At 36.4% G+C, this 72,089-nt stretch overlaps 2 protein-coding genes across 6 annotated transcripts; one reads left to right on the plus strand and one right to left on the minus strand.

Annotated features, from left to right (window-relative positions):
* Window positions 1-8,721: 8,721 nt before the first annotated feature.
* Window positions 8,722-24,008, plus strand: LOC116258908 (probable serine/threonine-protein kinase PBL3). Of its 4 annotated transcripts, none has more exons than XM_031636362.2 (8): window positions 8,722-9,064; window positions 18,134-18,271; window positions 18,392-18,498; window positions 18,695-18,830; window positions 21,990-22,126; window positions 22,233-22,356; window positions 22,951-23,461; window positions 23,563-24,008. In XM_031636362.2, exons 1-7 carry the CDS (start codon window positions 9,001-9,003, stop codon window positions 23,412-23,414), a joined length of 1,170 nt encoding a protein of 389 aa, XP_031492222.1. In that variant the 5' UTR covers window positions 8,722-9,000; the 3' UTR covers window positions 23,415-23,461; window positions 23,563-24,008. The 4 variants fall into 4 exon arrangements, with proteins under 4 accessions (XP_031492222.1, XP_049935127.1, XP_031492217.1 ...); XM_050079170.1 differs by lacking the exon at window positions 23,563-24,008 and adding exons at window positions 22,692-22,706; window positions 22,745-22,826 and having other exon boundaries at window positions 18,134-18,498; window positions 22,951-23,104; XM_031636357.2 differs by having other exon boundaries at window positions 18,134-18,498.
* A 26,023-nt stretch (window positions 24,009-50,031) lies between these two features.
* Window positions 50,032-54,106, minus strand: LOC116259268 (uncharacterized). Of its 2 annotated transcripts, none has more exons than XM_031636993.2 (4): window positions 53,907-54,106; window positions 51,886-52,250; window positions 50,530-50,736; window positions 50,032-50,445 (listed from the first exon to the last, which is right to left on the minus strand). In XM_031636993.2, the coding sequence occupies exons 2-4, from the start codon at window positions 52,141-52,143 to the stop codon at window positions 50,128-50,130; spliced, it is 783 nt and encodes a 260-aa protein (XP_031492853.1). In that variant the 5' UTR covers window positions 52,144-52,250; window positions 53,907-54,106; the 3' UTR covers window positions 50,032-50,127. The 2 variants fall into 2 exon arrangements, with proteins under 2 accessions (XP_031492853.1, XP_031492851.1); XM_031636991.2 differs by having other exon boundaries at window positions 53,794-54,103.
* Window positions 54,107-72,089: the final 17,983 nt, after the last annotated feature.

Raw genomic sequence — 72,089 nt, forward strand, 5'->3', positions numbered from 1 at the left:
GAATTAAGAGAGAGAGTGACCAGCTGCTAGTGAGCGCTGGAATCCTTCTCTAATTGTGGGTTTTTCTCAGGTTGAGGTTTTTCCACGTTAAGATTGTGTTCATTGTGCTTTCCTTATTCAACAGTTCGCTTTGTCTGCTTTAGTTGAATCAGCGTGAAGTTACAAAGTTTTAGGGAGTGGGTTGGTAAATGGACCCAGTATACGGGTTGGTTGTACTGGGAAGGTAATTAGAGAGCCTAACCCAACCCACTTAGTGCTTGTATAAAGCTGAGCAAGGATTAAAACCCTAATACAGAATGAAATTTCCTTGTTTCTAAGTGAAGGCTGGGCTTTCACCGAGAGTTGGTGTGCGTGAGTGCTGGTTAGCGTGATATATATATATATATATATATATATCAAGAAAGAGAGAGAGAGAGAGAGAGAGAGATGCAAAGCAGTTAATACTCTTATAATCTTTAAAGTTTAACTCTTCAACTTCATCAAAAATTGATCTTTTAAACTTCAATTTATGGTTATACAGAACACTCAAGACACCAGAAGAAATTTCATGTCAGATAAAGACTAAGAACTCCATACACAAACTATGTAGTACATTTCAAATGTAAAAAACCACAAAGCGGTCACCATTTACAAAAAGGCTCACTGCCGGATTTGCTATTACTCGAGCACAAGACGTCTTCCCGGTCCCTAAAATAAAATATGGCAACATAAATAAACACAAATTTTCCTGAGTCTCAGTACATGTTATTTAAGGTAGCAAAAAGGTGAATGCTACACCTTTAGTTTGTAGCTTCTCTCCTTTATCAAAATCATAAGCATTTAGAGGGAATGAAGGGAAGAGTACAACAAACAAATATGTGAACATTTGTAACATCAACTAAAGCATTCCAAACCTAGCTCTTGGAGCTTGTTAAACTAGTCAAGCACATGAATAAGGTATGGTTCAGCAATAGCATCAATACCTGCGTCGACACAGTGCGGGTGTGGGTGTGGACACGGATGTAGCACTAACATAATGGTCAATGCGCATCCGTTATGGTCAAGTGCACCCAGACCGATTTCTTTCTTTTTTTAGGTGTGGTTGTGCTGCATCCTTTTCTTTTAAAAAATATCCGATGCCTATTTGTTTCTCCTTGCAGATTTCCAACTCCACATTCTCTCTCTCATATTTTTGTCATTCCTAGAGACCACTGACATGTCCCTTTTTCCACACACTCTCTCTCATGTTTCTGCCATTTTTGTAATCCTTTAAAAAGGAGGCCATAGACATCTTTCTTTCTAAGGACTGACATGTTCGTCCATTTTAAAAGTAGTGACTGGATGCCATTTCAAAAGGGCTAGCTGGGTGCCTTTACAAATAGGTCTGGGCCCCTGGTCGCCGGCGGGTACCCGGCTCGGAACGGGCCCGGGTCCGGGCTTTGTATTGCCATTGTCAGGCAAAAGAACGTTGCGCCCGGCCCGGCCCGAAATCAAAACGGGCCGGGTCCGGGTTATAATCCAAGGCCCGACAGGGCCCGTTAGGTCGAAACTGAGAACCTGGTTTTCTCCTTTTTGTTTGAAAGAGAGAGAGAGAGAGAGAGATGTGTTGTGTGGCCTGTGCGATTCAACTGCCTGAGAGAAAATGCTGGATTTACGAGATAAAGGCATCTGCAACTAGTGTGAGAATGGGAGATCAAAGAGAAAGAGAGGCCTGGTGATATAGAGGTGGGAAGTGGGAAGGACGGTGGAGTACAGTGTATAGTGTGTGTGTGTGTGTGTGTTTTTCGCCCGAGGCACCATTTGTCCTATCATTTGCAGCATCCCAGCCACTCTCTCTCTCATTGTCGCATAAGATCATAATTATTGTGTTTGTTACAAGGAAGTTTATTTCTCTTACCATTGGGAATGGAAGGAAATTAAATGCACATGAAACGGGGGAATAAAATGGTAAAACACTCATTGGGGTTCTTAATCGGGTGATTAAGAAAAAAACTAAATGTGAGAATGTTATGAAGATGCATTTTAACATGTACATATTTGTGAAGGGTTTTCCGGAGTTGGACAAGTCTCAACCTTTAAATCAATATAATAATGAAGAAAAACCTCAACCCAAATACTCATTCTCACTATTCATTTGTATATAAATGAGAAAAATCAATCAATTATGCATGAACAATACTTCAAAACAAAGCAACATTTAAGAGAAAAGAGAAACATGTTTCTCTCTTAAAATGAAATCTTATTTCACCTTCTCGTGCTCCCGGTGCACTAAAAAATAACTTTTGACTCTGAAGATGAAATTTGAGAGCTATCTTATATAGCCATGGGGAGATGAAGAATGAAGAACGTAAAGAAAAAATATGAATTGGGGTATTGATTATATATCTTTAATAAGAATGATTTTAGAATATAAATCTCTCACTTCGGATTATCCCAAAGCTTCCTCAAATGGGCTTGCTTTCTTGGAGAGTGGAAGTTGGAGAAGCTTGCTCCCAAGGTTGCAGAAGAAAGTGAGAAAAATGAAGAGATAGAACTAAGGAAAACTCCAAATCCTCAAGTGAAGAAGCAATAGAGGTTTTCCAAGGGTTAGCTCATGCCCAAGAGAGAAGATTGTAGAGGTATTTATAAAAAGTTTCGGAACCAAAACTCAAAATCTGAATTTTTTTGAATTTAACAATATTTTCATGCGAATTCTAAGTATTTTTAAATGATTTTCAAAATTTATTTTAAATAGGTTGACTAAGTGGGATTGACCATTAGCCCTACAAATACCTATTTAGAGTGTGGGCAGGGGCAATGCCCACCCAATAGGGTCAAAATCACCCCCCCATGGGGACGGTTTTAGCATGAGCGCAGGCTCTCTTTGGGGTTTGTTTATAAAATAAAAAGCAATAAAACCATTTTTTAAAATGTGTATGAAAATGGATTTCTTTACATATGGGAGGCCGACTCTGTTTTGAGTGACTTCAAGCTCATTTTAAAACTGGATTGGGTTCAATTGGTCACCGACAAGTTTTAGTGAGTGATCCAAGCTCAAGAACACATTTTTTTTACATGAGAATGAAACATAAAACAAAGGGAGAGTCAAACATACATGTGTGGCACTCAATGACGTCAAATTTTGTTGTTTTAATCTCAACTTTGGGTTTCGAATTTGAAATTCTTGATTTGGATCTAAACATGGGTTTTGGATCTAATTTAGATCCAGGAGTTGGATTTTGAATTTTAATCTTGTGTCTAAAGTTGGGTTTTGAATTTAAATTTTGTGTCTAAAGTTGGGTTTTGAATTTGAATTTTGTGTTTAGGTTAAGATATGGGTTTAAAGATTCATTTTGGATTAAATAGTTGTGAATTTGTTTTGGATCTAGGATTTGGCTTAGGGTTAAAAATTTTAAGTCTAAATAACTGAGAATTTCGTTTAGGTGAAAATAGAATTGAAAAAATTTGGGGTGATAATAATATGTTAATGCCCACTTTTCTTTGTCTTTATACAACCTTTGAAGCCAAATATTTTCTTCAAAGTCATAGGCATGAATCATTTTCCCATGTAGACTCAAACGTCTTTGCATCTTCACACTCAAGTACACATTCTGCGTCTTTTGATTCAACACCTAGCCAGTTCTCTTTGATTTTTTTTTTTTTTGAAAAAGCATGCCACAAACAAAGTTGATGATGTGCCTCTAGCAATTTGTGAGACACTGTTGTTGCTATTGCTCGCCTTGCTATTGCATTGTCGCCATCAGTAAGTGCAACCTTAGGGTGTTTGCCATTCTTGGCTTTGGTAAAAGCCTTAAACAACCACTCAAAGGTTTCCATGGTCAGATCATACAGGAAAGCACAACCAAAAGTACAACTTTGAGAGTGGTGGTTCACCCCCACAAACTGGGCAAAGGACCATTGTTGGTTATTAACCTTAATGGTTGTGTCAAAAACAAGAACATTATTAAAGCATTCATAATTTATCCTTGGCCTTGAGTTTGCGCAGATATGTGTGACATATTGATCCTTGTCTACTTGCACGACTTAAGTGTTTGCTAGATTTTGTATCTAAATAATCCAATAGGGCTCTTAGTTCTCCATCATTCATGGATTCTGGCCTACTCCTTAGGTGGTTTCTATAATTCATGGGTATGAACCGAACATTCTCTTAACTACCAACATCTTTCATAAAATAATTAAAAGTATTCCTAGATGGAATAGTGGCGCTATCATCTAGTTCACCAATGTAGAATGAGATGTTGATACCTTGTAATGAGACCTTAACATGCGACTGATGTGAGGAGGTGCCAAGGCATCTGTGAATGTGTCGACATAGTATTTTCCATTGGGAGTCCTTGCCAGCTGCATAGGTACAGCTTGTATCAATTCTATATTTGTTTTACATTTTTATCTGGTCTTTTCCAACCTTGCTTCGAATAAACAAATTACCTTCTCATAACGATGTCTTTTTCATTTTCATGATTCCTACACCTTCTAACACTGCACCTGCGTCTCAGTCATAATCATTGTAAAATACGTAAACATCGGACTCGTCTTCAAACACCATTCCTACTGTAGGAACTTCATATATTCCTGCCCATGCATATGAAGAATAATTGTTCATCAATTCGTGAGGACAATCACCAGGTAATAAGTTTTCCTGTAAGCATTTGACTGCAGGCAACAAACACTGGTTCTCTTCATCATATTCATGTTCTTCTGCAGCTGAATCAGATCGTTCGCTACTGCTTTTAGGTGATGATGAAAGGATGATAGCTTTGCCATCTGCAGCGCATGAGTGTCAACGCCTTAATATTGCACAGACCAGAAAGCAGTGATGCTGTGAACGAGAGTTGGGATAAGATGTGCGCTAATATGGTGATAGTGTGAACGATAATATGTGAACGACAAAATAACGATAGTAACTGTGATAGTGTTGGAGAGAGTGTGTGCGTGGTGAATGGGAACCGTGGCGACCCTAATCACTGACCACCTGCGTGATAATGTGCGGGATAGTGTCGTACCTAATAGTTGCACATTTTCTTCCTATTTGTGAGCAGTATTAAGCTTCATGGAGTATGGAAGAGCTTGTTCCATTTCTTCGAGTGTCAATATATCGAAAAACAATTTTTGCACATTTTCTTCCTATTTGCGAGCAGCATTGAGCTTCATGGAATATGGAAGAGCTTGTTCCATTTCTTCAAGTGTCAATCTATTGAAAAACAATTTGAAATCTGTAGAACACATTGGCATTGTGAAAGTGTCGAATGCCAGCAAAAAAAATTGAATGATCAATCGCCATCCAGGGAAGATATATACTCACCTCTTCCTTGCTCTAAAAATATATACTCACTTGTTCCTTACTCTTCTCGTTACGTTTCTCACCCACGAGCTCTACGGATGTTCTTTCTTTTTTTTCAACCTTGCCGCTGTTTGTTGTGCTTGATGACCAAGTTTTCTTTGGCTTGAGTTTTACATAACAAGCCAGAAGGTAAGACAGAAAAAATACAATTAGTTCTGTGCGTTCATGCAATAAAAGAGAATGGCCAAGTTGTCTTCAGTCGAGTTTTGCATAACAAGCCAGAAGGTAAAACAAGAAAATACATGTTCAGTGTGTTTGTGCACAAAAAGGGCATTTAGGCCAGAGCAATAAATTCCCACACACAAGATGCACATTCAGGTTATCACTATAAATTATTCCTTTGATTGGGGACAATATTTGAAACATAATTATTGGACCACACCTATGCACGATTGCATTATCGAATTCCGAAACATCTGACAACAAATGGCTGCATCATAGGCATGTGCCCGCAGCTAGCTCTCCTTTGAAGTAGCTTAATTGTTTATCTTTCTTTTTATCTAACCTAAACTGAATTAGACGTGGTGTTTAGGGGCTGTTAAAGTTTCCTTCCACAGTAATGAACAGTTGGTTGTGGCTTTTGGTTTTTGGCATTTGTTTGTCTTGCTTTTGATTAAATCAATGTTGCAAATGTTTTTCTTCATAATATGAGCCACTTTTAGCATTTACAAATGGGAATTAAACCAGAGAAGGGGATGGGTTTCTGATTTCTGTTAGGAGAATGGGTAGGAAATATTGCACGCCTTTCTAAAAATCTATTTCAGAAATTGTACTCATTACACAATTAATTTAGGCACTCAAGGTTTAGAACAACACGACTCAATTAATTTTTTGTGTAACTTAGATTAGGTTATAGGAACTGAAATTCAGCAATTAAAAGGGTGGATTTTTAAAGACCACCTGTGAACTGGCGAGTCCCACTCAACTACCCCACCATCAACTTAAGTAGTTGGAAGCTACCGGGTCATTCAAGTCTTGTGTGGTGATCCTCTACTTAATGAGGTGTCATATAAATTTTATTCTTGACGTTAATTGAGCATATATGCATCTATATTCCACAACTTTCTTTAGATTTCTGCAATAATTGCCCTTAAACAACTTGACAACACTTTTTATGTTTATTTAGTTTTAGAATTAGAGAACATATGGTTCTATATGAGAGATTGCAAGAGAATTTTCATGTTAACATCGTATGAAGATATGATACCTTGTATATATTGCAGCTTATACCTTTGATGGCTGTGTACATTTTCTATCAACCTTTAAGAATTATGATTAAAAATTTCATATGTCATAGCCATGGATGATCATGAAAGTTTACTACATGGAATATTGAAGCACAGTGACAAAAATAATGATGATGTGACAAAATTGCTTAAAACCAATCAATTGGTTTAAGAGACTGAATACGATACATTTTGTGCTGACTACATACATCTTCTTAAAATATGCTTGTTACCCTAATGAGAGGCACAACTCTGAGGTGATACACGGTTGTAAGACCGGAGTTATTGTATGGCCGTAGTACTAGAGTTTAATGTATGGTTGAAAGACCCAGAGTTAAATGCATGAGCGCAAGGTCGGAGTTGAGTCTATTAGGGCTTACGGCACTGTGGTGCCAACACCCCCACTCTCAGAGCTAGAGGAAATGTACCACCTGTGTCGTGATGGTGGGAGCATGTACACTGACGCTGAGAGCTTAAGGGAAATGCACCACTTGTGCCGAGATGGCGGGAGCTGGTACCACTGACGTTGAAGTTTCAATGGGAGCTGCTGCTGCAGCAGGGTAATATTAAAACTGATGTAATAACATGAATAAATAATTGGAAACTAGGTCTTGTGCTGTGCCTTGCAGGTTTCTAGGGACCAAAAACTAACTGAAATTTTATATGCTCATGTGAGTTACGTTCATGTTTGGTTAGCTTGGGCTTATTTATTATACTTGGGACACGGTGCTTATACTGTTTTCATACATATGCATTTGATTAGTTCTTATTGGGTATGAACTCATTTAAAATAATCAAACTGGGAACACCTACTGAGTACAGTTGTATGCTCATGACCTTAAATCTCTTACTTTTCAGGTGGTCCCAATCCACCCTATTTGCAGTCGAGGCTTGACATTGCAGTCCAAATCTGTGGTGCATGCACACACTCAAATTAAGATTTTGGTTGTATTTAGTTTTGTTATTGTAAGTAGATGCTTATGGCTCAAAGGCAAGCTCAGTTTATCTTGGAGCTTGCATTGTAAATATGAAAAAGTTTAATCTCGTATTGAAGATTATGATAGATCATTTTTGTCAACACGATGTAACACTCAAACCTAGGGTCCTACACCCTCAGACGTGTTTGCTTTAAGGGGGATGGATTGTAACAACCTAAAAGTTTAGTCCCGTATTTAAGATTATGATAGATCATTTTTGTCAATACATTTTTTTTTTATTTTTCTTTCAACTATCCATTTGCTTTAAATGGATAGCTTTGGTTAGATTAAAGAGTTTATATATATATATATATATATATATATATATATATATATATATATATATATATATATATATATATATATATATATACTATTAAAAAATGAAAATAAATAGTCCAAATGATACTTACTGTGCAATAAATGTATGCATAAACCAAAAGCCCTCCTACCAAAAAAATGCTCACAAAGTCTTGAGGTGCTTAGATGACATCCTGAAAAAAAGTAGTTTTGTGAAAACCAAATTTCGTGGAATCCTGATTAAAAAACTATCATTCAAAATCTGGTTTGGATGAAAAGTTAGATATGCCTCAAAAAAGGGGGACATGTTGTTTATACTTTTATCAAAACATGGTTTTGTAAAAATTTAGTTTTAACAAAATTTAGCTTTAGGGGTGTTTGATTCACTTGAAATCAATGGAATTTTAGAATCGTTATTTTCATTCTAAGAAAATAAGAATTGTGTTATGAAACAAAGAATTTTGATTGTGAAATTATAGACTCATTCAAGAATCAAAATGCTAGAATTTATGACCCAGCTTAGGAGGTGGAATTATGATTACATAATTCTGAAATTTTTTATCTTTCTTCTAGGGTGAGATTATGATTCCATTATGTATTTTTTAGTCTCTTTGGTACACAATGCATGAAGGCCTTAATTCATGCATTCTAGAATTTTAATTTTATTTCCATTAAAAAATTATTTTTAAGTCTAAAATCATACTATCAAAGTCGAAGGAATGAAATTAGAATTTTCATTCCAATTCTAAATTGTGGTGGAAATTTGATTATGGAGCTTTGATTCCAGAATCAAAATTGTAAGACACCAAACGCTCATCCAAAGCGAGTATGCCAGTTTTTTTGGGCGGTCATTTTCGAACATTTCAAATAAACGCGCCGTATCAATCAACTTGTCTTTGAAAAAATGTACAGGGAAAGTACTGAATCTTCGACACAGGTTCGAACATCGCGCGAGACATGGCAATATATGTCAACAAACAATTGAACAGCGAATGGAAAATTAGCAGCTTTGGGCATTCTCCGAAAAGGAGGAGAAACCCCCGATGACTAAATTGCGGGAAACAAAACCAACGAGTTCTTCGTTTTCTGGGTAGGCGAAGGACCAGCTTCCTACCTTGCGTCCTCTCTCTCCGAGGATTTCTGGTGTTTGGCCTTGCTCTTTGCCTGTCTTTCTTTTATGGGTGCTTGTTTTGCTGTTCTCGGCAGAGAAAACAGAGCTCCCCGTAATCAGAATGACAATGGTAGCTTCGTTTTTCTCCTTTTTATTAAGCTTTCTTGTTCTTAGTTCGGTTTGTTTTGGCTTTTTTGGTTCCTCTTATGCTTTATTTTTGTTTTTCATTGTCTCGGTTAGTCGTCCCTGATAAGTAATTTTAGTCGGTGAATTGTTGTTGGACGTGGGTGCAATTAAGCTTGTTGGAGGTTGAATTCATCTTTTTGCTGTTCAACAATCTTCTTTGGTTTTGTTTTAGTATGTGTTCGTTGTTTGATGTAGGGATTTAGGAATCCATAACCGAGCCCACCAATCTACTAGTTGAATTTTATTTTGCTTTTCGTAGAAACTAATTCGGTGAAAGTTTTCCTTGCTTTGGTGGAAAGCAAGCTGGATCAGTGTGTTTTGTTCACTCCTTCAGAGTTGGTTCATTTGCTTCGATGGAAAAAGCATATTACTAGAAAGAGAGAGGCGTGGGGGTGAACTTTCAAAGTTTGGTGTTTTGGAGATAATTTGGACGTAGGCAAACAGACAGTAGGATCAGTTGGAACCTGTTTTTGTAAGCTAGGTTGTTGACTTTCGCAAATAACAGAACTTCAATATATTATCGAGATTAAATGGGAACTGAAATGCTGTCCTCTTTGAGATTATGATGATCACTGATTTGTAATGAGCTTGCTTCTTGATTTCTGGTTCCCTGTGGCAATTTGGTTTCAAATTTCACTGTATGCGTCCTGATCTTTAAGTTTTATTACTCTGTAGTCTGTAGTGTGTAGCGGTTCACTTTTAGATCGTCTATTGTATGTTTGGCGGACGGAGGCAATTATATGTCCAGGATAGATGTTTTCCCTGCTTGTGTTTTTATCGTTGACATAATCATGCAAAATAAGTTTCATCAGTAGTCGACTTTCTGTTTCTTAAGTTTGTTTTATAGTTTCTGGCTTTCTGCAATATTTGCATGTCAAATGAGCTGCAGCTATAAGTATGAATTTTGTTGGGGGTCAGATTTCTCATCCTGTTGGAATTCATCGATTAGCAGTGATCCAGTAGACCAGTCCTGATTTGTATCTCAGCTGGTAAAATGATATGTTTTAACTGAATACTGTACGTACCATGCCATCTCATGTCACACACTATGATATGTATTCATATCTGTAGGAAAAGTCAATATAATTTAAATTTGAGGTTAATTACAGGGGTATCTGAGCAGTGTACCAGCCTAACATTGTATAATCTGTACAGAACAACCCTATAATGTATACGTTGCGTGCAGCCAAGGGAGAGAAGAGAAGAGAACGAGAAAGAGAGAGAGAGAGAGAGAGAGAGAGAGAGAACTTTTTCGTATGCACTAATCTGCCCTAATCTCACGTTAAATGAGAATAGGGTAAAAAAAAAAATTACAAAAGAAGTCCACAACTAGAACACTTATTTGTAAAGAGCTGTTCCTAAACTCTTAAATATTCAAAAAGACCACCTAACACAAATATTATTCAACACTCCCACACTCCCCCTCAAGCTGGAGCATAGATGTTAATCATGCTCAGCTTGTTATAACATCTAGAAAACTCTGCAATAAGCAAGGCTTTAGTGAAGATATCAACGGCTTGATCTTCAGAGGCTACATGTATTGTGGAGATGATTCCCTCTTGAACCATATCATGAATATAATGGCAATCTACTTCAATGTGCTTTGTCCTCTTATGAAATAATGGATTATTAGCAATGTAGGTGGCAGCCTTGTTATCACAAAACATCTTCATAGGTGTAGAAGTAGAAATACCAAGACTCTCAAGTAAAGATCTAGACCATGTCATTTCAGCAGCCGTTTGAGTCACAACACGATATTCAGACTCCGCACTGGACCTAGAAACAACATTTTGTTTCTTACTTCTCCAAGAGATGAAATTTTCTCCCACAAACACACAAAACCCTATGGTGGACTTCCTATCATCAACTAAGCCTGCATAATCTGCATCGCTATAAGCTTTGACATCAAGAGATGTACCCTTTTTAAAGAAAAGGCCTTTGCCAGGGGAGGACTTCCAATACTTGACAATCAACATAGCTGCATCTCAATGTGATTTTCTTGGTTTTTCCATGAATTAGCTTAATTTTTCCACAACAAAGCTAATATCTGGCTGAGTTACTGTCACATAGAGAAGCTTACCAATCAACGATCTGTAGGAGTGAGAAGCTACCTCTTCAGAGTCATCATCATATAGATGTACCCGTGGGTTCAGAAGAAGAGTTGCAGACAATGTTATCCGTATCGTACGATACGTATCTTCCGTATCAACAACAACGATACGATACAAGTTATACGCACGATATGCGTGCGTATCGTACGCGTATCGCCCGTATCGTGCGATACGGGCACCATATCGTACGATACGAGCGATACACCCCTGTATCATACGATACAGGGTTAAAATGAAAAAGGGGCACGACGGCTCCTTTTTTGCGTCTTTTTTTTTTAAAACCTACGTTCCTCTCTATCTTTTCTATTGTTTCTAAACACTGCAAGAGACGTGGGAGGGAGAGATTTTCTCCATTTGCATCAAGATTTGCCGGTGAATAAACTTTATTTCTTGTTGTGGGGAGTCTCAGGACGGTGAGAAGCTTGGAGAAAGAGGGTTTTTTGGTTTCTAACACCAAGAAGGTAAGAAATAACTCATTTTTGCCATTGAATCGTTCATTTCTCTTACTTCCTACATTTATTTGTATGTTTTTACTTGTTTTGTGAAGATATAATGTCGGATCCTGCATGGCAGTGGTGTACAAGGGTGAATCCCAAAGATAGGTTAAGAGTTAAGTGCAATTATTGTAAGCAAATCATATCAGGAGGGATCTCTCGCTTTAAAAACCATATAGCTGGTACACACAGCGATGTGGCTGCTTGCAATGGCTCCCAAGAGATTATTGAAGAAGGAGAGGCTGGAGAGCAATGGAATGTTGGTGAAATTCCATTTCCAACAGAGGGGATAGAAGCACTTAATGAAGAAAATGAAGATGATCATGAAGATGATGATGGAAATGATGATTGACGAGGATTGTTGTTGAAACTTGAATGAATCATGATTGATAACTATATGTTTTTACTTTTGAACTTATGAATTGTGATGTAATCGAATTCTCTTTAGCTGCTTATTATGTTATTTTGAATGTCTGATTTCTTATTTTGGAATGTGTTTTTCATAGTTCATACTTCATAATCATATACATGAATGATGAATGTTCCTTTAAATACATTTTTGTTGATTTTTTCTGATTTTTACTTGTTTTTTCGGATTTTTTTGGAATTTTTTATGATTTTTTAATATTTTTTAAAAATTAAAAAATTAATTTTACGATACGTTACGATACGTTTACGATACGTTACGATACGACGTATAGGTCGGCCCGACCGATACGCGATACGCTACTCCAGTGATAACATTGGTTGCAGGTTTAGCTCTCAGCATCCATGTGTCCTGTAATAGATCAAGAACATACTTCCTTTGTGATAACACCACTCCTTCTTTACTACGAGCAACTTCAATGCCAAAGAAGTATCGTAGCTGGCCAAGATCTTTGGTAACAAAGTGTTGTTGTATTGTATGAGCTACCTCCTGCTCACATTCATCTGTCAAAACAATATCATCAACATACACCACTAACACAACTGTACCTCTAGATCCTTTCTTGATGAATAACGAATGGTCCAGCTGAGATCTCTTAAAACCACATTTTAACACAACTTCTGAAAATTTGTGAAACCAAGTGCGAGGACTTTGTTTCAAGCCATATATAGCCTTCTTAAGCCTGCACACCTTACCACACTCCCCTTGACATTCAAAGTGAGGAGGCTGCTGCATATACACGGTCTCATCAAGATCCCTATATAAGAAGACATTTTTGACATCCAGCTGATATAAGGGTCAATCCTAATGTACTGCAACGGATACAATAAAACGTATAGTTCCCATCCTAGCCATAGGAGAAAAAGTCTCAAAGAAATCCATCCCATTGGGTATAACCTTTTGCTATGCTACGAGACGAGCTTTGTAGCGCTCCACTGAGCCATCAGACAGGTACTTGACGGTAAATACCCATTTGGAGCCCACACCATCACAACCAGATGGAGGATCAACCAATTCCCACGTTCCCCTTTGCATTAGAGTCTCCATCTCATCCTGCATAGCCTGCCGCCACCTAGGATCAAGTAATGCCTGTTGGTGACTAGAGGGAATAGAAGTTACTGACAAGGCTGACACAAACTGCTGCAGGCTCCCACCAATACCGGTAGTAGAAACAAACTGAGATATAGGATGAAGAGTACACTGTCTTTTGCCTTTGCGTAAGGCAATCGGTAAATCGAAAGACATTTCAGAAGCATCTTGGGCAGGAGGAGTAGTGACATTAGAGATACTTACATCCTGAGAAGCGACTGGTGGACAGTCTTGAGCAGAAGCGTGTCGGCGGGTGTATACCAGTGGGGGATCATGGAATCTGCTGACATTGGGGAATGAATCATAAGGAACAGACTGCAGGGGAACCAGTGGGATAGGTAAAGGAATAGACGACGATGTGTCTGGTAGTGATGGAGTAGAGTAGAAATAAGGACGTGACTCAAAGAATGTAACATCCGCACTGATATACTGCTTATGAGTGTGGGAGTCAAAACAGATATAATCCTTTTGGTGTTTTGGATAACCAATGAAAATACATTTAATTGATTGTGCACCAAGTTTGTCTTTATTAGGACAAAGGATGTGAACAAAGCAAGTACACCCAAAGACTTTGGGTGGAAGGAAAAACAAGGGTCTATCTGAATAGAGAACTTGAATGAGAATTTGATTACCAATAGACGAGGATGGAAGACAGTTAGTTAGATAACATGCAGTGAGTATGACATCACTGCAAAATTGGGTCAGAACACATCTATGTATCATGAGAGTACGAGCCATGTCAAGTAGCTGACGATGTTTACGTTCGGCAATACCATTTTGTTGAGAAGTGTGGGGGCAAGTGAATTGAGGACATATTCCATATTTGGTGTAAAACTGTAACAAAGTATTGGATTTGAACTCACAAGCATTATCAGTGCGAATGTTTTTTGATAATGGAACCAAACTGAGTCTTTATTTCAATAATGAAATTTTGAAGAATACAGATAACTTCAGACCTCTCTTTTAACAAGAACACCCAACTAAGACGAGAAAAATCATCAACAATAACAAGATAATACCTAAATTTGGCTTGACTTACAACCTGGCTAGGCCCCCAAACATCAACATGAATAAGATAAAAAACTGCATGACTCGACGGACTACTGCTGGAAGGAAAACTACTTCTAGTGTGTTTGCCCAATTGACAAGCCCCACACTAGAATGACTCAGACACAGAAATATTAGGGAGAACACTACGAATCTTGGATAATGAAGGATGGCCTAGTCGGAGATGCCACTGATATGGGGTAGGCTTAAATAGAGCCATAGATGCCATGCCCTCTACTGGTTTCGATAGTAGGTAAACTCCCTTGTGCTCATGGCCACCACCAATCGTCTTCCCATTTTGCAAGTCCTGAAAAACACATGAACCAAGATCAAATATGGCTCTACAACGCAAATCTTTCGTCAACTGAGTAAGAGATAAAAGGTTAGCATGAAACTCTGGAGCATATAAAACATGGGAAAGAAGGATAGAACCATAAAGTTTAACATCCCCAATTCCCATAATAAGAGAAAGCTTTCCATTGACATTGAGACTGTGGAAAACAATGCAATGAAGTAAATACGTGAGGCTGACTGCAAACGTGTTTCGAAGCCCCAGAATCAATAATCCACATAGTACCTGGTTCATGGGAAGTACTACCAACAGATAAAGAGGAATCCACCATGACTGAGGAGGCAGTTGTAGACATTGTGGTAGGAAGAGATCGCTGAGCCATAAGCTGATCATACTCTGCCTTACTCATAGTCACTGTGGAGTTCTCAGAATTCATAAAGGAAGGAGTCTCTCCAAGAGGTGTAGGAGCTCGGGCAGACCCTATAGGAATCTGAGAAGAGAAGGTCCCTCTACCCCCTGAAGTACTAGATCCCCTACCATGACAAGTAGAAGCTGTCTACCATGTTTGTCCCAGCATATATCTTTCAAATGTCCCAATTTTCCACATAATGTACATTGAAATCTTCCTCTGCTCCCTACACCATGACCTGAGCCTCTTCCCTTAGTGGCTTGTCCATGCCCTCCAGACATAGCTAAGGCTGTAGAAGGAGACTCACTATGGGGCTGAGAGAGAGATACAGCCAATCTACTGAGTCTATTGTATGTCTCAGCAAGATCTGGAATTTCTACTCCAGTAAGCATCTAAACTTTTGCTACCTCATACTTAGGGGACAAACCAGCCAAAAACTTAGCCACCATACTCTGCTCAAAATGCTCTTGTAACATGCTTGACATGGAGGTCGAAGAGCCTTCAATCGTTCATACGCAGCTTTAACTGAAGCAAAGTATTGAGATAGTTCCAATTCACCTTGCTGCAGTTCGAGTAATTCTTCCTCAGCTTGTAAAATTTTTGAGACATTCTTGTCATAAGAATAAGTTTGTCTCAAGAACGTCCACATATGTTTGGCAGTCATATAGAAGGCAAGAGTAGGAGCTATATCCGTCTGCACACTGTTCATGATCCAAGACATAACAATACTATTATCTTCTTTCCATGTGGTATATTTCCCAGTTTTAACACTCGGTTCATCTTCTTCAATGATGTGGTCTTTTCGATGTCCTACTACAGACATCATAAACATTCGTGACCAGATTTCATAGTTGTGACCATTTAATTTCACAGTAGAACCATAGAAGAAAGGATTCCCAACCACTTTGTATTCAGTATAAGACTCAATCTTAGGACTGTCTCCCATATTAGACTGCTGTCCAAGCTCCATTGTAACACCCACAAAAAAACAGACAACACAAATATATGCAGCAGGGCAGAACTAGTACATGCAGCAGGAAGATACTATGCCTTACGCAGACAACACTAATATATGCAGCAGGAAGAGACTATAACGTACGCATATTCCAGCACTAGTATAGGCAGCAGGAAGAGACTATAACTTACGCAGATGATAAGGAGTTTTCTGCGATAAAAAAAAATACCCTTTATAACATCTAGGGCAGATCCACGGCTGACAGAAAACTGGTCATTGCACATAACTTTCCATGCTCTGTTTACACCCACAATTAATTCACGACAGATTTATCAGACCTTATATCCCCATTCACGATAGATTGGAAAAAAAAAATCCAGATTTCAACAAGCAATGACCAGCGACAATGAAGAAACCTTCTGCGACTTGAAGGAAACACCTGCGACATCCATCAGACACAAGGAGACACCTGCGACATCCAGCAGACACCAGCAACTTCCATTCAACAAGCAGTGATCAGGGACAACGAAGAAAACTTCTGCCACGTGAGGGAGACACCTGCGACTTCCATCCAGTTTGAAGAACGTTTAACCAATCTTCATCCACGTCCACTTCAACAAAGGCATCGATCTAGGGTTTTTAATCCTTTGCTTGAGAAAACCCTAGATCGAGCCTAATATGCAAGTTCAAACTGTCTTGCCCTCAAAACTTTCCATGAGAACAGAAGAAGAGGAAGAGGATGAGAACGGTGAGAAAAGGATGATGACGAGAGATAGGTTTCAATCCCAAGAAAGGTTGGGCTCTGATACCGTGTTGCGTGCAGCCAAGGGAGAAAAGAGAGAGAGAGAGAGAGAACTTTTTCGTATGCACTAATCTGCCTTAATCTCACGTTAAATGAGAATAGGGTAAAAAAACAAATTACAAAAGAAGTCCACAACTAGAACACTTATTTGTAAAGAGCTGTTCCTAAACTCTTAAATATTCAAAAAGACCACCTAACACAAATATTATTCAACAGTATGCATGATATGGTACAGGTTGTACCTGAGGTCTTATCTTTAAAGAACATGAAAATTGTTGGAAACCTTTGTTGGATATTAGAGGTTGCATAAAGCCCCTAAGGATGACTATGAAGAGTCAACTGTTTGGAAAATATCCTTGTAGACTCAATGGGAAAAGAGAAGACATTGGAAGGATTCATACATGAAAGGGAGGGCTCAGGGGCTCTCATGCATGGGGCGTTTTTCCATCCTCTGAAATGTTTATGCTTCTCTTACCAGTATTAAGTTGCTTGAAGAGTAAAACATGTACATCACACGTTGATTTTATTTTATTGTGGTGAAGACTAGTTTAAATTATTAATTCTTGCTTTTGATTTTCTGTAGTCAAATATCCGTGTGATGCATATGGCATATTTTTTTCTTTTATTTTGCATTTCATATTTTTCAGTTCATGTTTATTTTTTCCCTTATAGTTAATATTATTTATTTTGGCAGCATGAGTGGTTTACATTTTTATATTTTTCTCATTTTGTGTTAGAAAAGCTCCAGCAGAATTTGTGATGTTCCCAATTCATGCCTTTTTTTGGGTCAAGTGGCATACTCTATGGGACTGGTTTTTCTCTTTTTTCTTTTATGATGTTTTGGATGATGATGAGGAAATATTTATGACCAACTGCTTAATGGGCCTATCTTAGAGGTTAACCCTAGGTGAGTCCCTTATATCATGGCTTACAGGGCCATGGTAAAGCTCGGATTCAGAGTGACAAGGTTATTATAATGTTAAGTTGCATCCATCCAGCATTTCATGGGACTTTCATTGTGAAATTTTCGTGCATTCTGGTGCCTGATGTCTTTGCCAATACTTGCGGTGTTTGATAACTCTATTTCGGTCTTGCCTCTCTGGCACTTTATGCATAATGTTCTTTTGAAAATTTAATTTATGTGACTGTATATTTTCTTTTCTCCTTCACATAGGAACAGGGTGGGATACAGTAGTAGATGCCCTAAAGAATATTTCTATAATTTTGAGTGTGATTCATTTTGATTGCTCCATTGATAAATTTCTAGAGTATTTTGTCTTCTCTATATTATTTAATATTTGTTGGGATCTGTGTTTTTCATTTTGTCCTTTTATAATCTGTCAACCAAATATATCAAGAATCTCCAGCGAGTATATTTTATCATCAGGTGACCCAGGTACATCAAGGGCCTCCGACAAAAGTACAGTTTCTGGTGATCCAGATACATCAAGCACCTCCAGCAAGACTGTTTTCTCATCCACATCTTCTCAGCAGACAGGAATTCTTCCTCTCACAAGATCTGAGGGTGAGATATTTTCATCTCCGAATTTGAAGGTCTTCACCTTTAATGAGCTTCAAAATGCTACAAGAAATTTTCGTCCAGATAGCCTTCTCGGTCAAGGTGGGTTTGGTTATGTTTTTAAAGGATGGATTGACGAGCAGACTCTTGCTGCTGCTCGGCCAGTATCTGGTATTGTTGTTGCTGTGAAGAAGCTTAAACCTGAAGGATTTCAAGGGCACAAGGAATGGTTGGTAAGTTCTTTTGATAAATCATTAAGTTTATGTGAAGGATCCTTTAGGAAGCAAGCGCCTTTGACTAGTATAAGCAAAGGAAATCCTTGAAGTAGATGCTTCTTGATTTTTTGTTTGGGACGATGGTGACCTGCACCGACATTTTCTACTGGTTGGGGTTGTCTTCCTGTTCTCTTGACAGCTATTATTTTTGTAGGCGGAGGTCAATTATCTCAGTCAGCTTCACCACCCACATCTTGTGAAGCTTATTGGATACTCTTTGGAGGGTGAGAACAGGCTGTTGGTGTATGAGTTCATGCCTAAAGGGAGCCTTGAAAATCATCTGTTTAGACGTAAGTTTCTTTGCTCCTTAGATTTGAGATTCTGGTGGGATTAGCTATTGTAGAAATACTTCATTCCTGTTCTTTGGTACCTTTGCTAATTGTGCCATCCTTTTATTAGAACAACGTTTAAACAGTTTTTTGTTCAGCATGACGCAATGTGCAAACTTTTGAAACTGTTCTCATTCAAGATGTTATGGGTCATTGTAAATCTTAAGGCTGATATTAAGCATGCACACATTGTAGATGATGAACTTGCTTGGAGTTTGTCTTGGAAAAATTTGTATTGTGATTTGTCTTTAGCATGTGAGTTTTGGTTTTCACTTATCAATCTGCTGGTGTTTTCAACCATGATCAGGGCAATGGTAGCGTATGACCATCTCTCAGATTGATTTACCTGAAAGCAAATATTTTGTATTTTGATGATTAGGTTGACTTGTCTGATCCGATCACTAGATGTCAACTAAACATTGCATTTTACATGTGTTTGATTCTTTGTGCATCCTGCTGTATAAATATTTATATATACATTTTTTTTTTTTCAAACAGAATTAGTTTCTCTTTCTGGCTGATTAGATCCTTTTATGAGGTAAATGCTCTTTATCTTTTTATCAAATACACACTGTTGGACTTTACTGGAAGCCTCTCTTTGTGTGTATGTGTGTTCCATGAATACATACACAAAACGAGACAGAAACACATGTACATAGCTAGATGTTTTTTAAGTATGAAATGATGATTAGCTGCTGTTGCATACTACAAATTATAGGATAAAAAAGTGAGTATTTTATATGCCTGATTATGTCACATGGACACTTCTATTTGAGTGCCGTATCAGTGTTGACATGTCTGGACACAGGTGTCTTCCAACGTGTTCAAAGTAGTGATGAGTGTCGTCAGCAAGCTGATGTCTAATTTTGTCCAAAATTATGCTTAGCCATTTTATTAACTCTAGTATACCTGGCAAATGGAAACAGGTTTTCTTGTTCAAAGCCATTCTGGTTTGCATTGTTTTGATATAAATATGACTTTTATCTTTGATATTGAAACTTGAGCAGCACAAATGTTCCTTCTATTTGTGAATCTAACACTCTTTTGTTGTTTCACTAGTATTGTCTATAGATATTTTTCAGTTGTATAATGGGAGTTTTGCATTAAATTTAGTGCACTGATTGTCCTTCTTGTATTGATTAATAACCACATTAAATTTAGTGCACTGTTTGTCCTTCTTGTATTGATTAATAACCGTAACCACTCGTGCATGCCTCTGTTAGTTGACCCTGCATCTATATCCCACTGACACTTCTAAAAGGTAGAAGTATCCACGTCAACATGACCCAAAATGGGTGTGGGTATGGGGCATGGCTTGAACACAGAAGACTAATTTTTGTACTTTAAGTATATTTTTAATATTTTTTGTTCGGTAATATATATGTTAAGAATATAAACAATGAATATATATATTATATTATATATATGGACAAGTCCGAAATATACCATGATCAATTGGCTTGTTGAGCTTCACATGCTTGTGCCATTTGCTGCTTTTGTACGACAATTCAAAACTGACCATTTGTTAATGACAAGAATGCCATGAAGTATGGTTCTTCTTAACTTATCCAAGTAACAGTGATTGTCTGCTGTTCCCGTATGCAATGATGTTTTATTGAATAAATAACATGTAGATTCTATTACAAGTTTACAACAGTTTGATCTCCATTATGTGAGCGTACATTATATGTCCCTTCCTATACGTTGCTCCCTTATTTTATCCTTTTTAGTTCCAGATTATGTAACACGGCTACCTGCACTGTACCGGTACGACATTGGTACCTGTGCGGGTGCGGTGTCAGGTGCGGCGTTGACTGTATCGGGTATGGTCGAGGTCGAATCCGACCATTTTTGGACTCGGTCAAAGTTGACTTAGTCCAATTTCAACCTTTTTTGGTTTTTAACGTGATTTACAATTTAACATGGTTTACATTTTTCACGTTAAAAATATCGTAACCATTAAGCCTTGACGGTTCTTCTTCACCTCGTCTTCACCGAGACCGACGACGGGAGGCGATTCTCCACTCCGGCGAATGGCGAGAGGCCAGAGGCGAACTGCGAACGGCGATCAGCGAACAGCGAAGATAAAGGTTTTTAGGGTTTTCTGATGCAGCTTTTGGTCTCATCTGTTGAAAATCTCATTTGTTTTGTGAATATCGAGCTTCTTTCTTCATTTTTTGTGCTTCCTTTTTCTGTTTTGTGCCTTTGTAATCATTCTTGACCGGTTAATGGTCATGCCTGTGTCTTGAAAATATCCCTCCTCTCGTTTCTTCGTCGGCCCTTCTCAAAGGTATGGCTGCAAACCTGAATCTTCCTTCGTCAGCTTTATTATTAAGGAGATTGACGTGTTTTCTTACCTTCACTTTCTATTGGGTTCTTTGTAGGGTTTTAAGGGTTTTAACAGACGAGATTTAGCATTTCAGTTGATTTCTTAGTTCCTGAACTTGGCTAAATGCGCTTTTCTGTTTTTTATTCAGTTTTTAATGTCAATCCTTTCCCTTTTCTTGCTTTTCTTGGTTTTGTTCTTTCTTTGCCTGGTTTCATTTGTGGTTCCTCTTTTCTCGTAATGCTTAACATGGAATTTATTGGCCACAGCGGCACTTTTTGATAGTTGTAGATAGAACCTGCTGTGCGTCTTCAGTCTAATAACCAGTTGTGTGCTGCATTTTTGTCCCGTGAGAACAGGGTCATGTTTGAAATCGTTGCTTTTGTGTCCTTTTTGTATATTGCAGATCATTGCAACTGAATTTCTTGGAGTTATGGTTTTCTCCTTCCTCCTTAAAACTTTCTTCCAATAACACGATTTCCATTTTTCATCTGTTTGTAATTTTTTGATATACATATGTGTGAATATGTTATTCTGTTTGTAATTTTTGGTGTATATATATATGTGTGTGTGTATGTGTACTGTCGTACCCCCATACCCAAGTTTTTTGAAAATGATCCGTACCCGCACCGGTACCCGTACCCGTACCCATGTGACTTAGGTTCCAGATGCTTTGAAGGTTTCATTTGGTAAACTTGAGGATCCTTTTCATTTTGATTCAGTGTGGTTGACTAGCTAAGTGGCATGACATGTATGAGGTCCTGGATTATGATATCATTGCGGTGGTTTTGCAGGAGGTGTTCAGCCCTTATCTTGGGCAACAAGGATAAAAGTTGCCATTGGTGCTGCTGAAGGCCTGACTTTCTTGCATAATGCGGAGCGGCAAGTCATATATCGTGATTTTAAAGCTTCAAACATCCTTCTTGACGCTGTAAGATGAAGAAAAAAACATGGGATATAAACAGTAACAATTTTTTGTCTCTTGAAAAAGATAATCAAAGGCAGTAACCATGCTGTGACCTGATTATTTCATGTAGGATTTTAATGCAAAGCTTTCTGATTTTGGCTTAGCAAAAGATGGACCCACTGGTGACAAAACACATATCTCCACGCAAGTGATTGGTACTCATGGCTATGCTGCTCCTGAATATGTTGCCACAGGTAGGCCTTCTGTATATCAACACACTCATCACTTAAAATTAAAGTCCTGCAATGTTCTGTCTTTTATATAAAATTAAAAGAAAAAGGTTTAGTTTAGCTTCCAAGTCTTAGCTCCTTCAGGCTTGACTGAGGTCAGCTTGAGCACCAAGTTCAAATGTGGATGGTGTTCGGCTTCCAATGTTTGGAATTTTGGTGGCCTTTTTTCTATTCCCTCAACATTAATTAGTGCTTCATGTTGTCCTTATTTTTTAGTAAAACAAGGTCCCCTGCAAGAACATTGTCTGAGCTGCATATGCATTGAAAAAAGTCCATAAAATTGACATGGATTTATGCAGTTTGTGGAGTAGTGAAATTAATGTGTTTCCGGAACGTTCAAGTTCACTCCATCAATTAATGTGTTTCTGGAACGTTCAAGTTCATTCCACCAATTGTGCTATTGACTTATCAGGCGACAATGTTGAGCCCAAAATGTAATGTAGTATCTGTTCCATAAAATATTAAAATGTCAAAATGATTTTTCCAGTATTCTTCCTGATTGAGATTTTTGAGATGTAGCTGTACTGCTGCTTGTTTTCTTGCCTGTTGTAATTCCAGGTCGGCTGACAGTAAAGTGTGATGTTTATGGATTTGGAGTTGTTCTTTTGGAACTTCTTTCTGGTCGCCGTGCCCTGGACCAGTCAAAAATCGGTGCAGAGCAGAATTTAGTTGACTGGGCAAAACCTTATTTGAGTGAACGTAAGCTATACCGTGTAATGGACATGAAGCTAGAGGGTCAATATCCTCAGAAAGGGGCCCAAGCAGCAGCAGCTCTTGCCATGCGCTGCATCCACTCTGATGCTAAAGCAAGGCCTCAGATGACTGAAGTTTTAGATATTCTGCAGCAAATCCGGTCATGCAAAGATCTAGCAAAGCTTGGAAACACAGAGCACCATGTTCGCTCTAATGCCAACCATACATCACCACGGTGTCACCTGCTGCCCGAAGTCCAAGGCCTGGTGTATCCCCTTTGGCTTCGCCATTGCCAGCATGTTACCAGTCACCACGTATTCAAGGATTGAGAAACTATTTACAGCCTGGCCCTTGATGTCTATCTGTTGGATGTGTGGTATTATTCTTGCTTGTAACCCTGTCAAGCTTTCAAGGTTTTTGAGTGCCCTGTGTTAGATGAATTGCTTAATTTAATTTGGGCAATGCTTCCATCAACAGGTGACATGAAACTGACCTTTTTCAGCATTCGAGAGCATTCATTAATTGACCAGACACCCAAAATCAGTATGGTGGCAGCGTCAACCAGAGATTTAACTTGCATATTTGCTGGCTCGACCTGGGAGAAAGCTCATATAAATTCACCTTTTTCCTCTAGCTACAAGAGGAATCCACCTGCCAACGTTCTTCAAGGCACAGCAACATCGATCTCTACTTCGGCGTTGTAATTCTCTATCTACAATCTTTGGTAATGACACCAGTTTGTAGCCAGATACTTGTGAATTTGGATATTTAGAGGACAGGGTAGCCTAACGTGCCATTCTTTACAAACAGACCATAAATCATTCCTTGCGTTGCCTGGTTGTCGCCCTTGGCCATCATGAACTGCCATATTCGCCTACTGCGAAGTCTTCCACACTACCATGTTAAAGTGCGATTTTACCACATGGCTTCATGATGGGCATGATTTTGTGCCATTTGATCAGATCCCCCTTTATGTCTTGGCAATGATCCCATTTTTTTTTATTTCCAAATTCTATTCTCCATAAGTTTAACCTAGAAGAAGATGAACATGATCTATTTTAAACGGAGCATGCATCTAGAGGTAAGAGTCACTCCATGTCTTTGCATCTTGGATTCAGCAATGAACTTGTTATTACAAGCAAAACGGAAAATCAATTAATGCTTCAATTTACCTTCAATAATTCAAATGCTACATCTCCATTATCTGGCGATTGCTAAATTAGACATCCTAATCTGTCGACCAGAAGAATTTTGCTTGAATATATAGTCTATTGTTATGCCTGAACAACATTTTAAAATCTGCATGGTTCGAATTTTATCGGATGTATGTCAAATAACTCATATTGGAGGCATTATCAATTGAATTATGGGGCCTTCCATTTGTTACTCTACAACCACTCTGCCCTCCTATTTTGCATATTTCACTTGCTTTTGCAAGAGATTATTTTTAGGGGCATAATCTATATGTTTGGGAGCAATAGACGCCTTAATTGAAGGCTTAAAAGTTACAAAACTTGCGCTTCATGTGAATTATGGGGGTCTATAGACAGTTCCTAACTGTGACCAGTGTAGCGAGACAAGCCAATTTAGCTAAGTTCACTTCGTTAAGTTGCTCGAATGCAACTTTAACTTCCTCCATAGGAACACATAAACAGCCTCCCAGTGTGAGATGAGCATAATGCCTGTTATTTGCCTTGGAGACAGTTATAGAATCTAGCGAACTTTTAGGCCCTTGGGAATCTTGACAATGGAAGACCAGCCTTGAGCTGTGACATATTTGACTATGGCCAACGTGACAAAGCAATTTTGTTTTCCATTACATTAAACGCCTATCACTTTCACAACCAGATCTTGAAATGTTTTTCAAACAAATGAATGGACTGGAATGTCAAGATGTTTGGGAGGCAGAGATCCTTCTTCACATAACAACACACCAACAAAGAGCTTGTTGATTCTCTAGCACTACAAGAGAAGCGCAGATATTGGCAAAACCTGGCTAGGGCAATAAACGTCTTGCCTCTAGTATAAAACACTTCTTCCTTCTTTTAATCGTACTAAACGTGAGTTTTGAAATGAGCCAACCAGAAACTAGAAAGTTTTCATATTGAAAAATTTGATTGGGAATTGGGGTGGCTACAATTCCTGACTGCTGATAATTTATTGTCTATGATTTGCTATTACTTTGAACTCGACTTGTATGAGCTGCAGTAATCTGATTTGAGTTGGTGATCACAGGTTACACGTGGGAGACGGAAAGTCTGTGTCACATACTAGTGAGAAGCATATAAAAGTGCCTTGAAATCTGCTTTGCAGAAGCAAAGTTGCTGCAGAGCTGATTTTGAGGACAACATGCATGGATATGTCTTGTCCTGCGGTCGTCAGATTCCTTCTTGTGATTCACTGGCTGAATAAGATACATTATTGCTTTGATTCCATGTTGTGTAAGTTGGTGCGGATCAAAACTTTTAATTGCAGATATGGAGATTTAGAGGGGAGTGCAGGTCATTTCTGCTAGAAGGTGTTCATAATATCTATAATAGCAGAACATATATTAACGGATTTGGCCAATCGATGAGTGTAGTGTAGTGTAGTCAGTATCTTAGTTGCTTGTCGTTTTGTGCCTATTCTTCTAGATGATTAGTGTTCCTAATTCTCTAGTTACGAGTCCACGTCATGGTTGAGTTAAAAGAGTCATCCTTTCTTACATTCAGGTTGACAATCACCTAGACAGGAGCGTTTGTTTGGAGGAATTCAAGGGTGCATGTGTCCGGAGCCTTGTGGAGGAGTTGGAACTTAAACTGAAGATCTAAATTGCCACGAGCTTGCGTTTGACAGCACTGAATTTTGCTTTTAGAATGAAATTCTAAAAACAAAATTCTACCTCAAACTGGAATTGGAACGCAAATTCCAGTTTTAATTTCCCTTTGTGCTTGATAGTCTAGAATTTTGACTTTAACATTGAAAAATGACGTGTTTGAGAAAATAAGAACTAAAATTTTAGAATTGATGAATTAAAACTTTCATAGCATGTATCCTAAAGAGAGATGAAAAAAATTCTAAGATTTTGGAATCATAATTCTGTGCCCTTATGATAGAATCACAATTCTGGAATTGTGATTCCAGAATGAGCCTATAATTTCAGAATAAAAAATCCTAATGCAATTTTCGTTTCATAGAAAATGAGAACTTTAGTTCGAAAATTCGACTCCAGCATCATTAAACACACCTAAAGTAAACGTGATCTAGGATTTTTTTTTAAATTTTGGTAATTGCACTAATTAGAAAGTGTTTTTGGACTTTATTATGTTACATTTTGATTTTCATTTGAGGGAATAGATATGTGTTTTCAGTAAGAATCTTCATTGACTACTCTAAAATGAAATTAACTAACTAAATGCAACTAAATGAAGGCAACATTAGAATAAAATTATATCCCAAATCAAGATGAAATGAGATGTAACATATACAGATGATTCTACGTCATTCTAAATGAAATTACAATGTAACTAGGTACTAATGAGTGGAGAGACACGAGGAGATTGAGGCCCAATGGGGGTGACCTCTAAAATAGGGGATATCCAACGAAGTGGGCACATGCTTCTCCTCTCTAATGCAAACCAAAAGCCAAATGATTTACCTAAAGCTAAAATTTTACTTAAAACGAGTTAATAGAATTAGAATTATTTAAATGAAATGCTATGTAATTATTAAAAAACGAAATAAAATGTAAAGTAAATTATCTCCAATGAATGTCAGCATCATCTTACCTTCACTCAGCTGCATCTGCTTATCGTCTTCATCTTGGTCTGGTGAGTTCAGGCATTTTCCTTTACACTGTATATCATTTTCTATCCACATAAAGCTTGGTGAAATTAATTTGCAAGCTTGTGAACTTGTTTCTTCTCTCCAGTTGGAGATCGACACGCCAAAGTTGATGTCTAATGTCAATATGGCTGGTTTTCGAACCAGCCGGGCCTGTTAAGAAGTTGGGATCGGGCCAGGTTGCAGCCCATGCTCACAGCCCAGGCCCAGCATGACTTCTCGCAATTTGCACTTGACCTCAGCCTGACCCGATTATAATAATATAATATAATATAAATATAATTAATTAAAATAAAATAATATTATAAATAAGTCATTGGGCCAAGCTGGGCTGGCTCAGCTCGGCTTGATTACTTATCGAGCAGGCCTAACATCCAATTTAAGGGCATCGGCATAGGCTCGAGTGAGGTTGGGTGGTCGGCCAGACTTGGCTGGACTCCATAACTTATCAGCCAGCCTGACACCCAATTTTAGGGCACGGGCATGGGCTCAGGCTGGGCCAGGTACCCAACGGGCACCCGTGCCGGTGCCCCACCTTGAATTGCTATTAAACTTTCTGAAATTGAATTTTCAAGGTTTCAGCCATTATGCTGGGTATTGACATGATTTCATGATTGAGAGTTGCAAATTGATGTGCATGTGTAATACTGATATGTTTATGAGCCTAGAAACAAAGATTAACATGAGTAAATATGTTTCTTCACATTGTTCTTTACGTGTATACTTCTTATTTTAGTTGTATGTACAGCTTCGCTATGCCTCAACTTGCTTTGCCTTGCTTCAGAGGCTCAACACTTCGCTTCACCTCATTGCATTTAACAACATTGATCTAACCTATTCTAATTTGAAGAATAACCTAAGGTAAAGACTTGCTGTACTCAAACTAATGCACCAAGGGTGAATGAAGATTACCTGGAGAATTACCTAGGTGAGGCCCTAGATCATCCATGCTTCTTCTAGAGAGAGCTCTAGGAAGGGCTGTGGAAGCTTCCAAGTCCAAGTAATTTGATTTTGCTCCTAGATAGTAGGATTTGTTTCCTAAAATCTAGAAAAGCTAAATTACCCTATTGCCTAGTCCACTCTTGACCAAATGTTATATCTACACCTAATTCCAAATGCTTCCTAATCAATCCCAAAAGTTGTCCCTTAGAAAGAGTGCAGCATTAAAAGAATGTCTAATCAATGCAATCCTAAATATTTAGAGGATGCAAATCGAAACCTAACTAGTTTGCAAGATGTGATATTATACACAATATGCAAGCGAAACCTAACGAAAGATGTTCCTAATTGATAATTTTTAAACAATGAAACACATGCATGATGCAAATCAGAATCTACAAAAAATAAATGCATAAAACAAAATACTGCCCACTTAAGAAGTTACTCAACTGGCGGAACACTTCCTCAATTAGGCCACTAAGTACTTTGGTACCTTTTGGTTTATAGCATAAAAAAAAGTTTTGTAAAACATTATCTTATAAGAACCTGGTCTTGTAAGCAGTTTTTCATACTTGGTTTGCATGTTCTGATGACAAGACAAAACAAGGTTTTCACATTTTAAACTAGGTTTTAGTTTGGATTATAAACATGATTTTTTATGGTTCTTTGTATAAATTATTCTCAATTGAACATTGTGGTAGTTATGCCATAGGCAATGCACAACCACAAACATATAGTTTTATGAAAAGTAATTAAACAAATTATGTGGAAATTAAGTGATAATAAGAGATTAAAAAAAAAATCTTCCTTGATAAGTAAATGAAAGACAAAATCTAAAACTAGAGCTAGTGAAATATGACCTCATACAGGCACTAGTTCAATATGAAGTTATTTTACCAAAACTATGAACTTTTTTCAGAAATTACATCATAGTAGTAGAGAGAATATTGTAACTACAAAAAGAAATGTGATGTACTCTAGCTTCAATACAAGTTAAGAAGAAACCTTTGGAACATAATTTATTTCAAAACTTCTCTTTAGTCTTTATGCCAATTTAGCCTTGTGTTTCCTTGTAGAATTTAATATATTTGAGAACTTTTAAGCCCTACGTAGAACTCTTTCAAAACCAATTTCAAATATATTTTTTTTTGTTGGATTTCAATAAAGTAGTGCATGTGAATGCCTTCATTAAGATTGAAGCACTTGTGTGGGTATGTATGGCTCTTTGTATAAATTATTGTCAACTGAACATTGTGGTAGTGATGCCATAGGTAATGCACAACCACAAACATACAGTTTTATGAAAAGTAATTAAGCAAATTATGTGAAAATTATGTGATAATTAGAGATAAAAAAAAAAAATCTTCCTTGATAAGTAAAAGAAAGACAAAAGCTAAAACTAGATCTAGTGAAATATGACCTCATACAAGCACTAGTTCGATATGAAGTTATTTCGCCAAAACTATGAACTTTTTTCAGAAATTACATCATAGTAGTAGAGAGAATATTGTAACTACAAAAAAAAATGTGATGTACTCTAGCTTCAATATAAGAAGAAACCTTTGGGACATAATTTATTTGAAAACTTCTCTTTAGTCTTTATGCCAATTTAGCCTTGTGTTTCCTTGTAAAATTTAATATATTTGAGAACTTTTAAGCCCTATGTAGAACTCTTTCAAAACCAATTTCAAATATATATATTTTTTGTTGGATTTCAATAAACTAGTGCATGTGAATGTCTCCATTAAGATTGAAGCACTTGTGTGGGTATGTATGGCTCTTTGTATAAATTATTCTCAATTGAACATTGTGGTAGTTATGCCATAGGCAATGCACAACCACAAACATATAGTTTTATGAAAAGTAATTAAACAAATTATGTGGAAATTAAGTGATAATAAGAGATTAAAAAAAAAAATCTTCCTTGATAAGTAAATGAAAGACAAAATCTAAAACTAGAGCTAGTGAAATATGACCTCATACAGGCACTAGTTCAATATGAAGTTATTTTACCAAAACTATGAACTTTTTTCAGAAATTACATCATAGTAGTAGAGAGAATATTGTAACTACAAAAAGAAATGTGATGTACTCTAGCTTCAATACAAGTTAAGAAGAAACCTTTGGGACATAATTTATTTCAAAACTTCTCTTTAGTCTTTATGCCAATTTAGCCTTGTGTTTCCTTGTAGAATTTAATATATTTGAGAACTTTTAAGCCCTACGTAGAACTCTTTCAAAACCAATTTCAAATATATTTTTTTTTGTTGGATTTCAATAAAGTAGTGCATGTGAATGCCTTCATTAAGATTGAAGCACTTGTGTGGGTATGTATGGCTCTTTGTATAAATTATTGTCAACTGAACATTGTGGTAGTGATGCCATAGGTAATGCACAACCACAAACATACAGTTTTATGAAAAGTAATTAAGCAAATTATGTGAAAATTATGTGATAATTAGAGATAAAAAAAAAATCTTCCTTGATAAGTAAAAGAAAGACAAAAGCTAAAACTAGATCTAGTGAAATATGACCTCATACAGGCACTAGTTCGATATGAAGTTATTTCGCCAAAACTATGAACTTTTTTCAGAAATTACATCATAGTAGTAGAGAGAATATTGTAACTACAAAAAAAAATGTGATGTACTCTAGCTTCAATATAAGAAGAAACCTTTGGGACATAATTTATTTGAAAACTTCTCTTTAGTCATTATGCCAATTTAGCCTTGTGTTTCCTTGTAAAATTTAATATATTTGAGAACTTTTAAGCCCTATGTAGAACTCTTTCAAAACCAATTTCAAATATATATATTTTTTGTTGGATTTCAATAAACTAGTGCATGTGAATGTCTCCATTAAGATTGAAGCACTTGTGTGGGTATGTATGGCTCTTTGTATAAATTATTCTCAATTGAACATTGTGGTAGTTATGCCATAGGCAATGCACAACCACAAACATATAGTTTTATGAAAAGTAATTAAACAAATTATGTGGAAATTAAGTGATAATAAGAGATTAAAAAAAAAAATCTTCCTTGATAAGTAAATGAAAGACAAAATCTAAAACTAGAGCTAGTGAAATATGACCTCATACAGGCACTAGTTCAATATGAAGTTATTTTACCAAAACTATGAACTTTTTTCAGAAATTTCATCATAGTAGTAGAGAGAATATTGTAACTACAAAAAGAAATGTGATGTACTCTAGCTTCAATACAAGTTAAGAAGAAACCTTTGGGACATAATTTATTTCAAAACTTCTCTTTAGTCTTTATGCCAATTTAGCCTTGTGTTTCCTTGTAGAATTTAATATATTTGAGAACTTTTAAGCCCTACGTAGAACTCTTTCAAAACCAATTTCAAATATATTTTTTTTTGTTGGATTTCAATAAAGTAGTGCATGTGAATGCCTTCATTAAGATTGAAGCACTTGTGTGGGTATGTATGGCTCTTTGTATAAATTATTGTCAACTGAACATTGTGGTAGTGATGCCATAGGTAATGTACAACCACAAACATACAGTTTTATGAAAAGTAATTAAGCAAATTATGTGGAAATTATGTGATAATTAGAGATAAAAAAAAATCTTCCTTGATAAGTAAAAGAAAGACAAAAGCTAAAACTAGATCTAGTGAAATATGACCTCATACAGGCACTAGTTCGATATGAAGTTATTTCGCCAAAACTATGAACTTTTTTCAGAAATTACATCATAGTAGTAGAGAGAATATTGTAACTACAAAAAAAATGTGATGTACTCTAGCTTCAATATAAGAAGAAACCTTTGGGACATAATTTATTTGAAAACTTCTCTTTAGTCTTTATGCCAATTTAGCCTTGTGTTTCCTTGTAAAATTTAATATATTTGAGAACTTTTAAGCCCTATGTAGAACTCTTTCAAAACCAATTTCAAATATATATATTTTTTGTTGGATTTCAATAAACTAGTGCATGTGAATGTCTCCATTAAGATTGAAGCCCTTGTGTGGGTATGTATGGCTCTTTGTATAAATTATTCTCAATTGAACATTGTGGTAGTTATGCCATAGGCAATGCACAACCACAAACATATAGTTTTATGAAAAGTAATTAAACAAATTATGTGGAAATTAAGTGATAATAAGAGATTAAAAAAAAAAATCTTCCTTGATAAGTAAATGAAAGACAAAATCTAAAACTAGAGCTAGTGAAATATGACCTCATACAGACACTAGTTCAATATGAAGTTATTTTACCAAAACTATGAACTTTTTTCAGAAATTACATCATAGTAGTAGAGAGAATATTGTAACTACAAAAAGAAATGTGATGTACTCTAGCTTCAATACAAGTTAAGAAGAAACCTTTGGGACATAATTTATTTCAAAACTTCTCTTTAGTCTTTATGCCAATTTAGCCTTGTGTTTCCTTGTAGAATTTAATATATTTGAGAACTTTTAAGCCCTACGTAGAACTCTTTCAAAACCAATTTCAAATATATTTTTTTTTGTTGGATTTCAATAAAGTAGTGCATGTGAATGCCTTCATTAAGATTGAAGCACTTGTGTGGGTATGTATGGCTCTTTGTATAAATTATTGTCAACTGAACATTGTGGTAGTGATGCCATAGGTAATGTACAACCACAAACATACAGTTTTATGAAAAGTAATTAAGCAAATTATGTGGAAATTATGTGATAATTAGAGATAAAAAAAAAATCTTCCTTGATAAGTAAAAGAAAGACAAAAGCTAAAACTAGATCTAGTGAAATATGACCTCATACAGGCACTAGTTCAATATGAAGTTATTTCACCAAAACTATGAACTTTTTTCAGAAATTACATCATAGTAGTAGAGAGAATATTGTAACTACAAAAAAAAATGTGATGTACTCTAGCTTCAATACAAGTTAAGAAGAAACCTTTGGGACATAATTTATTTGAAAACTTCTCTTTAGTCTTTATGCCAATTTAGCCTTGTGTTTCCTTGTAAAATTTAATATATTTGAGAACTTTTAAGCCCTATGTAGAACTCTTTCAAAACCAATTTCAAATATATATATTTTTTGTTGGATTTCAATAAACTAGTGCATGTGAATGTCTCCATTAAGATTGAAGCACTTGTGTGGGTATGTATGGCTCTTTGTATAAATTATTCTCAATTGAACATTGTGGTAGTTATGCCATAGGTAATGCACAACCACAAACATACACTTTTAGGAAAAGTAATTAAGCAAATTCTGTGGAAATTATGTGATAAAAAGAGATGAAACAAAAAAAATCTTCCTTGATAAGTAAATGAAAGACAAAAACTAAAACTAGAGCTAGTGAAATATGACCTCATACAGGCACTAGTTCAATATAAAGTTATTTTACCAATACTATGAACTTTTTTCAGAAATTACATCATAGTAGTAGAGAGAATATTGTAACTACAAAAAAAAATGTGATGTACTCTACCTTCAGTAAACCTTTGAAACATAATTTATTTGAAAACTTCTCTTTAGTCTTTATGCCAATTTAGCCTTGTGTTTCCTTGTAGAATTTAATATATTTGAGAACTTTTAAGCCCTACGTGGAACTCTTTCAAAACCAATTTCAAATATATGTTTTTTTTGTTGGATTTCAATAAAGTAGTGCATGTGAATGCCTCCATTAAGATTGAAGCACTTGTGTGAGTATGTATGGTTCTTTGTATAAATTAATATCAACTGAACATTGTTGTAGTTATGCCATAGTTAATGCACAACCACAAACATACACTTTTATGAAAAGTAATTAAGCAAATTCTGTGGAAATTATGTGATAATAAGAGATAAAAAAAAATCTTCCTTGATAAGTAAAAGAAAGACAAAAGTTAAAATTAGAGCTAGTTAAATATGACCTCATACAGGCACTAGTTCAATATGAAGTTATTTTACCAAAACTATGAACTTTTTTCAGAAATTACATCATGGTAGTAGAGAGAATATTGTAACCACAAAAAAAAAATGTTGTAGCTTCAATACAAGTTAAGAAGAAACCTTTGGGACATAATTTATTTGAAAACTTCTCTTTTGTCATTATGTCAATTTAGCCTTGCGTTTCCTTGTAGAATTTAATATATTTGAGAACTTTTAAGCCCTACGTAGAACTCTTTCAAAACCAATTTGAAATATATATTTTTTTTGTCGGATTTGAATAAACTTGTGCATGTGAATGTCTCCATTAAGATTGAAGCACTTGTGTGGGTATGTATGGGTCTTTGTATAAATTATTGTCAACTGAACATTGTGGTAGTGATGCCATAGGTAATGCACAACCACAAACATACAGTTTTATGAAAAGTAATTAAGCAAATTATGTGGAAATTATGTGATAATTAGAGATAAAAAAAAATCTTCCTTGATAAGTAAAAGAAAGACAAAAGCTAAAACTAGATCTAGTGAAATATGACCTCATACAGGCACTAGTTCAATATGAAGTTATTTCACCAAAACTATGAACTTTTTTCAGAAATTACATCATAGTAGTTGAGAGAATATTGTAACTACAAAAAAAAATGTGATGTACTCTAGTTTCAATACAAGTTAAGAAGAAACCTTTGGGACATAATTTATTTGAAAACTTCTCTTTAGTCTTTATGTCAATTTAGCCTTGTGTTTCCTTGTAAAATTTAATATATTTGAGAACATTTAAGCCCTATGTAGAACTCTTTCAAAACCAATTTATATATATTTTTTGTTGGATTTCAATAAACTAGTGCATGTGAATGTCTCCATTAAGATTGAAGCACTTGTGTGGGTATGTATAGCTCTTTGTATAAATTATTCTCAATTGAACATTGTGGTAGTTATGCCATAGGTAATGCACAACCACAAACATACACTTTTATGAAAAGTAATTAAGCAAATTCTATGGAAATTATGTGATAATAAGAGATAAAACAAAAAAAATCTTCCTTGATAAGTAAATGAAAGACAAAAGCTAAAACTAGAGCTAGTGAAATATGACCTCATATAGGCACTAGTTCAATATGAAGTTATTTCACCAAAACTATGAACTTTTTTCAGAAATTACATCATAGTAGTAGAGAGAATATTGTAACTACAAAAAAAAAAATGTGATATACTTTGGCTTCAATACAAGTTAGGAAGAAATCTTTGGGACATAATTTATTTGAAAACTTCTCTTTAGTCTTTATGCCAATTTAGCCTTGTGTTTCCTTGTAGTTAATATATTTGAACTTTTAAGCCTCACATATAACTCTTTCAAAACCAATTTCAAATATATATATTTTTTTTTGTTGGATTTCAATAAACTAGTGCATGTAAATGCCTCCATTAAGATTGAAGCACTTGTGTGGGTATGTATGGCTCTTTGTATAAATTATTGTCAACTGAACATTGTGGTAGTGATGCCATAGGTAATGCACAACAACAAACATACAGTTTTATGAAAAGTAATTAAGCAAATTATGTGGAAATTATGTGATAATTAGAGATAAAAAAAAAATCTTCCTTGATAAGTAAAAGAAAGACAAAAGCTAAAACTAGATCTAGTGAAATATGACCTCATACAGGCACTAGTTATTTATGAAGTTATTTCACCAAAACTATGAACTTTTTTTAGAAATTACATCATAGTAGTAGAGAGAATATTGTAACTACAAAAAAAAATGTGATGTACTCTAGCTTCAATACAAGTTAAGACGAAACCTTTGGGACATAATTTATTTGAAAACTTCTCTTTAGTCTTTACGCCAATTTAGCCTTGTGTTTCCTTGTAAAAGTTAATATATTTGAGAACTTTTAAGCCCTATGTAGAACTCTTTCAAAACCAATTTCAAATATATATATTTTTTGTTGGATTTCAATAAACTAGTGCATGTGAATGTCTCCATTAAGATTGAAGCACTTGTGTGGGTATGTATGGCTCTTTGTATAAATTATTCTCAATTGAACATTGTGGTAGTTATGCCATAGGTAATGCACAACCACAAACATACACTTTTATGAAAAGTAATTAAGCAAATTTTGTGGAAATTATGTGATAATAAGAGATAAAACAAAAAAAATCTTCCTTGATAAGTAAATGAAAGACAAAAGCTAAAACTAGAGCTAGTGAAATATGACCTCATACAGGCACTAGTTCAATATGAAGTTATTTCACCAAAACTATGAACTTTTTTCAGAAATTACATCATAGTAGTAGAGAGAATATTGTAACTACAAAAAAAAATGTGATGTACTCTAGTTTCAATACAAGTTAAGAAGAAACCTTTGGGACATAATTTATTTGAAAACTTCTCTTTACTCTTTATGCCAATTTAGCCTTGTGTTTCCTTGTAGTTAATATATTTGAGAACTTTTAAGCCTTACGTATAACTCTTTCAAAACCAATTTCAAATATATATATTTTTTTTGTAGAATTTCAATAAACTAGTGCATGTGAATGCCTCCATTAAGATTGAAGCACTTGTGTGGGTATGTATGGCTCTTTGTATAAATTATTGTCAACTGAACATTGTGGTAGTGATGCCATAGGCAATGCACAACCACAAACATACAGTTTTATGAAAAGTAATTAAACAAATTATGTGGAAATTATGTGATAATAAGAGATTAAAAAAAAAAATCTTCCTTGATAAGTAAATGAAAGACAAAATCTAAAACTAGAGCTAGTGAAATATGACCTCATAGAGGCACTAGTTCAATATGAAGTTATTTCACCAAAACTATGAACTTTTTTCAGAAATTACATCATAGTAGTAGAGAGAATATTGTAACTACAAAAAGAAATGTGATGTACTCTAGCTTCAATACAAGTTAAGAAGAAACCTTTGGGACATAATTTATTTCAAAACTTCTCTTTAGTCTTTATGCCAATTTAGCCTTGTGTTTTCTTGTAGAATTTAATATATTTGAGAACTTTTAAGCCCTACGTAGAACTCTTTCAAAACCAATTTCAAATATATTTTTTTTTGTTGGATTTCAATAAAGTAATGCATGTGAATGCTTTCATTAAGATTGAAGCACTTGTGTGGGTATGTATGGCTCTTTGTATAAATTATTGTCAACTGAACATTGTGGTAGTGATGCCATAGGTAATGCACAACCACAAACATACAGTTTTATGAAAAGTAATTAAGCAAATTATGTGAAAATTATGTGATAATTAGAGATAAAAAAAAAATCTTCCTTGATAAGTAAAAGAAAGACAAAAGCTAAAACTAGATCTAGTGAAATATGACCTCACACAGGCACTAGTTCAATATGAAGTTATTTCACCAAAACTATGAACTTTTTTCAGAAATTACATCATAGTAGTAGAGAGAATATTGTAACTACAAAAAAAAATGTGATGTACTCTAGCTTCAATACAAGTTAAGAAGAAACCTTTGGGACATAATTTATTTGAAAACTTCTCTTTAGTCTTTATGCCAATTTAGCCTTGTGTTTCCTTGTAAAATTTAGTATATTTGAGAACTTTTAAGCCCTATGTAGAACTCTTTCAAAACCAATTTCAAATATATATATATTTTGTTGGATTTCAATAAACTAGTGCATGTGAATGTCTCCATTAAGATTGAAGCACTTGTGTGGGTATGTATGGCTCTTTGTATAAATTATTCTCAATTGAACATTGTGGTAGTTATGCCATAGGTAATGCACAACCACAAACATACACTTTTATGAAAAGTAATTAAGCAAATTTTGTGGAAATTATGTGATAATAAGAGATAAAACAAAAAAAATATTCCTTGATAAGTAAATGAAAGACAAAAGCTAAAACTAGAGCTAGTGAAATATGACCTCATACAGGCACTAGTTCAATATGAAGTTATTTCACCAAAACTATGAACTTTTTTCAGAAATTACATCATAGTAGTAGAGAGAATATTGTAACTACAAAAAAAAATGCGATATACTCTTGCTTCAATACAAGTTAGGAAGAAATCTTTGGGACATAATTTATTTGAAAACTTCTCTTTAGTCTTTATGCCAATTTAGCCTTGTGTTTCCTTGTAGTTAATATATTTGATAACTTTTAAGCCTTACGTATAACTCTTTGAAAACCAATTTCAAATATATATTTTTTTTTTGTTGGATTTCAATAAACTAGTGCATGTGAATGTCTCCATTAAGATTGAACCACATGTGTGGGTATGTATGGCTGTATATATTAAGCAATGGATACATGTGGAAAAAAAATGTGGCTAGTGTAGTTGTTCTGCTGTCTGGTGGAAGCAAATAGGGAATTGAGGTTGAACCGATAATATCTGCTGCCCACAATGCAAGAAGCTGATATAAACACCTTGCCTAATGGGACGGTTGAGGCAACACATCACACCGAAGTTTTGCTGGGTGACATGGCAGGTCATGAGTTGGAACCCAGGTATAACTCAAGAAAAATAAATTGCTTGGGAAAATGTACTATGAGTGATTTTTATTGGTTAACAATCATTGTTGTTTTGCCCATATCCGCGGGTTCCTTAATTGCTCAAGTTAAAAAATTATGCAATATTATATAGGTACAGATTGAATTAAGGATAATCTAATCATGCATGATTTTGAAATAATGAAATATACATTATTGCAAGTTTAATAAAGGTTTTTGAATCTTTAAACTTGTTGTGGAGGTGTGCGATTCTCTTGTGTATTTTTTCATGCAAGTGCATAAAGTATGATGTCTAAATTGATGCTTTGTATGCTAAAATGGTTTTGAAAAAAATAATGCTACGGTGCATGGTTAAGATGCGTAAGTGGAAACTCTCATGAGACCTTACTCATCCATTAGGGGTCAAGCTAAGGGTTTAAATAACTTATATACGTTAAATGTAACAACGATTCCCATGAAAATAAGTTAGACCAGTAAGGTTTATTGTGCATTGGGTTGCTTGCATTTGGCTTTTTTTTCTTGCATTAGTTTACTTTTGTTTTTTCTTCTTCTTGCTTGAGAATGAGCAATGTTTAACGTGGAAAAGCTTAACGATGCATAGATGCATCATGTTTTTATTATATTCATATGCATCATGTTTTTATTATATTCATATAACAAAGCCTAGGCTGGCTATTTTCTTAGTAAAGCATCAACTTCCATCAAGGAGGTGACCAAAGGGTGTAGCGTAACTAGTCAGGTAAGCAATAACGTAAAAGGCACAACGTCAGTTCGATTCCTATAGATACTACTCCCCTAGACTGTAAATAGTGAGATTGTAACATTCTAAGTTGATAAGTGTACTATACCCCACCCAGGTCCTCATGTAGTCCAGGATGCTGGGGGTAGGGAAAAAGTGTGTGAGGGGGTATAAGAGGCCTTTGGACCTCATTTTTGGGTGATGAGTAGGGAAAAAGTGTGTGAGGGGGTATAAGAGGCCTTTGGACCTCATTTTTGGGTGATGAGTTGTTAACCTCATGCTCATCCAGAAGAACAAACGAGGTGCCATTAACCAAGCTATCAAACAAAAAATCAGTTTCTAGAGTTCGACAGAGAGGTCTAGAACATGGACATATCGCCAGACCTTACCACTAGCCTCAACTTTTGGAGGCATCCCTGGTGCTAGGCATGGAGCCAATGGTGGCTGGCAAAGGGCAGTGGCTCCCCTCTAATTTTCAAAAATTTTAAAATCAATATATAATTTTCAAAAATTTTCATTTAGTCTATATAAAAATTTTAAAAAATTATATTTCGGTCATTGTCAAAATTTGGAACTATAGTTCAGCCCCCCTAATAAAAAATTGTAGCTTTGCCCCTGGTGCCATCTATTCGAAATTAGTAATCTGCCCTCCATTTTCCCATGCCCAAGGGAAAGGATTAGTTGGAAATCGGCTTCAATCAAAGCCCGGATTAAGAACAAGCCTCTATTAGAATATGTAAATTTTAAAGGATGCATGCCTGACCATAACAGTCGAAGTTGAGAAAACAAAGCCATAGACGAGTCTGCTACGTCCAAACCTCCCAATTAATGTTGCAATTGCGGTGAACCTGAATAACAACTTCATCCTCTCATGCATAATCTTTGGAAATGTGCGACACCTTACCATTTGATTTCCACCTAAGGGAAAGCATGATTAGCTACATTCGCTTCCTCAACAAGGGAACCCATGATGACTTCAAAGCCTTAAGCTTCTGGTCACTAGGTGCATCAAGTGATCTCTCATGCGCCTCCTTCATCGATGCATCCTTGAGATCCTCTATCTCCAACCCTTTCGGGCTACTCGAGCCCTCCTGATCACTCATCTCCCCTTACCCTACTCTAGTTGTCACAACCTGATGGCGGTCACCCTACAAAACCCTAGCCCTTTTTCCAATTACATCTCTTTCCATGACTTTCTCTCTATTCGAAACAATTCAAGTTTGTGGTCTTATGTTGTTGCAAGCTCATAGGCACCCAAATGAAATTCACTCTATTTCAACAGAAGAAAGGGAGGATACAAATCCTGCTAAGATTATGGAGGCAGTCACAGCTCACTTCCAACAGCTCCTTGGTTATGACCCAACAAGTGGTCTTATGTTGGATGGTCTGCAAGGAAGTCACACAGTGCTAGATGAAGACAACCTTATCCTATTAGAGCCAATCTCTGACGATAAAATCAAGTCTAATGTGATGGAGGCAAATGGCGAAGCAGCTCCATGTCCAAATGGTTTTAATAATAAGTTCCATTAGGTGAAGTAGGAGTTAGTGAAAGGTGATGTTAGTAGAGTCGTTCAGGGATTTTTCGATAGTAGTAAGCTTATTTGGAAGCTAATCGAACCCATCTAGTGCTTATCCCTAAGCCTCTTGGCAACAACCATACATATTTTTTAGCCGATCTTGCTTTGCAACGGCATTATGAAGTTCATAAGTTAGGTCATGGTAAATGGGATGAGACCTTTGCTGTGTCAGATAATTCCTATGAATCAAAATGTTTTTCTGTTGGGTCGATGCATTCAAGATTGTTATTTGCTAGGCCATGAAGTGCTCCATTCTCTTCTTGTAGAGAAAGGCAAATCCATTTGCTTTAGACTAAATTTGAGCAAAACCTATGATCGTGTGAGCTGGAAGTTTCTTGAGATTGCATTTTTCACTCTTGGATTTGGCTTCCAATGTGTTCAAAGTACACTGATGTACGTTTCCATAGTTTCCTTGACTGTCATGATTAATGGGAAAGAGGGTCCTCACTTTGGGGCGAAAAGTGGGCTCTGCCAATTTCACCTTATCTGTTTCCTGTCTTGGCCGAGATGTTGTCTCCACGATTACATTAGGTGAGCTTAAGCAAGACAATTCAGATTCCGTGTGGAGGTAGAAAGGTCTTTCTTGTATCGTCTATTCTTTATGTTGATGACCTTTTGCTCTTTATGTCTCTTTAGAGGCCTTTCCATTCGTGCTCTCACTCTCATCCTGCTTGAGGTGGAACAAAATAATGGGCTCAAAGTGAACCTTGACAAAAGCCAAGTTGTTGGGCTAAACATGTCTAAGGGAGAAATAAATCAATGCTCGACCTCACTGGATGGGCAGCCAGCTCCCTGATTGTAAGCAAAAAGGCTTTCAATGGATTAGTTTCAGCTTATGATCTTGAGCATGGAAAGCAATATCACAGAATGGAAGCAAATAGTCCTATCTTTCGTGGGTAAGATGTGTCTAATTAAACATGTTCTTGCTACCATGCCTAACTATTGGGGAATCGTGGTCCACTTTCCCACTTCGATTACTAGTAGAATAGATCTTATATGCTCTCAATTCCTCCAGAGAAGCTTAGAGCAGGTGCGATGAAGGTACCTCGTCAACTGGGATCAACAATGTCTCCCTAAAGCCGAAGGGGAATAGGATTAAAGAGCCAGGTTGATGCTGACAGGCTGCATTGGCCTTTCTGGTGTATAAGAGTGGTAACAGGCACATCAGAGTGGAGCAGCTATGTTAGGAAAAAATATATTTCCACTCATAGCTTGAGGGATACTAGAACTGCCTCCAAAAGTTCTAGCTGTTGGAAAGCTATTTTCAAGGCCTAGAGTGTGTTTAAGTAAAAGATCTGGTGGATAATGTGTTTAAGTAGAAGATCAGGTGGAAAATCAGTGCTGACAATTTGATAAAATTCTGGCTAGATCAGTGGCTTGGGGTACCATTGAGACATCTGATTACAGAGGAGCTGAGGTAGCACTGAACATAGGGGATTAAATTTCTGTTCGAGAGGCTACTCTTACCAAAGCAGAGGTAGTCTAACCCCTACCTACAATCTTAGTTCTTGAGGCCTAGATCCCATATAGTGAAGAGCTTCAATGGGTAGGGCAAGACCAGCTAGTGTGGCAACATCAAGAGCTGGTCCTCATCTCCCGTAGATCTAATTGGTAGTTCATTAAGAAAAGGAAAGATCGTTCTAGATGGAGACAACAAATCTGGTTTGGCTGCGCTCCCCCAAGGGCTTGTTGGACCATGTTTTTAAACTACAATGACAAACTTCTGGTGGAGGATAGGCTGCAACGCATGGGCGTTTTGCTAACTTATGCTACTTCCTGTGTAGCGGAGCTCGTGAATTTATTCCTTACATCTTCTTCTATTGTAGGATCTCTAGACACATTTGGACGAAGTTGCTTGGCCATATTGGGGTGATGTAGATTCCCATGTCTCGGTTTAGTGATGCTTTCAGGTCTTGGCTTAGCTGTGAGGTGGGCCGACAGTGCTGAAAAAGTGTTGAATTCTTGGTGCATTTGATTTCTCAGGAGTGACCAAAGACATTGCAGCCTGACCATAAAGAAAGATACCACCCAATGAGTCTAGGACAGGTGTGTTGAACGATTCTAAACCCTTCTTATAAAGGGTAGGTCAAAGAAGCATTTGTCTATTTGGATAAAAACAAGGATTTGGGGGGAGGATGGATGCAAGGACTGTCATCCCATTCCCCTAGTGGTGGTGGTTTCCTGGCAGCGAGACACAAAATTAGGCATGGCAGCTTCTATTATGGACCAGTATGACGAAATTAGTTGTGCCTTAGTCATCTTGTCATCGTTAGGGTTTGAAATGAAGAAGTCATGGACTCTCAATCATTATTTGAGAGAACGTAAAATTGCAGGTGGTAGAGTATCAACCAACAAGGCAGTGTGGAGGAAATAGATCAAGTGGCCATCTATCACCGTCCTTATAATCTAAACAATTTTCATTATATCTTTCAACACTTAGATCATATCACGTTTAGCAGCAGAGCACCCAGTTGTGCCACTTGTGCTTTGTTTGTTTGTTTTTTTTTTTGGGAGGAGAATGCTGAGTATATGGAATGACACTATCTAGTTGAAGATTGGGACCCAATTGTATTGGCTAAGATTTGATCTCATCCAATCCCTAGGCTTTTAGATCTAAATTTTTGTTGTAATTAACCCCATTTTTGTTTAATAAAGGTTGAGGGTCGATCCCTCAGTAGTTTTTTGTTGGAAAATGATTCACGCAACCCAGTTAACCCATATATTGTTTCAAATCGATTCTTTATGTCTTTTCAAATTGTTTCTCTTTACCTTGCTTCAACATATTGCTTCACCTCACTTTACATGTGAGAGAGCTCGAAGGGAGCCAAGCAAGGATATTGCTGCCTCACATTATTCATGCTAGAAAGACCAAGAATTAAGGTTGGACCAATGAAAGCCAAATCTACCAAAATCTAGTGTAGGCCTAAACTTTATGGGAGCATTGGGTAGGAGGAGTAGTACGCGGTGAGAGACACCATCCACATCGCCACAACTAGAAAAAAAAAAGCAAAACAAAGGAGAACGTTGAAATCACACAATTTCTGTCTCCAATAAGATAAGCAGTTGTTGTCTGGCGAGACATCAATGAGAAAGCAGCACAATGGTTTAATTCCCATTCAGTTGGGAGAGCCGATGTGTGTGTGCGTGTGTGTGTGTGTGAGAGAGAGAGAGATGTGTGTGTGTGTGTGACTTGGCTAAGAAGATGACCATTGCCAACCACCTGACGACAAGCTTTAGAGAAACCTTTGCTAATAAAAAATGTGTGTGTTTTTTTTTAATATTTTCAGAAATGAATAAATGTGTGCTCAATTATGTGTCACTTAATGCTTTTTGTTGTCTCTAATGACTATTACACTTATTTGTGCTACTTTCTGATGAAAAGAATCATCAGGAGGGAGGTACCCGACCTTTATTAAAACAAGATGCATGCCAGAGAGAGAATTTCAATAGCCTAATAGGCACACTATATGGTAACAATCAGGAATAGCTAGTTATTAAACCACTGTAACTCAAGCAAAAACCTATGATAGACATCAATATGAACCACCTACAGAGGCTACAACAAATATACCAGCTAATCCACCCTTTCCTTCATCATCACAGGACCAACCTTGCAGCTAATCCTATCATTTGATAGCACAATGCGACCATAAGCTATTTCATTATCTCTCCGTTTTGTCTGCCATTCTCTCCTACCTTCCAACATCCAATGCACTTTTCTTTTTCATCCTTTGTTCTTTGATAGCACTTCTAACCTTGAAACATCTGTACCATTGACTAATACATCTCATGCCAAAAGATCCATTTCAGCTGAATCATTGCTAGGATCCAAACTATCACTAGAGATAAAGTACTCCAACCCATTGGAGTGCCCCATAACTACCAGTTGTTTTCTTTCCTCTATGATGAATATAATATATTTAACCACCATACTATGTAGATAGCTTCCTAATTGCTACAAACAATTCTAATCTTGGACCAAATTTTTAATAACAAATTCCATTGATCATTCTTCATAGCTACCTAGAAACATATGATGTAGTCCCTCCAAATCATTTCCTTCATATTCTCTGCCAAAGTAGACTCTATAGACCATGAAAGATCATGTTTCTCGTTCACCACAACTTCTCCACAACCATATAAAACAAATTTCTAGTATCTATTAACCCAACTTACTTCCAGGTTCAGTTTATGCTAAAACGTTAGTTCTTCTTTAGCATACTGCCAAGGAATTATGTGCTCGTGAAGTTTCTTCACAATAAACTTTCACACCCCATAACATGCTCATTGCTTTCCTCCTCATTTTTATAAAACACACATATATTTGTTAGACTCATACACATTCCTTCAACCTAGCTTGAGTTAAAACCTTATGCTCACTAGCAATGAAAGTGAACCATGAGGCTCTTGAAGGAACCCAACTTTTCCAAATCTCACTTCTCCAAGCTTCTTTCACTCATTTAGGTCTAATTTGCTCTCATATAGTGTGCTTTGAATTCTTCATTTCCATCATCCTCCCAAACTAAAAGGTCTTTTTTTAAACTACATATGATGAATAGGATGCAATTCCTCATGCTGAAAGTGCAAGCTTGATCTACACCTCTATTTAGCTGAGCCAAGACTTAATGATAGATCAACGTAGATAATAGCATACTCTTCTCTCCTTGATAAGCACCTTCTAGTGCCACTTGTCTAACCAGAATTTGATACCCATTTCATCCGAAACTTTCCATTTTATCAAATAATGCACATGCTACCTGCCTATCCCCAGGCTGACCTAGGCCATGACCCACTTGCCACAAGCTTCAATTACAAGTCAAATATCTGCCTTGAATCCACCTCCAAACTATCCCATTAGAGTTAACAACTTTGCACATCATGCTAGCTAGTAGAGAAGTCATCCGATCTTTCAAAGGTTAAAGCACTCTTCTCTTCTCCTTCGGTCTACACAAAATCTTTTAGTACACCAATAGCTTTCTTTTTGCCATTAATCTACTCAGCCCATAAGAAGGAATTCATACATTTTACCATTTAAATAATTGTTTCTTTTGGCAATTTGAACACTTGCATCTAGCAATTAGCTAGAATAGCTAAGTTGTGTTTAATTAAACGCAATCTTCCCCTCTACGACAGAAAATTAGTCTTCGATAGAGTGTGCTTTTTTTCAAACTTGACAACCAATTCTCTATGATCTATCCCTTTAACAACTCTCTCCAATAGTGGAACACCCAAATATCTAAAAGGGAGTCTACTCACATGCTAGTTTAGCACTTTTGCTAGATGCCCACACTTTTCACTAGAAGTTTGAAAGCTAAAAATCGTAGACTTTGTGAGATTTACCTTCAATCCTGTCTTGTATTTTAAATCTTTCCACAAGCTCTAAATATTGCTAATCAAACAAAGAGAAACCTGATGAACAAGAACACATTATCAACAAAAATCAACAAGAAAATATCTTCTTTTAGAAAAGGCATGTGGGGAATGATGATTTGGCCTCTAGACACACTCTCCCTTATGCTTCACAAAGCACTTGTATGACAACTATAAAAAGATGATTGTATGACAACTATAAAAAGGTAAAGGAACATAAGATTCCCTTGTCTCAAACCTCACCTTAAAAAAAAAAAAATCTCCCTTCCACCCCATACACAAGAATAAAAAATGTAGAGGTAACACACATCATGATCAGATCTATCCATTTATCAGCAAAACCCATCTCTTTTAAAGAGTTACGTAAAAAAGCCCATAAAACTCTACGTAGACTTTAGCAAAAACCATTTTCATAACAGCCCTTGGGCCATGGAAATTTCATTATGAATAGGCTTATTAATTCCAATTAGGTCTATTCTTGGATCATCACTTTCGAGATAATTTTTTAGATATTATTTCAAGGAGCAATAGGTCTATAGCATTCCACTTTCGAGGTACAACAAATTTAGCAATCAATATCAAATTCATATGATTCATTTTCTACATCATCTCCCATCATTTCCCACATGATCTTAAAGAAGAAATTAGGAAAACTATCTAGCCCCGTGACACTTTCCTTATCCAGACCATTAACTGCCAAGCATATCTCTTCCTTAAACACATGCATCAACTACTCTTTATTTTTCTTGATCAAGTACTTTCTTAGCTTCCAGTCTACCATCAAACATGCTCCCATATGTTTTATCGTCATTTAAGGAACTCTCAAAATAAGACAACACTGCCTCCAATATCTGCTTTTGCTCCTAATAGTAGCAACCATTTACACTCATTAGCCACAATTTGGAAAAAAGAAAGAATCTTTTGTCACCTTTATCCATTGCACATTGGCTTTATTATACCATTCAACCTCTTGCAGCTTAAGAAAATCCTCCAAAGCATCAATTACTCATGGTTATAGCAGCATCTATTGACAAACACCAATTAAGCTTACAAAATATTGTATAAATTCTTTTTCTTCTATTCGACTAAGTAAAAGGAGAACCTGAATGAGAACTTTCCTACAAATGGCATCTTTCAATGAAACTATCAAAAGATCTACATGAATTAATATAAGAAGACAGGCAAGTCTTATCTTTTTGGGAGACACATGGCATTAAAATCTCATAATCAACTAAAAAACTTGCTTCCTTAGCAAATATGTCTTCTAATTCTAACAAATAGCACATTCTGATTTTTCTTTGAGTAGAGAGATAGACACCAGTTGTTGTGAAGGAAACACTGAACTTTTCTCCCTGAGCCTACCAATTAAACACCATTGCAACTTCACCCAACCCTCCACCCTGACTTTATAGGGATCCTAGAAACATACCACTCTACGCACTCCTTTAGCTAAAACATAATTAGATTCCACTTCTATTGCTCCGACTAGTTTGGCTAAACCAAGCAAGGGAAATACCATGGTGTCTAGACGAAAACTAATGACGTGCTTCTCCTCTTTAATCAGACAAGTAACAACCGATATGAGCAGCGGCTCGTGGCATCCCTCTAATGTTCCAGCTTAAGAACTTCATCTGAAAAGGTCTACTAAGGTCCCTAATTGGCCCTTAGCTATCTTCATCACCATAGTCATTTGAGGATCGTTTTCTTTATTACTAGACGATCCACTATTTGCTTTGTGCTAGCTCTTCCTTTTCTTTTTGCTGATTAGGTTCAACCCTTCTTTTCACCACTCAGCATATTGGCGGTTAAGAGGCGCAACCCTATTTCCCCTCCCCAGCAGTCCTTCATCACCCTTGCCTTTACGCCTCCTACTCACAATCCCACCATTGTCCCCATTACACACTCCTTTTCCTTTTCCTTTCATTCCATCCAACCTTTTGGTAGCAAATGTAAACCTAGGAAGAAACTTTGGCCCACACATGAGGCATTCACACCATTTACCAGCAAGCGAATTATGAGGAATGTAAACAAGACCCCCCATACTACCTGCAAAGTCTCCTTGCCCTTATCCACGGACCTTTGGCCAGCATCCTTCTCCATGCCCCTTTGACCCTTATCGCTTTGCATCTCATTAAGATGATCCTTCCCCATACTGCTACCTGCATCTTTTCCCTTTTGTATGCAGCCTTTAGTATTTCTAGTCACTCCTGAAGCCTCATTTCTAATCTCCCCTGTTATAGCCTCCATTAGGTTTCAAAACAATGGTTGCCTCGTTTCAAGGATTAACTGCTAGCTCCACCCCTAACGAGGAATCTCTTCTGAAAAAAAAAAAAAAAAGGAGAACAAATTGAATCCATGTGGGTAACCAACCCACAGCCTCGGCAGTACATAATCTTAGATTCATACTTCACAGTAATTTCCATTGTCTTTGCTCCTCCAACCTGCAGCTTGACCTTTGGCACCGGAATAAATCCTATCGGGACCTTGACCACTATTCATGCAACACCCGTTCTTCCCCAACTTCGGGTGTAGGCATTTCCTTCCACTTCCATAGCTCCTATGACACCCTTGAAAATATAGCCATTCTACATCATGACAGGTAGGTTTGGAAGGTGAATGCAAATCTTCACCATTTCATCCCCAACTATCTGCATCTCTAAGCCTGACACCCAACGACTTGCTATTAAAATCCTATACCCCACTTTACATTCCCACCTCTGCAACACAACTTGCAGTTCATTTTCAAAATCAGCTCTTGTAGAAAATCAGCCATTACCTATGATAGAAAACCTCACATTCACCGTTCCACTCTGAAGCTTCTTCAATGATTCACAAATGAATCTAAACTCCGACCCCTGGCATGCCTGGCCGCCAACGGAATCCTTTTCTCCTCCACCTTGTCGGGATTTTCCACATCTACCCACAGCCAGCCCATCCTTTCCTTTGCATGTTTCTGATGCATTGGTTCCTCTTGCCTCTCTCCTGGAGGATCTTGCAGATCATCATCGCCATTCAACCCCTAAGAACTCCCAAACTCAAGCCCTAACCTATAACCCTCTGCCGATCTGCACCTGACAACTTCCTTCGTAAATTACTTTGTTAATCAAGCGGTTAAACAAGCAGCTCTTTCTATTTTTTTCTTGACAAAAGGGACGAGGAGGTTAGACAAATCTCGATTCTCTCTCTTCTTCCAACGTAGATTATGAATTTTAAACCTCCAAGACACCACCTACTCAAGTACATTGATGAGACCACCCCCGCGCCCGTTCTGCTACAATGTCATCAAACTTTCACGTATAACCAACGTAAGACCAATTGTCCACCAAACCTTGATGTCCTGCATCCTACTATTCTTTCCTTTTCTTTTTTGATGCATGGGTGACGGGCCAACCGGCCCAACCCCATAACTAAGAAGAACGGAACCTGATAGATACATCTTTCTTTACTACTCTATCAGAGTGTTTTGATGGCTTTGTGCAATCATGTCACTCCACGAGAAAAGGCCCTACAAAGTATGCTTTGTTTCAATAGTTGAGGGCACCAGGACCAGGAGCATCCGATTATCCCACTTCTCAAGATTTGCGCCTCCAGACTTCAATGGGCTACCGGTGTGGATATCACACATCAACATTGGCGTTGAAAAAAAAACCAACTTAAGTATGGTATTAAATGGTATATTAAATCATGTTCCTTCAAAGAGTAAACAAACCAATCAAACTTGATTGGGCTTAGCTCGTTTAACTCCTAGACAATTCGTGGATGGCTTATGGTTTGGGTGGATATGCGTTAGGAACCGAACTTGAGCTGTCTTTTGTTCTAGTCTAAAATTTCATTTCCATATTTACAGTTTCTTCTTTTTTACACCATGATGCAATATATCATTTATATAATATAACCAGCCGAACTGAGACTAACAACATTAATCTAAATAATAGTAAGCTAGACCACAGGTGAGTTCAACAACCGCCTAGCCTATGAACGAGTTGTTGCCTGGTTCATGGTTGAGATGTTTGGCAGAGAGACAATTTACACTGGAAACTTGAACATACAACTTTTTCCTGCCACAACATTGTAGAGTTGTCGTAATAGCTAGCTTTTTGAGGTCCCAGGGTTCAAGACTGTATTATCAGTAGAAATAGAAAATAAAATTCTTTTCATTTTCCCAGAGATGAAATATGGCATTCGCTATTACATTATAAAAGTTCCAAAAATATCAGCGTAAAGGAAGCATTTCATATTGCATTGGCAGGTTCATGCAAAACCTCTTCTTCGCCAGTAAGAAATGTCTGAACAGCCACAAGATCAGGAAGTACAAGAGCGCCAGACTCCCTCCATTTTTCTGCATCAGGTGTCTTGAACCTGTCCAACAGAATGGCGTGCATGCCCATAGACTTTGCAGGCATGTAGTCTTTCCGCATGCTGTCACCTATGTGCAAGGTGTTCTCTGGAGTAATGTTTCCAGCCTTCTCCAGGGCCATCTCATAGATCTGGGGATTGGGCTTTTCTATGCCTTCAATGCCAGAAAATACACCAAAATCCCACTCCGATCCCTACTTCATCACAAGCCCACGACAACATAAAACTCAAACACAAAATCCGTGAAACAATACAAATGTATAGGAGACAGTTATTACCTTATTCAAACCCAATGCAGGAAGAATTACATCTTGATAACGGTATTCTGCATTGCTCACAATGCCGACTATGAGTCCCTTGGAGCGTGCCCAACGCAAGAATGGTTGTGAGTCTGGAAATATGGTGTATGGTGCAGCAGAACCAAATACAGAGTATATACGTTTGAACACCTTTTCAAAAGTTTCATCATCATAGTCATAGCCCGACTGCAATGAGAACTTTCAAGTCAAAGAGTAAACCATGACAGCTGCAGCATGTAACATCTTTGTCATCATTAAACAAATGCCAAAAAATGTAAGCTCCAAAAAGGGAATCATGAACTACAGGTTGGTAGCTGTATAGTGATGGTACACCTCCATAAAAAAAGAACTTTTATTGGAAAAAGTGACAACAAACAGTAAAGAAGGTGGCTAAAAGCCAGTTTCAGCAATCTTCCCAAACTGCGATGGTATAATGTGATATAGGATGCATGAAACATGGTGACAAGCAAAAGGTTATTTCTTCATTTCCAGCTGCTAATTCTACAGAAGTGGTGCAAGGAGATCGTAGGAGATAAGCCTCCACAACAATTCCCATAGCAGTATTTAACCTGTGATCCAGCATGTTAGAGAAAAGAGTGAATGGGCCTGAGACACATTTTCATTAATTACATGATACCAAACCACATGGATGTTCAACATATTATTTGTCTAGCAACAAGAAGACTCTCGACAGGAACCAGAGGAGAACATTTTTTTACCAAAGTTGGACCTAGAAAAGTATAAATTTGAATATTTTCAGTAGTTTTGACTGGACCATAATAGACTACAGGATTTGAAACATGTAAGGGCCAAACATCCGAAGGTACTTCTCGGTTAGCACCCTCCCCAGACCAGAAAAAACAGTGAGAACAAGGACCTCCAACTGAACAAATTTTTGAACTACATCCGAGTCAGCCATATTTCTAGGAGGCAACCCCTATTAGAAAAACAAAAGAACAGTAAGATGCTTCAATAATAGAAAAGGGAAAGTATATAGTCAATCATTTGTTTGGGTGAAATGTGAGCAGGAAAATGGCATTCTCGCATAACAAGTCATCTGCAACTCGTTGGTTCTTTAACAGTTATAACCAGATGGATTATCTAATCGAAGGCATTATAGAATTAGTAGACAAAAGTAGACAGCCGAGATGAGATTCAGTTGATAAATGAAAAACAGAAATTCATACCCAGATATGGTAGATTTTGGATGGATGTATTTGGTTGTAACCACTGTGATTTGTGGTCACTTGATGGCTTAGTACCTGCTACTACAAGCACTATTTGACTACTGTACATTTGACAGAAAGAAAGCATATAAGAAAAGAAAAGGCATACCCTGATAAAGGAGTCCTTCACGCATGATCTCCACCAATCGATATTAGGCATTTTTGCAGCATGACCGAAACATGGATACCTCTTTGCCATATCAGTGTATGCTGCTTTGAAGCCTTCATGCATACGTTTGTAATCGGGGCAAGGCAATCCAACAGATTTGGCTGCCATGCAATAGTAATCCCCTAGTTCTCCTTTATATGCTAACAGTGTGCCAGTAACATCAACAGTGATGCATCTCAACTTTGATATGAGCGACATCTGTGAATGGCGATAAAGTCTTGATGCAACTTTAAATGCCACCAAGCATATAAAAGGAGCAATGCTCTGACCTGCTCACTAGTTTGCTCAACAGCCCTTGCAGAATTCTGTATCAAATAAATAACAGGATTCTTACAATACCAGGCTATGAATGCTTCTGAAAAAGCTGAATTACATTTAAACAAATATACTGAAAGCCATGCAAGAAACTTAGCAGATAAATCAAAAGGCAAAAGAAAGCATGTTCCAGAAGGAAAACAAGTATATGAATGAATCATGAAATGGCTTAATAGAGAAAAAAAACCAATAGTGCAAGGCACGTTTCAGAAGCAAGGGAGAAGAATATTCCTGCCAAAATTAGAGTGCAAGGTTTCCTTGCCCCTCCCCTTAACCTCTGTTTTATTGCCTTCATCTCACGTCATGTTGCAGTTACTTGTCAAAATGCACAAATTTGTAGATAGCTGCAAAAAGCACCCGAAAGTTGAAACACATTCATTTAACTTTTTTTTTCTTTAGTGGTACTTGTATAGTTAGCTTGACAAGTCTATTATCTATTGCTATCCCATCTTCCAAACCTCACGTTTAACAGGACTTAGAATCGCTTTTGCACTTCATAGTCTGACAGCAGCACTACCAAAACCATGAAATAGCTGGGCATAAATGAGACCTGATCATTTGAGATCTGTGCAATAAAATTAAGAGTATTCAGCTCATGGCGGCTGAAAAAGAAAAGGATGACGAGTTATAATCCCGGATAGATTTAATTGTCGACAAAGAAATATACCTACCTCCACGACCACTTATCCCTAGACTGAAACCAAATGTTTCAAGTAAATCCAATAAGCAAAGGTTCATGAGACAATTCAAGGACTGATCTAAACTTAGCAGGTGGGCTTATAAAGGGCAACAGCAAGTCCATTCCCCAGATCATGACCCACAGACGTTTCAACCGTTATAGGAAAAGCAAACAATTTGAAACGAATGGCCGTTCTTCGGAGCCAAAAAAAAAAATCAAGTCCAAAATGTAAAAACTCTATTCTCTGAAACCACACTCAGTTCTGAACCTGTTGTCCTCAACTCAAAGGCACCAAGGCAGAAGATGTCAAAATTACAGCCAGTTTTAAGCATCCCCTAGAAACAAGAGAAACGGGAAAGATGGTGTGATCCAGATGGCCAATGGGTGAATCCAATGTGGATCATGTAACCATAACGGATCCTTCACATGCATACCCAGATTGGAAAAGACAACAGGTAAAAGATATTATTTCAGATGAAAAAGGCAATCGCCTTTCCCCACCAGCCATAATGAAAACGCTACATCCATAACCGTCCTGCTGTCACTGCTGAATTTTAAAAGAAGATACCACAGAAGAAAATAGAAGCAAAATCAAGAAAGAAAAACAAACTGTAAGTTGGGACAATGCAGGGAAGGTAAACCCCATCTCCATTTTGCATCCACCAGACCTTGACCTGATGCAGATGCACGAACGCATTCTGCCATTGGCCATAAGAGAGCAGGAAACACCATAATAAAGAGGAAGAAAATCATCAATCACAATCACAAAACGCATAGATCAGAAAGATCACCAATACGAACATGTTTACCCACCAAGACGGAGGGTGAAGAGAAAGGTCATCGAGAAGGTTTACCTTTCGAGGTCCTCCTCTTAGTTTGCGATGACAATCTCTGAGAGAAAACTAAGATTCGAACATGGGTGCTAAAAGGTGTATGGAGTAGAGAGAGAGACAGAGAGGGGTAGCACCTTGGTTTATGTGAGGCAGAGCAAAACTCTCTCAATGCGCTATTCCAGGCATCCAGCTGACATCAATACCATGGACGCACGAAAGCGGTATACGTGCGTACATATATATATATATTTCCTTTGTTTAAGGAAAGTCCTCCACATAATGGGGCTGAAGGCTGTGATCTCTTTACAATATCTTCGGCAACCGGTGATGATCGGTCTCAATTATTGATGCTCGCACTCACCCTGGCAGATTGTGGAAAAACTAGGATGTTGCGTTCATTTTGTGGCGCGGTCTACTCTGTGTTTGCTTTCGCTATGGTAAGGGGAAATGAAAACTTTTAAAGGAGGTGAAGTTTTTTCCGAGTGAAACTGCAACACTATGTATCATGGTTATTTTCTTCAGTTTTGTTTGTTGAATATTTCTCTAAATTTACGGAGAGTTTGAAAGTAGATGAAAGCCATCCCCGAAAGCGATAAAATAGGCAGGTTGAGGGCAACATGACAAGTTTGAAAAGTGGAAAATTTAAGGAATTTGCAGTGTTTCAAATTTAAACCTTTCCTTGAAGGGGAGGGTTTGGAATAAATCACCTAAGGTTTTGAAGACATGTCGGGTTTCAATGAATGTATTTGTTCTGTTTTGTTAGATAAAATGTTTATTACTGAGTGCAGGTTTGAGATTAGTTGTTTTTAGTATGAAGTTTCATGTTTACTTAGTTTTGATTGTGCCTGAAATTCTAGCCTAGAGGGTTTTCTCTATTTATTTTTTGCAGGTTGCGTGCCTAAAGAGTTCTCAATGATGCCTTTGGAAAGTGGGATGCATGAAGCAAGGCAAGCGAAAATGCATATTGAAGATTATATCACTATCTTCGGAGCAACTTATATTAGAATCTTTGGTTTTGTTTAGTATTTTATATTTTATATTTGGATTTATTTCGTACATTGTTGATTTTGTCAAAGGAATAAAAGTAGCTTTTGTTTTATCCTTCTTAAACTTGTCGTTCCATGTGATGTTGACCTGTTCTCTCCATTTTTATGGAAATTGTTTGAATTTAGATTTAGTTTGCAGTTTCCATTGGATATTTATTGAAAATATTATTTCAAAATATTTGTATAAAAAAACCTCATCAGTTCCTTGTCTGACAACTGAGACGCAAGACACCGTTGAATATCTTTTTTTTTTTTTTTTGTTACATAGGGGCTGCAACTTTCATGGTAGACATAGAATTCATGGATAGTGAAATTCCTCCGCTATTGTCCATGGCTTAACTCTTTTTTTCAGTTGAGTCACGTGTGGGTGCACATCCCATTGCATTGCTCGTTTACCGACAAGGTCTTCTGGCTCTTCTCATCTTATTTCCCAACCACCATATAATCTGTACAGATGTAGAAGTAGTTGCAGGTCATGAATATGATGATCATGTAGCTGCAAACATGGAAAAATAACGGATCCTAAGCAACAAGTGCTAGGAACGAGAAGGTGGAATGAAATATATAATGTTACTTATTATCTCTATTTACAAATCTTGACACCTATCTACAACAAGTTTTCCATAAACATCTCATGAAATGTGGAATGTTCGCTACAACAAATGTTAGATTTAGGATAGATCTATAGACTATAGGACTGGTTTCAAATTCATTCCTAAATCTACTTAGCTTTTATAAAACCCCCATAGGTATGTCCCAACATCCCCTCTGTTATTTGCACTCGCCTTGACCCTTTCACCCCTCTTAGCCTTTCCCTCTCTCTCTCTCTCTCTCTCTCTCTCACACACACACACACATACACACACACACACACACACACACACACACAGGTCCATGCACAGGGATGGACACTGTGTGGCAGTTCAACCCACACTTAGTAGGTTTGAGATTTGCAAATGTCATTTGTCTAAAACTAAGGTTTTGCCTCTCTCTCTCTCTCCTTTTATTTTTGTTGTTGTAATTCATTTCTCAAATCTTTAACAAATTTCTTATTTCCTATAATGATTTCTTGGACACGAGAATTTTGAAAACAAACAGAGAAAAGAAGGTTGCAGGCATACTAGTTTTCTTCAATTTTCTTGGATTTGTTTCCTCAGTCATTAATATATGCATACCTCACTGACTTTCTTTCTCTTTCTTTTCATTGAAAGTTTGCTTATTTTTTTCTTTCATGACTAATTTTTTATGGTAATCTCCTTTTTATGTTATTCTTCCCTAGAGAAATGTTTTCTATTCTTTCATTGGTTTTTCTCGAGCTTATGAAGAAATTCATGTACTTCATTTTGTTTTTGGCTTCTGCGTGCACAATAATTGCTCCTAGATTGGCCAAAGCGACTCTAATTTGGCAAGAAAATTCTTTTGCTCATGACGTGGCCCTTTTCTCTTTGTTACTGTTCATATTCAACCATGAGTAGTTTTAGGTTTACAAGATAAGGATTTTCACAATAAAGCTGCAGATGAAATGAAATGAATTGTGGTTTCCATTGCCATAGTGTGTTCTCGTTTATGAATATTCAACTTGCATGTGATAGAATTGCTTAGTTCTGTTAGAAGCAAGAATCAATGATGGATTGCTCTTTTCTACATCTAGCTTAGGGGAGATTGGACAAACATATGCATAGGTTTTTGTTATTAAAATTATTGTTACCGTTAATAGACAAAATACTGAAAATTTGTGATTGTCGTTGACTAAAGCATCATTGTGGGAAGAAGAGTGGCACAAAGCATCGTCAGGTAACTGAACTTGATGCCCATTTGTGTTATCAGATCAACAATAGATGCCAAACTATTAATTAACATGGTCTATGTTAATTTGTAAGGAAAAATAAAGAAAAAAAAATAGAAAAAGATACGACTTAAATTCAGCTACTGCATCAATATGCACTTGAGGTTCGGTTTCATTGGTTTCTTGGTTAGATAGTGGGAGATGGTTCAATTATGGACTCTCCCCTGAATTTAATAATGCAAGTAGTTCTACTTGAATGCAAGCATATGTTGGGTTTGTCTAATTTTTGACATTCTATAATTTTGGAAAATGTCCTGCAGTTGGATTTAGTATATATATGCATGTCCTTTTTTATTGGTATAAATGATAATTATTCATTAATGTTTACAATATTAATGGGAATTCAGAATTGTTAACCTAGCTGAAGCAAGTGACCCAATTTATGAACTTGATTGTTCCTTGCCTTGGGCGTTTATGATGTGATGAAGCTTGAATTAGTGGAGCTAATTCACTTCGAGTAGTGAATTTGATTTACTCTTTTTCTCCACCTATATTCTTTGGGGCATCTGAATGTAAAGAATTCCCATCAAATGTAATTGTTGTTTGCAGGTAGCATGCCCATCGATGTTAGATCTAGCTCAAAATGCATGTTTTTGATAAGTTTTGATTTCACAAACTTCTTGCAACTCTTAGTGAGACCTTGAGCCCAGTGTTTATTCTTGCCTCTGTCATCCATCCACCTGCCTTTGCTTATGGAATTTTCCTTCTAAAGTACAAGTTACTTACTATTTCTTTTCCATTGCTTTTCTTGGGTAACTAATGTATGTCATAATCATATTTTTCCTTTGCCTTCATTTCCTTTTCAAATTTGCTTGATATTTTATTCATGTTGCAAGCCATAGCATTTGTGACACTTGAGAGGGCCATGGTTGGGTTAAGTTCAAATGCAGCCCTGGTTCTTGTTGAAGTGCTAAATTCTTTTTATAGGCTTGTTAGTAATTCTGCAAACTTTTCGTGCTCAAATATGATAGTATGATTACTTTTTTTCACTATATCAAATCATTGTTATAAACGAAATTGGAAAAATTTGTACAACATAACTGGATGTGCTTGTATGATATGCATGTCTGAGTCCTTGCAAAATAGGAAGAAGATACATCCATCTATAGTTACTTATGTTATTTTTATCTAATGTCAAATGGTTTCTGATGCACTATTTTTGTCTAATCTCTTAGGAATATATTTGATGTGCAATCCATGGCTATTGTCATCCCTCTAGAACAAAGGTTTTGCATCTCTCTCTCTCTCAAATCCATGGCTCGTGATGATTTACCTCTTCATTATCTTTGATCAGGGTGGATGCCTTGATGCATCAACGGGTGAGGCATTATCGGCATCATGTTCGGCACCCCGTCAGAACCTCGGACATCAAGGCTACCTATGACGCCACATTCAACAAGCAGGGTTATCGGACCTGGTGTAGTATTTGAATTCCTGGGGCTTAGCATACTACGTGTGGGAACAAGGGATTCAGGTAGATGCTGATGCTTCCATTTCAGACTGGTATTTGGTTGCACTTAGGGGCTTCCTTGATGATGTTATGCGGAAGTAACTTTTCTTTGGGGCTGATGTGAGGTGCTTGCTTCATGCGTGAGATTGTTTTCGAGAAGTTGCAATCTTGCAGGGTGGTGGCTGCCCTTCACCCACCGTTCTTCCGATAGTTATGGAAGGGAGAACAGTTCCCCTAGCCTCAATCATGACAAACGGGTTTTCACTGAATTCGGTATAGGTTGTGCATGCATGGCACTAGCCCTAAGGATTGGTGGTGCGTTTCCTGTGCCATGTTGAATTTCAGGCGTAAGTCATGTTGTGTTCAGTGTGGACATGAAAGATTACCCCATCGACATGTCACTTGTTGGTATATTTTTCCTTGGAGTATTGCTTGTCTGAAGCCAATTTGATCGACTGGAATAAAAAAGGAATTGTTTGTTGGGAAGGTCTGTCCAACTATACCGGAGGAAGACCAGTACTTTTTGCTGGGAGATCATTCGTGGGATCACCACCTCCATCTAGCAACTCGCCTGTCGCCGGTCAAGCAATTGCAATTAATGTCCTTGGAAGCCAACCGTTCCTACCTATAGCTGCACCTCGGTCACACCAACAGTTGCATGACATGCATGCGAGGGGGACATCGTCGTTCCTTGTGGTGGGCCTTCTTCTCTTGTGACAGTTGGTGCTCTTAGGTGCCATTATGGAGATGTTCTCAACGGAGGTAACGCTCGGGAGGTGCAACCATGTTTTGTTGGGAACGGGCATGGGGAGCTCTTTTCCTTCATGCGCGGACAAGAGTTGTGTGTGGGGTGGCCATGCACTCTCCCACTCCCATCAAAGCTAGTGTTAAATCTGGCATTCATTTATCAATATTCTTGTCGATGGGTTTCTAGAAGTTATGATTGGAAGCTCATGCAGTCCACAAAATTGCCAATGTCGATGGCAGTCTAGGCGCACTTCTTATGTCCCCATTCTCTTGGGATATGTATGCGGTTTCTTATGGATGGTCTTGAGCCATTGTCAACTTTGTTTACGTACCTGGTCCATGAGGTACGTCGCTTCATGTATGTAACAAGCATACGCTGGATGTGGAGCCTACTACCAATATGTACATCTACTTTTATGCTCAAACATTATATATGCATGTGCATTAGATAACAAATAGTTATGAAATAACAAATATGTATGAAATAACAAATAAGTATGAGATCATGTTTATGAGATAACAAAAGATTTATGAGATAACGAAGGGATAGATAACACCAAAAATAAGTATGAGATATTGTTTATGAGATAACAAAAGATTTATGAGATAATGAGATAACAGACGAATTTATGAGATAACGCTAAACATAAGTATGAGATAATGTTTATGAGATAATAAAATATTTATGAGATAATGAGATAATGGACTGATGTATGAGACAACGCTAAACATAAGTATGAGACAATGTTTATGAGATAATAAAATATTTATGAAAAAATGAGATAACGGCGCAAAAAAAAATGAAAACATTTTTTTACTACTTAAAAGGTATATTGGTCATAACAATATGCATATACGAACTCAAAAATTTTACCTTTATCGAATCACAAATCTTCTTTTCATGGTTTTTGTTTTTATCCTTACAAAAAGTTTCTTTTTGTATTAATCATGGGTTTTTTGTCATACTTAAAATGACACACAAAATTACATATACAGAGGCGACGTATATAACCAGCTTCGCTGCTTCACCTATTTGTCAGAGGTGGCTTGACCCTTTGGAGAATTCGACCCAAGACGTTAGCATTCAGGGGGATGTTGCAGGTAGTGACTGGCTTACTCCCTTCCTCTTTAGGTTCTTGAGTTTGGTACCCATTGTGGTGCCTGATTAATGAGTTCATGAGACTGTTTGATGTCAGAATCCCTAGCTCGAAGGCAAAATGCATGGAGAACGAACTTAAGTCACACCTTTCGGATTTTGATCAGCCCACAACCCCTCAGTTTGATATCAATTCCCCAATGGACATGAGGCACAAGTTGGCGCAAGCTACACCTCCTAGACATTCAACTAGAATTCATAAACCCAGGTTTGTCTTTGCATAGACATGCAAATGGCATCCTGGAATCTTAGGGAGCTTAATGCCCCTGATAAGAGGATGTTCCTTGCCAACTGGATCAAACAGTATAAACCAAACATGGAAGCTATCTGTGAGATTGAAAATAACTAAAATGGACTGGTTTATAGTTCCCTACTCGATGTCAGTTGTGTCACCTAGTAGAGGAGGATGTCAACAACTTATTTTGGGAGTGTCTAGTCATGCAGGAACTGTTTCAAAGCACTTGGGTACACCAGGATTGGTAGTCAGGAAAGTTAGTAGGGACGTCCTTATAGGACCTAAGGGGGTACGCCGCTGCAAGTCTGCATCTCTCATATGGAGGTGTTGGCTTCTTACAACTTGGAGGATAGTCTGGTTAACTAGGAATGATATGCTATTTCGGGGAGCTCACCAAACGTTAATAGGTTGGGATGGGATATCATCTTTGATGTTTCTATTGTCTATAGTAGTTGTCCTCATATGTTTCTTTATTGTGCCAATGGCCTGGCTTGTTTTGGTGGTTGTAATGTACTGGTGCTATGCTTTGTCAACTTCTAGTTCGCTTTGCAGTGTTGAATATATAAACCTCTCTCTTTCTCTCTATCTCTCTCGTGTCTTAATCTTGATTAGTTTCTTGCCTTTTTTTTTCCTTCTTCCCAATTTTTTGTCAGATAATAGATTGGGAAAGTTGGAGTGAAGTTTGTTTGGGGTTTGCAAGAGAGATAGATCCATTCACCCCTTGATCAATCAGCATGTCATCATATGAATCTCTTCAGTCGTTCTTCCAACTCAGAATCAAACAAGAACCATTTTGATCCATATATTTCAAGTGAGCATTTTGTTGTATATCTATGTATGCATTACATCCATTTGCTTGTTTTTTATCACTTTCTAGCCTTTAGCATATTGGAATGAAGACATGGACTATAACAATCAGTTTAGTGTGCATTTGCTAGCATTTCGGAAATTGTAGCATGTGTTGAATAGATTCTATGTCACACCATATAGGAATTATGGCTGTGCTTTGGGAGCTACTGGTCTAGCAAAAGGGATTGACTGGGACAAGCCATTGAGGGTATTTACTTGTTCATTTTCCCATGTACAACAATTTGGTTTTTTGAAAAGAAAAATATTTTTTGAGAAGGAAAATAATGAAGGAAGTTTTTCCTTATTGTAGTGTTCCAAAGCTGAACCTGGACTATGAGTTTGAGCAAAAGAATGAGATTGTGAAGATAAGGTTTGCATGCTCTATTCTCTGATGTTGTCATTGAGTGATGGTGCTAATTCAGTTGAAATATTAATTGGTGATATTTTGTTAAAAATGTTCATGGAACACTTTGGTTGATCACGAATAACAAGTCATGTTTCATTAATATGTTTGTCCAACATTTGTCTTGTTAGTATGAAATTTATGAGGCTTCAAGTAACAATTGGTTATGGGAGCTGATATTTTTATGATTAAAAACATATTTAAGCATGAAAAGTATTTGACTTAATGTATACATTCTGCCCAAAAAAAATCTTAAAATAAGGTACAAAATGTGCTACATATTTTAGTTCTCGTGGTCTCTTCAACGTGAAAGGTTGTCGTTTCTGGCTTGCCATGAGCACTTCACATCACAATTTTATGCTCCCACATGCATTTGAAGAATCTTGTCACAATGAAATTCTATCATGGTTTTGTGTTTATAGGTTACAGCATAAAGCAGTTGCTTGCATTTTATAGAAATATGTTAAGTTACATTTGTACAAAACATTGATATTGATTTGCTTTTCGTTTTTTCTAGAAATCGCAACTTATAGAAAAGATTGAAGTGAGTGTTGTTGGTCAAGAAGGTATAGGTATCACCTATATTAGGGAGGAAAAGAAGCTCTCTGATTTGTACAGTTTAGTTAAATATAAAGATCACCCGCCCTCATTCCACTTTTGTTATTCTAAATGCTTTTCTAGCTAATTGATTGCTCTATTGCAGTATCTTTAAGTTCCTTATTATTGGCAGAGACCATAGTTCCAAATAGCAAATGTTTTTCTTTATTAAAGCCCATTTTCTTAAATCCTAAGAATAAGACCATAAATTCTAAGTTTTGTTTGATTTATTGAACTTCAGACTACTTCAACAAAGAAACCTAATTTTGCATCAGGTGAGGCTACAAATTTTTTGTTGGGCAACATTGATGCCTCCTTTGCTTGTAGGCAATCCTGATCTAAATTATGTTTTATTGTGGTTTACGCAAACATATTATATTTGATGATAAAAGTTTGATCCTAATTGAATCATTTGTTGACTTCAAGCAAACTTTACATAGCCTATTCATGTTATCCATACTACCACTCTAGTAGATTATGTTATATTTTCATGGTTTATGGAATGTACTGTTTTTTGTTTATTGTTTTTCACCTCCTTTCTCTAATGTTGAAGTTTTGCAGCTAATGTGAATGATATTGAAGAGTTCGATGAGCAGTTTAAGAAAGTTAGTAATTTGTTGACTGAGGGTAGGTTGAAAAATAAGGTGTGAGGTATTCTTGTTTTCCCTAAGCATTTCTGGTTTAGTTTTCTTGAAGCATTTTCCTTTGCATGGATGATCCAGATATGAATGGAATGATGTTCAAGTAAGATGGACAGTTTTTTTAATGGTGGTTGGAAATTTATTTTTTATGAGTGCAATGACTATGTGTGGGAACTATCTGTTAATCTGCACTTAGAACTTTTATTTGGCATATCGGTAATAGTTGTATGTGAAATCTTACTTAGAATAAGTGACTCTTGATGCACCTTTTTAAGGGTCAATTTAGAGTTGTTTTGTTGCATGATAAATTGTTATGTTGAATTTATTGTATTGAGTTGGTTTAATTATGAATTGTATTTTGATTTATAGGTGGGAAGCCATGAAAGAAGAGGAAGAAGTATATGAAGATGGAGCTGCTAGAGCTGATTACATGATGAACTCAAGATTTTTTTGTATATTTTTATTAATTTTATAATTTTTTTTTCATATATACACACACTTCAAGGAAAAGTCAGAGCTATCATTCTTAAAAGTGATATATGAGGTGACCGCGTTCTTGAATACATGTTCAAATGTGATTAAAATTTGAACATTTAGGGACACATGTTGAAGATCATTCCTAATGATGACTATATTAGGAATGGTCGGTAGTAGCCTTAAGAGTATGTAGGAATGCCACATTTCGAATGTCAGAGGAACAATCACATGGTCATTCCTAATTATTTTTAAGAATGATTTCCAGCCATTTCTATAAACATATTTTGTTATTGTGTTTGATTCAAACTTCACGAGTACATGAATTTCGTAAACAAGGCAAATTTGGAGAACAATTTAAGGATTGAGATTATCTACATCTATCGCCAGTGGCCAAGACTGACTTGTATATGCTAATTAGACATGCAATTGTCACGTGTGGCAATTGGTAGTATGTCACTATAGCTCAAGTATATTCTTGATGACCCCTAAACATCTACTTCAATTGACTATGCTTCGACAAAATCTCCTTCAACTTCCACCCCTCATAAGCATCAGTTACAAGTCCAGTGGAGGCAGTGAATATTACTTGCATTGATATACTATAGAATAATAGCACTTTTATAGATGTTGTTCTTGTACAATAGGAGAGAGCACTACAACATGTCTCCTTTGTTGGCCATGGTCATGACAATTCACTTCTACTTTAGTTAACCTTTACTTTCATAGAATTTCATCCAGCTTTCACCCTTCAAATTCATCACCTACAATGTGTTATAAATGAATTAGGTACTTGTTCTGTATTGGGGACATATAAAAATGTAACAATCTATTGTCTCTTGCATTGTTAATAGTCATGATATATCAATATACAACCAATTAAATGTATTTCAACAATACCTCCTTCAGCTTCCACCTAGGGCTGCACAATGAGTCGAGCTCGAGTTTAAATTTATGCTCGAAATGTTGAACAAGTTGAGTTCAAAATGTAAGAACTCGATTCGTTTGAACTTGGCTAGGCTCGACTAATAAATGTATCTTGAATGAGAGATTTTTTTTATGCTAAATTTTTCTAGGGGATATTTGGATGTAGAATTTGTGCATTCTTCTTTGGATTATTTTATTAGATGAGCCTTCATAGTTGTATTAGTTAAAAGAAACCAGTTAAACGAGTTCAAAGAAACAAAATAGGTTAAGTAAATGAAAACAAGTTAAATGAGTTAAGTGAGTCGAGCACGAGCTCGACACTATATCATCGAGTCAAGCTCAAGTTTATTCTATGGAACTTGACTCGAGGTCATGTCGAGCTCGAGCTTGAGTTTTTCGAGCTCACTAGAGTTCGAGCTGGCACATCTCAAGCACGACTCAGCTTGTGTGCAGCCTTACTTTCACCACTCAAATGCATCATTATAATGACTAATAGGCGACCTACTTACTCATTCTAGTAGGCAAAGTTAATTTATTTTTATCTAAGAATTTTTAACTTACATCTTCATGTTTCAAAAGATGTTGTCTAATAGCAGCTCTGCACTTGTGAAACCCTAGAGATCATCTACTTCAATGTGAGAACATGGAATAGGGATCTTAATGCATCAATAAAGATAACCATTAAAAGAGTAGTTACTTAAATAAAAGGAGACAAGTAGCCGAGCATTTAGCATGCAATTAGAAAGAATCTTCCAAATCTAATATAAACACCACAATGTCACTACACCAAACAAATCTAGACATTGATCTGACATGAAATTGTGTGTATAAATTCACACTATGATTGATTTTCTATGGCAAATTTACACTATGATTGGTTGCCTATGGAGATAGCAACATGAAAATACATTTCCTATCATCATTGTACAGTATACACAATCACCAACATTTATGATTGACTTGTACACACTAATTATATGTGCAATTGTTGTCTATGACATCTCACAACACTTTGTGCATAGTCTAGTGCATTGTTGGGGACTCATGAACATATGCTTCAATTAACTATATTTCATATAGAATCTCCTTCAACTTCCATCCCTCATATGTATCATTCACAAGTCGTACAAAGGAAGTGAATATCAATTGTATTGATGTGGTCTAAAATAACATTTTCATAGGTGTTTTGCTCGAGTAGAACAGGAATACAAATTACTGTCTCTTTTGTTAGTCATGATCCTGACACTTTTTGTTTTAGTCAAACATATGGAGAGATGTTAGTTGTTATTGTCATTCTCATTTCTAACATTAAGGTGTGACTTTTTTGAATATGGAGTTATTAATTGCATGATTGTCATTTTCATTCTTATTTCTAACATTAAGGTGTGATCGTATTGAATATGGAGTTGTTAATTGCATGAGACTAGGCATTATATGAAATAACATTCTTGTACATGATTCAAACAGTAAAATTATAAGATTGCATGCAGTAGTACATGTGGCTATAACATTGTGTGATTGGATCCAAAACATGTTGTCAGCATCTTTTATAATCTTTAGTTGTGTCGCTATTACATATTGGTACATGTTTCACTCTCTGAGGTAATTTCAATGGCATGCACAATAATGTGGTGTAATCATTGGTAATGTGCACTACAGTGAAACATCTATTGTCCATACTTGTAAGGATGATGGAAATGCTAAAAATGTTGTTTTTTGCATTTTTGGTCTACTACCGCTTCATACACTACAAGTATCTATATTATGTTTTCCCAATCTAACACTTTCATTGCATGAGAAATAAAGAACGCTACTAAATTCAAACCTCTGCTAGAACATTGAAGTTGATTTGTTTTATGTTCCATACCATAACATAGGCATTTATGCAATATCTATGCTTGTAGTCCTTGCAAAGAATTGCTTCTATTGAATAGTTGATAACTGCAATAACTTCAATTTTTACCCACCTCAACATGGTGGGTATATACACGTTCACAACACGTTGATTCCCCATTGACATAAGAACCATGGAAATCCTTTACAATTTTGTTGTTGTTCGTGCTCCCTAAGATTATACAAAAAAAAACATTTAATATTATTCAAAAAACTAAAAATATTGTTTAACATAAATACAGGTTCTTCTTCATGATTGCAAGTTCTTCTCCACTCTTTACGTGGCAAGCATGTTTGTGCATAAATACTGTTGGCCATATGCTAGCATCCAGTTTTTTTGTCCTTGAGCAACCTCTAGAATCATAGGTTGTTTTCTAATTAATAAACATTAATTATTTCCATTTATGAATATAAGAATGACTCTTCATCTTTTGACTTTATTATGCACTTGGAAGGTCACTCCATGAACCCAGATTTCTAATTAAAAATGCAGGTAACATTCTTTGTGGCATATTAAAAATGTGACATAAGCAAACATAATGATGTGTGTTTGGTAACACCTATACCATGACACATGTAATGAGATTGTCTTTGTTTGTTAATACAACTTGTGTGTGCATTACATTTATTGTGTTAATAAACCATGTAAACAAGTGTAATCACCCCAAATTTTTTCAAAAGACTACGCTCTTTTATCAAAACACAAAACGCCATTTTTGGATCCAAATTAGATCCAAAACCTAAATTTAGATCCAAATCGAGCATTTGAAACTAAAAATCCAAAATCTAGTTCAAAATGACAGAGTCGGGTGCTATAGGCGCCGTGTGGGCTTGCACAGGCCTCTCCCTTATTTTATGTTTTGCCCTCGTACCAAAACATATTTTTGATGCTTAAAACGAAGCCGACCACTTTTTTTATAACAAAAAAATCAGTTCACATTTTAAATAAAAAAAAAGTGTTTTATGCTTCCATATAATTTTACTTGATTTTATTTTTTTAAAAAAAAGGGAGGAGCTCGCGTGTGCGAGTGTGCCATACGCGCATTGTCGCGTGTGCGAACGCCACGTGGGTACCATCGCGCGTGAGCACTCGCACGAACGCTCGCGCAGAGCACCCTGCGCACTGCGTGCGACAGCGTCACGCTGCTCGCCGTGCGCTGACGTGCTCTGCCCGCAGCAGGTGTTGCATTAGCGCCTCCCCCTCCACTTTTATGAATAAAGCCACCCTTTGGAGGGTGGTTTTGGTATTTTTGGGTGGGCATTAGCCCTGCCCACACCCCAAAAGGGTATTTTCTCGGCTAAGGGCCAATCCCACTTAGTCAAAACTTTTTTTTCTAAAAAAAAATTGAAAATAATTCAAAATTATGTGAAATTCGGATGAAAATAGGATGAAATTCAAAAAAATTCAAATTTTAGGTTTTGGCTCTAAAATCCTTTATAAATACCCCCACTTCCCCCCTCTTGGACAAGAGTGGCCCTTGGGAGAAACCCTAGAGCATTCTCAGACTTAGGGCTTCTCTTGATCTCTCTCTCTCTCCTTCTTCCTCTTTCCATTTCTCTCCAACTTGGAGTTAGCTACAACTCTTCAAGGGAACACCAAAGATCCCTTGGAGGACTCATCTTCATCATCTTGGAGCTTCATTCAAGATGAGTTCAAGTTTATTTCAAGCATGATTGTTCATTTTCCCTAATTCATTTTCTCATTTAGAGGTATGTAATCATCATCTTTCTCATTTCTCTCCTATTTTCTTTATGCTCTTCTTCTTCTCCCTATGGCCAAAAGAGATAGCTCTCAACTCTATTTTAGAGCCAAGAGACTATGCTCAAGTACACCGGGAGCATGAGAAGATGAGATGATCTTTCATTTTCATACTTGAGTCATGTTATCTCATTTCTTGAATACATTCTTGTTGTTCTTTTGTTTCCTTCTATTTTCCTCTCTTTTTCATTTTTCCATGGCCATAAGAGATAGCTCTCAACTCTATTTTAGAGTCAAGAAGCTATGTTCAAGTACATCGAGAACATGAGAAGATAAGATAATATTTCATTTCGTTGACGCATGTTCTATTTCTTTCCTTGAATATTGCTTATATATTATCCATGCGTAGTTGCTTGAATTTCCATTTATCTTTTGCTTCTTTCATTTTCTCTATTCCTCACTTCCCCATGGCCATAGAAAACTCTAAATCTCTAGAGTCAAGAGGCTATGCTTGAGCGCACCGAAAACATGTGAAGATGAGATTTCATTTCATAGTTGAATCATGTTGTCTTTGTTTTCTTAAATATTGTTTTGATATTATCCATGCATAGTTATTTGATTATTCATTTATATTTGAATGCACGGTGAGAATGAGAGTATGGTTTGAGATTCTTTTTTTATTCATGTAATTTTGAGACTGGGGCTTGTCCAACCTGGGAAGAACCTTCACGAATTTGTACATGTTAAAGTACATTTTCATATCATTTCGTGTTAGTTTTCTTTTAATCACCCAATTAGGAACCCTAATGAACACCCTATCGTGTGGTTTGAGTTTCTTCCATACCCAACGGTAGAAGAAACATGTTCCCTTGAAACCAATGAAATAACTATATTTTATATTTATGTTTTCCAAAATATTTTCAAAAGAATCCTTTCTAATATGGCTTTGGAAACTTAGCTTAGACTCTTGCATGAGTCCAAGCTCCCCTCTGGCCTACATCAAACTTGAAGTCGGATGTTTTAATTTATCTTTAATCTCATGAATACATACATGTATATACACGTTATATACATATGTGTGCACGTGATGATTTTTATCATTCTCTTTCTATGTTTACATATTTCATTTTACAAATTTTCGTATCAATATGAATGCATATGTATATATCAATCTCTAACTTTCTCTCTCTAGAATCTTTTTCTCTTTTCAAGTCAAATGTCTTCATCTACAAATTATATATATATATATATATATATATATATATATATATATATATATATATATATATATATATATATATATATATATATATATATATATATATATATATATATCCATTTCTTTTCATTTAAAATCTCTCTTTCTATTCAAGTCAATGTTATTTTTACAATTTTCCACATATGTGTATATGTGATAGTATATACACATGTATGTGCATCTTTTCTATCTCCCTCTCTTTCTCCATTTCTTTTGAAAGTTTTATTTTTTTCTCTATTTAAATTCAAACCTCATTTTCATAAACCTACATATTAGATATACATATATATACATACGTATATGTGTATGAATGCATGTCTCTCTTTCTTCAAAATCTTTGATTTTGTGATTTTCAAGACCTCACTTCCTTTCTCATTCTCCATATTTTCTTATGATCAAATATCTCATCTTTTGCATTCTTTTGGACATTTTTCTTCTCCAAGATCATTTTCATTTACTGACTTCACTAAGACAACAACTCAAGTAATGACCCAATATTGGATTCATGCTTAATGGTCTACAATCTCAATCCAATTTCAAAAACTTTTCTTTCTTTGTAAAAATGTTTATGTTAACTATAAAACAAAAATCTTATATGTATGTTGTGGTATGAATGTCTTTAGATATATGTTGTGGTAAGAATATTTTGCTTCCTTCCAATTATATAGGATCAATGCATTCATGCATTCACCTCCACTTAATATCACAAGTAAGCACAATCACATCTCTAAAAGAACTTAAGCAAGATGAGGTAGAGCTTCAAATAGGTGGTAACCGAATTAGAGCAAAACCTCAAACCTACTTAAAGTCTTAAGAGAACACCAAAGTGTTTTTTTCTTCCTCATTTTCAAAACAAAAACTCATTTTTTTGGAGCACTCCAAATACCAAAATTTTTGGGGATGCGAACAACAAACATTCAAAAATTTTGATCATCTAGCCATATAAGAAAACACCACAAAATATACAACTTTTAGCATGATGGTTTACACATCAAGCCATGCAAAAGGCAATTGTTGATCTTTACTATCAAATAAAAAAAAACAATGTTAAAGTACTCATGGTCTAGTGCTCATATGCCCAAAACATATTTGTTATGTACCAATCCTCATCCAATTGAAGGACATTATAGAACATAGTGTTCATAAATGACATTTCTTGAAGGTAGTCTACAATAGCATATATTTCACCACTCTTTATAATATTTTCTCTCCTTTATTAAAAGTGATTATTTAGGTCTAATTATGTAAATAATCCCTTCTCATGCCTACCTTCCAACTTGCCAATGTAGTAGTATGTTTGCCTTCACACAGTACCCGCATTAGACATTAACTCTCTAGTCACTAAATGAGCACGTGTTGCCTTTTGATGTGACTCAACATACAAGCAATTAGAGGATGAGCCAAGGCTTGATTGTGACTAGTAGTGGAAGTCAGAGTATTTTAATTACAAAAAAGAAGTACCATTTAGGTAACATTGTAAGTAGATATGCAAGTTTGCTAACCATTGATAGATCTAGAACCACTAGACCTATGATACTAACATAAAATCAAATGTCTCAAAGTCTTATAAATATAATCTTTATAGGGCATTCACATCTTGAAGTCCCACTTTGAATTTTGTTGGCCTTACTATGCTTAACAATTCCTTTTTTAATCTATGTGCCTTTCTTATAGTATCCCATTCGTTTTATTTTTCTTGACCCTTCTTACTAATGCTAAACACATGCGAGTACATGAATAGATATTTGTTGTAGAATACGAAGGCATTTTCATTGTTCTCGAACATAATTCTATACATGAAATTCTAATTAATCATTGTCTTTTTTATGCACATGGGCGTCCATCAGGAAACCTTCCTCTGGTCTATGTGCATGCGTGAAAGACACCATTACCCTGTTTGTGATTGCTCACATTCATTGAAACACTTTTCTTTCTTCCATCTGCATCATGAAGATCCTTGCTTGCATCAGACTTGCCTTTGTGTTAGCTATACATCTATTGGGACACTTTTCTCTATTCTATGTGCATCAATGTCATCCTCCCATGCATAAGAAAGCTATGAGATACATTAGTGCTAATGAAGTGATGATACGTGGAATATTACACATTCACAAAACATTTAATGTTATGCATACTTTACTAGTATAATTAGGCATGTCCTCCATTGCTAAATAGGCAACTCATTCCAATTTTGATAGTGTAGTAGACATCAACTAAACTAAAATGATAGTATTTGCATTTTACGCATAGAGAATAGTGGTATAAAGACTAAAATAATAATAGGGTTCTCCTAGATGCTTCTTGAGTACATTAAGATATAGATTATCACAAATGTGCCAATATGTCAATTGTAACAACTTGTTGTGCCTTTATTGAAAGCTCTTTCACTTTCCACTACCATTTAAACAAACCTATAAAATGTAACAAGCAATGTAAGTACTCACCCTCATGCATAGAGTGAATAAATTTATACCAAAAAGTCTTTAGGTGTCTTACATTATTGTTTATAGGAAGTGTTGTCTATGCACAGGTTGCTGAGTTTTTCAAGGTGAAGTTAGTCATATATGATTTGTTTTGAGTAGGTAGAGTGGAGTTGCTATAGGGTCAAGCAGGAATATGGAGAGTGAAGTCATTGCTTTGAGAAATTAAAAAAAAAAAGGCAACAAAATTTGTTGAAATAAAAGTGGAATTCTATTACAAAATAAGTCGAGTATTTTTGGCATGTTCTTATGATCGAAAAATGGTCATTGGTATGAAGTAACCAGTTAGATCCTTAATGTTTCAAATAAATGTTCTTAAATGATATTGGATTGATCATGCTGCGCTCTCTGCATGTTACCTCAACAAATATAGGACTTGAAATAAAAGGTCTGGTTACAAATCACCTCGAGAAATTCTAGGAGTCAACAGGGAACATCTTAAAGCTTTTGGATGTGTTGTATATGCTTACCATTTTTCTCACTCACCATAAAGGTTGAATCGAAGGCTATTACTTTTTGTTGGTCATTATCTTTCAATCGAGAAGGGCTACAAATGTGATGAAATCAAATAAAAAAATGCATACCTCTCACGATTAAATTTGACGAAATAATTTGC

This window comes from Nymphaea colorata, chromosome 8, assembly GCF_008831285.2.
Source record: "Nymphaea colorata isolate Beijing-Zhang1983 chromosome 8, ASM883128v2, whole genome shotgun sequence".
In the NCBI taxonomy this organism is placed as follows: domain Eukaryota; kingdom Viridiplantae; phylum Streptophyta; class Magnoliopsida; order Nymphaeales; family Nymphaeaceae; genus Nymphaea; species Nymphaea colorata.

Bases quoted from the DNA above. Each gene is read 5' to 3' on its own strand.
- LOC116258908 (XM_031636357.2), top strand. From the start codon at position 9,001: ATGGGTGCTTGTTTTGCTGTTCTCGGCAGAGAAAACAGAGCTCCCCGT. The intron at 9,065-18,133 runs GTAGCTTCGTTT...TTTTATCATCAG, and splicing joins CCGTAATCAGAATGACAATG to GTGACCCAGGTACATCAAGG. The intron at 18,499-18,694 runs GTAAGTTCTTTT...TTATTTTTGTAG, and splicing joins AAGGGCACAAGGAATGGTTG to GCGGAGGTCAATTATCTCAG.
- LOC116259268 (XM_031636993.2), bottom strand. From the start codon at position 52,143: ATGTCGCTCATATCAAAGTTGAGATGCATCACTGTTGATGTTACTGGC. The intron at 50,737-51,885 runs GTATGCCTTTTC...TTCTCATTGCAG, and splicing joins TGAAGGACTCCTTTATCAGG to TCGGGCTATGACTATGATGA. The intron at 50,446-50,529 runs GTAATAACTGTC...GTGATGAAGTAG, and splicing joins CTGCATTGGGTTTGAATAAG to GGATCGGAGTGGGATTTTGG.